Source organism: Sprattus sprattus (genome assembly GCF_963457725.1).
Source record: "Sprattus sprattus genome assembly, chromosome: 5".
NCBI lineage: Eukaryota > Metazoa > Chordata > Actinopteri > Clupeiformes > Clupeidae > Sprattus > Sprattus sprattus.
In genome coordinates, this window is record NC_137924.1 from 18,578,090 (window position 1) to 18,650,178 (window position 72,089).

General features: G+C 44.5%; 1 protein-coding gene across 1 annotated transcript; it reads left to right on the forward strand.

Moving 5' to 3' along the window:
• The first annotated feature begins 16,705 nt into the window (after positions 1–16,705).
• cwc22 (CWC22 spliceosome associated protein homolog) lies at positions 16,706–49,428 on the forward strand. Its single transcript, XM_080838781.1, has 21 exons — positions 16,706–16,773; positions 18,950–19,064; positions 21,927–22,141; positions 23,122–23,177; positions 23,309–23,383; positions 23,526–23,798; positions 25,155–25,283; positions 27,142–27,310; positions 27,408–27,461; positions 27,721–27,856; positions 28,039–28,245; positions 28,978–29,040; positions 29,394–29,495; positions 30,816–30,900; positions 35,294–35,354; positions 44,968–45,045; positions 45,161–45,313; positions 45,574–45,701; positions 45,802–45,903; positions 46,029–46,213; positions 47,813–49,428. The coding sequence occupies exons 1-21, from the start codon at positions 16,711–16,713 to the stop codon at positions 48,697–48,699; spliced, it is 3,336 nt and encodes a 1,111-aa protein (XP_080694907.1). The 5' UTR covers positions 16,706–16,710; the 3' UTR covers positions 48,700–49,428.
• Positions 49,429–72,089: the final 22,661 nt, after the last annotated feature.

The following is a 72,089-nucleotide window of genomic DNA, read 5'->3' on the forward strand; positions in this document are numbered from 1 at the left end:
ATTGTATGATTGTATTCGACCCCCCCCCCCCCCCTCCCCTCACTCAACTGAACAAGATTATTATCAAAGCAATGCCACCAGGAGACAAGATAAATACTATAGATAATTTATGTGATTTGGGTGAACAGAATTTCCCCAGTGAAGAGATATTACCCTACTTTAAGGAGTAATATGTAGCCCAGAAACCAAGCATTTCAAATACTGCATTCCAAATTGAAAAATATTGAAGAGCGTTGTCTCCTCCCTCCCCCTCTTCCCCAGACTCTAAGCTCACACGGGTTTCCAGGTTGAGGACACTGAACCTACACAAACGAGCGCAAGACAAGCTCAACATTAAGCTTTAACGATGTCAAGTGAAGATGAATCCTACACTATAAGTAGATCAGCGAATGTTGAAGTTTGCAGTGTTTCTATTGTTTGGAAATTATAAACCAGCTCGTATGGATATTTATACTCAGATAATGTATAAATAATTTAATATCTATTTTGGAGCAGTAGTCTACTGTTCTTCCTTGTTGTAGCCCAATGCAGATCTCAGTTATGATGTGCCCTCACCAGTGTGAAGTGAAGCCCAGCGAGGGCTGGTCAGGTGCCACTGATATGTAAGGCAGAGGGCAATTTATTACATATTGGTCCTTTAAGGTTGCAAGAATTGAGTGTCACATTATATAAAACAAACCCAAAGGCTTTGGGTGCCGATGTTTCCGATAGATTATGCCCTCCTTGTAGAAATAGAGCAAATTGGCTGATAACCCTGTATGACAATCAAATACAGATTTTCTACTCATTGCCATTGATTGATGGTGGCCGTGTCGTCATCGGTTAAAAAATGCTCTGTTTTCACCTGTCTACACGGCAAAATAAGGGTTGTGCTTTCAAAACTCTCCACTCTGGAACCCTTTTTCAAAGGTATTGTTTTCAGGACCTGAAAATGCTGTTATCGTGTGGACGCAAGACCAAAACCCAGTCCCCCTCCCCCCACACACACACACATCACACACAAACCCACCTCCCTCTCACCCCCTCTGCATGCTAAAAATAAATATTGACTCTGCCTGTTTACTTTCTCTTCAGATTCTTTTTTCAAATTCCTCAAAGTGAATAATGAATGATAAACGAGGTGGGGATAAAGAAATGAGGCGTCAGAACTAATCGCTATGGGCACATGCAGAGCATTGAATGAAAGTAACATCTTGATTAGAACATAGCAGGCCCAGACATGCACCTTCAGAGGACAGAACACCAACCTTCAGCTGCTTGTTTTTATTAACCCACATCTTTAACCGGATATAATTAACATGAATAACAAACATATCTCTGATGCCGGGGCGGTTTGTCCATAAGGGCAATTTTGGGCGACGCATGCCAAACGGGAGAAGGAGAGATTTTTTTTCTACCCCTAGACCGTATGATCCATAGACATATATGATCTGCCTCTGAATGTCATTGTCCAGTCAGGCTAAAGTCGTGCTTCAATTGGTCCTGCCCGATTTTGGGGCACATTGAAAATCGGCCCAGACGTCTCTCATAGACTCTCCTTTTTTTCACAAATCAGGGTTCTCAATGCAATCTCTATGGGTTCCGGGAGGGCTCGCCGTATACGTCCAAGGCGTCTGGATGCAACTTTCTATAGAATCAGATCAATGCCATAAATATTTTGTATCTGTAATCGGGGATTAAAAACGAAATATTTTTCATTTCGTTTCGTTCTGACCAGAAACGTTATTTTTCTGTTCCGTTCCAGTGTTCCTATGCTTCTCTTCATGTTATTAACCGGTTAGAACCCTATAAAAGAACGGTTAATAACGTTCTTTTCAAAAATGTCATAAGGGGGGGGGGGGGGGCGGGTGTGCGCGTGCCTAATGTTTGTCATTATGCGGGTGCGTGCGTGAAGCCTATAGGCTAAATGCAATGCGCACTTTTCCAACGTTGTGGAAACGGAGTTTGCCTACAACTTATAATAAATAATGAAACAACATTATATCACCTTGCAGTTCAATTTTATTTGTTTCCAGTCGGCAACATGAAATTAGGCTGCAGGACCATTTAAACGCAAACATGTCTTTCGAACTGAAGTCCGTTAAAAAAAAAGAAAGCAAGAAATGCAGCAGCTTAGACCCATGGCTATTCAAAACAAAATGACAACAAACTCAGCCGGTCACATTTAGGCCTACATTCAAATTCGGAAAGCATCTCCAACAAAACGTTCTCCATTACGCGCAAAATAAACACAACTCATGTCCTTAGCTAGAGGCCTATGCCTACTCTCTTCTATTAACTCGAGAGTTAGCCTATTTGAAATGGACAACAGATAGCTTACATACCAAATTGCTTATTCAGTTTAAAAAAAAGTATGTCCTCCAAAACATTCTCCTTCAGATTGCTGCGCAAAGGAGACAGGATATATTTGAGAGGCGAAAAGGCACGCTCTACACTGACCTAGGTAACGGGCACAGGCAGCACAATCATTGCAGATCTGTTAGGCTACTAGTAGCAGCTCGCTAATGTCAACAGTAGTTTCACTTCAGCCAGGCGGTCTGGGTAACATTTAGCGGGCAGGTAGCCAAGCCCACCACTTCCGGAATAAAACTTTTTTTTAAGATTTATTTTAACAATTATTTTATTCCCACAATATTTCAAGAAAGGTTATTTGGAACGAAAAATAACGTTATTAACCGGTTATTTAAAATTGAAAATATTGTTTTCACTCCGGAACAGCTGAAATTGTTTTTGTTCCGGTTTTCGATTACGTTCATCACAAAATTTCGTTCTTTACCGGTTTTCGTTTTCGTTCTTTGAACCGTTTCTAATCCCTGTCTGTAATATAGAATTTGTATCTGTAATATAGATTTTGTATCTGTGAAACCATCTACACTTTCAAAACCTATCTACAGATACGGATTTCAAATACGAAATTTACGGTCTCTGTTCCGCATACACCGTTTCACTCAACTCTCCCAGGCCAGCAGTTGCCAGTTTCAGTCCCAGTATATTCGAGCCATCCAGGGCCCAGCAAGCTAGCGCTGATTGGCTAGTCAGTACAGGATATAATGTGTTGATTGGCGCTTTAGAAATCTGCCAAAAGCGCTGATTGGCTCTTTAGAAAGGACGTAACAACACTGCCATAATTCGTTACTTAAATCCGTATCTGTAAAGAGTTTTTGAAAGTGGAGATAGGTTTCGTATTTGAAATCCGTATCTGCAGATAGATTTTGAAAGTGAAGATAGTTTTTGAAAGTGTAGATAAATTTTGTATTTGAAATCCGTATCTGTAAATAGATTTTGAAAGTGAAGATAGTTTTTGAAAGTGAAGATACATTTCGTATTTGAAATCCGTATCTGTAGATAGGTTTTGAAAGTGTAGATGGTTTCAAAGATACAAAATCTATATTACAGAAACAAAATCTATATTACAGATACAAAATATTTATGGCATTGATCTGATTCCATACTTTCTTCCATAGCTTTCTACTTGTAACTATAGCTACTCTATGTAGCTAGAGGGGACATCTTTTCTGTTGTGTGCTGCTATCTAGTGGACAAAAAGGTATTGCTGTATGGGTAAATCATCTAACAACAAAATGATAAAATTGTCTTACTTAATGTACCTACTGAATGGGTCGCCTTAATCATTTTATCAAAACAATTGCCCCCCCTGAGAATTTTTCAGGGGCCTCCACTGCTCTCATGTTTGTTCTGTAATGTCTTTCAGATATACAGTATATATTTTTTCAACTAGAGTTACCACAGAAATGCCAGATTTTCCAAAGCGTGCAGGTTTTTCCTGTGCACTTTTTTCACAACAGGGTTTCACATAAGGAACACTCTGAGAAAAGTTCTATATTCCAGAGGGGCTCAAAAGTAGACATTATGGGGTTCCCATAAAGGTTACACCGAGCGACTGGGCCCCTCTGTCCTTGAAGTCGACTCGAGAGCAATGACATCCAGAAGCAATCCGATTCCAGCAAGAATTAATGATGCGTTGCTCAATCACGTCTGATCTTCCGAGATCCCCAGCGCCCATTGTCAGCCACACACGGCTGCCGGTCCGCGCTTCGCTATTGAAGTGGAGTGTCTCCGAAATCTGAAAGGCTGCCTGTCTCTGCCAGAGTTCTAAGGCTGAATGGGCCTGTCTTCGCAACAGATGGATTCTGTGTGGCTCACACTGCTCTCTTCAGATTTCCCCCTACGTGTTTATTCTGCACTGCCAGCTTCCAGGTTTATATCAAGCAGAGTTGATATAGATATAGATACTGTATATACACAGTCGTCTTCTCTAGGAGAGAAAAGAAACACTGACACTTGGGGTTGAATAATAATGGCTCATGTGATATTCTTCCAAAGCAAATGGCCTCTCTTTAGGTGGTGAATTTGGTTGTCTGACTTCCTCATATTTTAGGGGTTCTATTTACAAAGGGTGAATTGTCTCCCAAGTCGTTGAGCAAAGGGGATTATTGTAACTCAATGAAGACGGATTAATATGAGCCATACATGAGAGGGCTTTGAAACAACTCGAATGGAAGCACAAAAACGCTCTGTGTTCAAAAATAGCCGTATATATGAGTTGCAGCACTCGATTCATAAAAATAAGCACATCCGCACCAGGGGAGCATTACGAGGATGCCAGCCAACGACACAGAGTCATGATAAGGCGCTGTGTATAACATGAGATTTGACTGTGTGACAACATCATAAAGGAGGCAATGGCTACAAGACTCCTCCAGTGTTCTGCCTCCCATGATCAATGGGGCCCTCATGGTAAGATGCACTAACAAGTTTTGTCATTATTGCGGCTGCTGTTTCTGCTTAAAGCCCTTGATCAAGATGCTGAGGCAGTGTAATCTGGGCAGGATGCTCTGCAATCCTGTTAGAAAGAGCCCAGTGGAATGGAATCGCTTGCTCCTGTGTGTTCGTGTAGCACCAGCTGTTCAATTATGTATCCCTGTCTTTTTTTTTTTTGCTGAGATCTGAGATATCTGTATGTATGGCTTGTTCCTCCACCCCTCCCCACACTTGTATTGTTTGGAAAGAGTAAGATGTAGTAGGTCCACTCCGTGACTTCAGACAGAGGTAAGGAGTATGATAATGCTCTAATGCAACATATCAGGGAGGAGCATTGTTTTGTTTAGTCTCTGCTGATGCTGTCTTTTGATTCTCAATTTAGGAAACAGAACACAACCCCAGAGCTCTCTCGCTCAGTGTGGCGTTTTGTTTCATGGAAAATAAACCTGAATTATTCAGCTGCAGCTGGGAGTTGGGGGTACAGGTCTCTGTCGTTGGCAGCCTTAGCGGGTGCTTAGCCCATACTGTTTTCAGAGAGAACCCTCCTAACTGCAGAAGAGGAGAGAAAGAGGGGTGCACGACAGGGCCCATGCACTAAGGAGGGGGACAGATTGCATGAAATATTCATAAAGGTGAAGTCGAGTGGATTATAGACACTGAAGCTGGGATTCATTCTGAAGAAAAGACGTAACTGGGTCCTCCATAGCTGACAGCCACCCAAGCGTTGAGAGGCAGGCAGGTGAGCAGACGACCAAAGCCCAGCACTGGGCCTCTCAGATCCGCAGAGACCCCAAAGGAGTTCATGCGGCCAGACCTCCTTTCCATCCAGTTAGACCCGTTCCAGATGGAATCCTTCTGAACATTTTTGGAAAAATCATTTCTACAAAACATTAAGTTGACCGCAGGTTTCCAAAAGCAAATAAGAGGACCACTAGCAGACCACTAAACTATCTTTCCACTGGAGGCAATCTTCTGTAGAGTAACCATTTGCAATTTATTACAGCCATCACACCCCGAATCATCTGCAGCATTTGTCCTGCTCCAGTTGCACTAAAATAAATATTTCATGAGATGAGAAAACATCCATCCATATGCCTAATCCCCCTGCAAGAGCTGATGGCACTGATGTCTGTTTTTCACCCTCTCAAATCGATTTGGCTGCAGAAACAATGGCTGCTTTATGAAGCACGCCCATGCAAAGAGGACTTTCCTGGCTGTTGCGTAAGTCATGGACTCTGTGAAGGGCAGTGGCATAATTGCTGCTAAATGCTGGCCAGGCTGCTAAGGAAAGCAGCTCTCACATTGACTCCCATTTACGGAAGAAGCACAGAGTAGCAGAGTGTTACGGCTGAATGGAAGAGAGTGGCTTTTATTCAGCCAGAGCTCAAAGCCAAACAATATTGTTGCATTTATACACAGTAATGTTCAGCACTTGCCAGTTTTCTGATCCATGCTCTAATGAGAATTTAGACATGCTCTTGCAAATAGGTTTTTGCAAAATATATCACATGCAAAACACTCCTTTCTCTGTACATAAATGTTTCTGTTTGAAATCACTCACAGCAATGGTTTTGGTTATCTCTGTATGGCTGGTGTATATGATTAGTCATTTGTCCCATATAAGTCTGTGGGAAGCACTGATTGTGTAATAAATATATTCTCAGCAGCCATAAAGAGCCAGACTCCGTATACAATATGTGCAGATCTTAGTGGCAAAGCCAGCTTGTTAGAGGGCTTTACCACAAGGATCAAAGTGAGAGACTGCAACTGAGGAGAAGGAAGTAGAAATTTCAAAAGATCAACAATCAAGTGAAAATAAATCCCCCCATTGCCCCGTCAGCCTTTTTTACTCCTTTTCGCTGATCTCCTTTATAAGGACCTTTAGGGAAAGGTGGCTGCAAACCTATTTTTTTTTGACCTGCTAGTTGTGCAGACAGATTAATCGCTTGCCTTTACAAATTCAGGTCAGACTTGCTGGCTTGAGGGAGGGAGACACGAGGAGCTCATCAGCACTGAACAGCCTTTCACACACAGCTTCACACTGATCTCTCACAATCTCCTCACATCCAGGGGCCGTCTTAAGCATTCAAGCTCTATTATGAACTTCCCTGTGATTTGTGAAGTTTATCCAAGGTCAGACTGACACTGCGGCTCTTGCAGTGGGAAGACTTGGATTTCACTCTGTTGCCATTCCTCTTTCTGTCTCGCCCCCCCCCCCCCCCCCCCCCCCCCCCCATTCCTCTTTCTGTCTCGCTCCCCCCCACCCCGCCCCCTTTCACATGGATCCCATCATTTAATGTGAACAAGCTGTCTTATCTACCGAATCTTTACCACTACAGTCAGCAGCTGTAAAGGGTATTAACAGATACAAGAGATATGAGGACTTTTTCATCACAAGGGGATGCATTTAGATGGGCCCTTTGAAACACCGTGGGGATCCGGAAAGGAAAAATAAACACAAAACACTTTAATTCATTGTCATAAACAAATAAAAAAAACGTTCCTCCCGTGTGATGCTGTCAACGCTGTAGGTGATCCGTCTCCAAGACTGCGGTAGCAAAGCATAAAATGATGACTATAATTAGCCCCGTCTGCAGCCCATTTCATGCAAATGAGCCACAACTGGTGGACAAGCAGGATTTTCAGCACAACGTCTCGCACACTTTGATATGGCAGGGTGTCGCTGCGCTCGTCCTGAAAGAAATGCACGATTGCTTCTGACAGGGGCACATTTAAGGCTCCCATCCCTCCAGCTTCACAAGGACCCACAGGCATATGCTCCGTTTACAGAGAGATTACTGCTCTGCACACTGTAGCCTAATTGAAGATCATCCTACACCTCAGCCACCCCTTTATCTCGTCTTCCTTATCTCGGAGAAATAGAGGCTTATATTGACTTGTCTTCTTCTGGGGTTTTCCCCCTCATTGCTGAGGTAAACAAATCACCTTGGCTATAAGGGTTATCCATCACAGTGTCATATTTAGTTGTAAATCACAGAGCTGTTCCAGAAGCACTTATTTTGTACATAAAGTATGGTTACCACGGTGTAAGTTGCCAGGCCCAGGGAGACATTCAATCAGACAAGACATAAACATTCCAATCCATTCTGGGAGCGCGGGCAGGCAGACACTGTATTGCCACTGCAATAAGTGTAACTGCCTCACCTGTAGGTAATGAATCTGTTGACCGTATGCCCAGCCAGTCAAACAAGCTTGACACTGTAGAAAGAAAATCTACAGCTGAATAAATGATGTACTGTAATATCACCACCGACTTTACATTGGGTTTGATCCCTACCCCCATCTTTCTAAACTCCTGCAGCTTATATCAGCTCCTGAGGTGAAGTAACCTGATCTGTGTAATTAGGAACATACACACACACCAGAGGAGGTTCTGTGGGGAGACCCCCTGCCTAGGCCCCTTGAGCCATCCTCGGGGTGCGATTATTCCGCTGCACCTCTGTGAGCCAGCAGATAATTAGGCCTACTGCTGGACACTGGCCATTGGCACAGTGTGCACATTTAACAGCTGTGGCAGGGCCCAATGTTTAAAGGGGTTGTCACCCGTTATTAGAGCCTCGGACTGCCCCCAACCCCCCTAACCCTAACCACCAGCCCTGCTCCACCCCCCAGAGAGAGATGCATAAAGACATACATGGAAAAACTCGTTGCATAGTGAACCCCCCCCAGCACACATACACACAGCTCCCATTAGTACTGCCAGTGACATTCGAGCCCTGCAGAGGGTGGAGTGGTCGAGCAGGTTTGCAGCTCCATGAACACGCTGATGTCTTTTTATGGCGCGCAGATTGCTTGTGGGGGAAATTAATTTCTGCCTAAAAGGAGGGCGATTGATTCCTCCAGGGCCTATTGAGACCGATGTCATGGGTAAAGAAAAGCCTTGTAGCTGCTTTTTTTACACAATGCCTTTCTCCACTGCTTGCCTGTCAATGGGTTTGTTTTCATTATATTTGCATGCCTTTTGGTCAAAGTAGCAAGATTCTTTTCATCCGTTTCAACACTAAGGAATTACTCTCTGCAGATGAAGAGATGATATGCACTTACCAATTCCCTCCCTCTCTCTCTCTGTCTCTCTCCCTCCCTTTTGCTCTCTCTGAGAATGATTTATTGCAAGTCAGCTCATCAAGTGAAATCATCTATCAGGCTATTTCATCATAAGTGGATTAAGCATTCTGTTCCAAGTCATTAGCACTATTATTCAAAACTAATGAAATCGAGGGCCAGATTACTGTAATGCCTCTGAAGTTGAATTTACTGACATGAAATAAACCCCCTTGTCACATCTGCTCAGCGCTTAGACGCAAATGTGTGAGTGTTGTCTGTCATATTAATTACACTGATGGATCGTAATGTGCTCCGAAGGTGGTTACTGCGAATGTGACGGATGAAAACTGCCTCTTCCAGTTACATTGCACTTACTTACGACGGCAGTGTTGATGAAGATTTGATGAAGTTGATAACATTATCGAGAGAAAATTGCGGGCATATGGATTCATTCCTATGAATCTTTTAGTGGAACATAATGTTATGTACCGCCTGTTTAATCTCGGAGGACTATGTCTTGAAGCAGACGTAAGAAAAAAAGGCCTAGGCCTAGTATATCAATATTACATAAGAGAAACTACACGAGACTTCTAGAGGTCCATCAGGCAACCATATGCAAAACCAGACTGCTGCTATAAATCACACTCCTTCCACGTTCAGATCCTATTCATCCTTGCTTTGATTCAGTTACAGCTACTTCAAAGGAGCATAAATCTAAAGTGTCACATCTCATCTCTTGTGCCACCGTTCACTCTTAAAGATAAACATGGCATCGTTTACGACCGAAAAATAGGAGCATCTCATCGTTGCCACGGGAGGGAACGGTGCATCTCTGCTCAACTAGCTGTCTGAGACTTCGCTGTCTCAGGGCCTGTCTTGTCTGATCAACATGATGTGTGAGAGGCTGAAGCCTGGAATGTCACCACACACACACACACACACACACACCCCTCTGACCTTAGCATGGGTGTGTGAATGCCTCCTGGCTGACCTCTAATTCATCCTCGGGCGGGGGTAGGTCAGAGGCAGGAGCTGCCTTTTCAAACCAGTGTTTTCTAAATATGAGGATACAGGAGGCCACAAGCCCCAAGCAGGATGTTACCAACTGTAATTAGGAATGAGCGGCGTGTAAAAACCTGAAGATAAGGGGAAAGCCTGGCAGGCGTGGTAAAGCTCGGTGATTTGGTCGCTGCTCAGCCACAGAATACTGCTAATGTGAGCAAACTGTTATGATGGGATTAGGCTCATTTAAATTGGCTCAACACCCCCTGTGCTAGAAGACCATGCTGATTGCGCACAAATGACATCTGGGGGAGCATGTTGCAAGGGGATTTGGAAAAGACCTGGGGCCCGGGGCCTTCATTGGTGAGGTGTCCTGGTGACTTTGGGGTTGCTTACAGAGAGGCAAGGTGTACATACAGCATGAGAGACAATGATAATTTAATTTGCGTTAAATGAAACACCAGAGTGAATAGTAAAGACCTACGTCCTTGGACGAATCATGGGCTTTTCCCTGGTAGGGGGAAGTCGCATTATTCCTCACAGATAGGAACTTGACGGTACAAATGACATCAAATCCCTTTTAATGAAAAGGTACCTCCACCAGGCAGTCAAGTCCGATTACACAATTACTGGAAACTAGGGCAGTGGCAGCGGCAGTAGCAACAGCAGCTTACAACACATGCACCAGAAGACAATCACCTGGGGGGATAAAAGGCCCAGAAAACAAACAATGATTTATCAACATCTCTCTGCGTCAACCACATCTGCGTCGTCTGCAGCGTCCCTCCATGTGATTCTCATCACAGCGCCTTCGCACATGACATGGAATTGGCCTACTTTATTGAGCTGTGAGGCTTTTTTGTGTTCCTCAAAGGCCCTGATATTTGAGTTGATTTGTTTAACCTAAATTGACCTTATTGTTGTGGAATTGATGTGCTGCCGTATCACCCTCCCGAAAGAGGCGGGGGCAGGCGGGGAGTCTTTGTTTGAATGGAGATCCTTTTAATCGGTTGCGCTTTCCAATCCTGACAGATTCCGAGATCAGAGTGAGCAGGTGCTCTCAGATAAACCTTTTCCCCAGGCTCAGCTCCTATTATCTGTTGAGCTAGAGGTGATGTAGAGCTGTCTATCAGCGCAGGGATCTAATCTCGCCCAGGTGATGGGGATAACGGCAGCTCCACAGGCTCTATTAGATCAGTTTCTTTTCCAGGCATATTACCGAGCAGAAAAGCATGAATTGATTATGAAAAGTAAAAATAGTCGTTTCCAGTGAGACTCGATGGCTAGGCAGTGTGGCGTGCGTTTTTCAAGGATCAATTGAAAGTTGTCTGAAATTGAATTGAATTTAGCTTGGTATCTGTTTCACACTACGAATCATTAATACATAAAGATAGTACAAGATTGTATTTTCTGTAGCCTATCCTGTAACTACGTTTGTATTTACAAATGTGCCTGTACAACCACTTTTTTACCCAGCTGTATGATTTAGACAGAACTGAGGAAGGAAGTAGTCCACAGAGGGGAGGTCAACTTTTAATTGAGTATTATTATGCAGTTCAGGCCTCATTCCTCCCTCTGGTAGACTCAAGCACAGTTCACATTTTTTTTAAACTGAATGCAGAGGTTTTAAACTCTCCAAACTCACTAACATTGTTAATATGCCATCAGATCTTTTAACCCCTTCCCACTAAAAGGACATGTTCAACCACTTAACACACACAAACAAACAAAATGTTATATTTTTGGTGTTTTTTCCACAGTAGTCATAGTTTTGTTTACATTAGTTATTTGTTTGTTTGTGTTTGCAAATGCTTTCAAGTTTCACTTCAAACCTGAACTGAGTGCTTTTTACTTAGGCTCCAACCGGAGCAGATGGATCATTAAGCTGACTGGAGCTGCAGAGCAGGTTTGCGGGTGTGATTAACAAACGGCATATCTTACATTTCCCCCTCCACGGATCCCGTGCCTAGAGGGCTGGTGTGCTTTTGATTTGGAATGCCCCTCATATGACTCAGTCGATTATGAAGCGGGACAGGTAAGGCGCTGTGGCTGCAGCTTGTAATCACACCTGCCACTAAGGAGCTCTTTATAATCTAGGATGTAAGCACTGTGTCTTTGCTCTTATAGTAGATCCCTCCGAATAAGTAGCTTTTCTCATTTCCATGTTGAAATCAATGCAGTGATAACCTCCCATGCACTCTGAAGGGGGGTTTTGCGTCTTCTGGCTGTATTAGAGGCTTGTGCGCCTGGCTCCAACCAATGTCAGCTAAAACCTATAAGTCATACTTAATGGAAAATAGAAGCAAATAAAATGGCTGAGATATTTATTCATATCCTCTTGTTCGAGTTTAGATGGAAACAGCTGACCCCTTTTATTTGATGTTACTCTGAGATATTGCATTAGAGGAGCTGACCCCATCTGTCTTGGGTCCCTTGCCGCTCACTGTCTAGCAAAACAAGACTAAACAAATCTGAACAAACCTCTTGTGTGCAATAGACATGCTCAGGCTAATTTTAGCAGTGCAAATGATGGCGGGATAGACTTTTGCCACTGGAACCGATGTGAGAGCTCTTGTTTGATTCTGGTTCCTGTTTACCTACATCACACTGTGGCAACCCCAGCTTCGTTCTTTGAAATAACTTCTTTCATTTATTTGCCTAGAAATACCAACATCAAAGTACATTCTCAACACACCTCCATAACCTTTTCACTTACAACACTCTGAGACAATTCCTCCCAACCAAACTTTATTTAATCGGAACACCCTGACGGTTATCTCTACTGAGAGCTCTCGAAAGTAAGGGTACAGGGGTATTGCTAAATGCCAGCGTAATTTACAATGCCAGCCACACTTGCTCTCCCCATGCGCCATTTTCATCACATTCACAGAGGCAGCTTTCTAAACCAATATGTCAGCACACTGGAGAGAAGGAGATAAAGCACTCCGTTAGATGAACCTGGCCACTGGCATGAGGCCCAAGCCCATGAACTCTTCACTCCACAGATGGACACTTCACACCAGCCTATGAACTCTCCACGTCTCCCCGTCTGGATGGAGTGATGCACAGGTGGGTTTGGCTGCCTGAAGGATTTTAGCCATGAGGATTAAGAGGATAAGAGGAACAGTGATTTTTGTTTTTGGCAAAGGTCCAATGCAGCCATATTTATGAAGTTTGATTGGCTGGCTAATTAATCAATAAATCAGTAACCCATAAAGTCCTTTATGGTCTGACTCAAAAACATTTGTGTGCTTGTGTGTGTACATAGTGGTTTAGAATAAAGTTTCCAGAGGGGGGAAATTGGCCCCGGTCTTCCTTGTTGTCTGCACTGTGAACACACCCTCTCAGTTTTATATCGACTGGCTATTGACTTGTGCCGCTGGTAACGCATACCAACCACATCTATCCTGCCGCGCATAAAGAGGCTTTTAGGTGGCCTCGCCGGTGACCCTTCAACACTCAACTTAATCAATCATCTGGAACGGCGCTATTCATTACCAGCTTGACCTTTGCTGGCTCTGCCTCCGCAACCTTGCTCGTGGCTGAGGAAGAACACATAGGACACTTCCAGACACCTGCACGTCTGTGGGTGTCTGTACACCCTGGTAACTTGAATCTCTGGTTTACATTGTGGCATCATTTGGTTACTCTTCAGTTACTATGGACCAGCCTCAGTGAGTAACCTTTCCTTGTTAGGTGAAGCGAATTTCAATTTGTGTGTGTGTCATTATGATGGGAAAATAACATTCTATAGGATGTCTATTACATATCATTTTTAAGTTCTTGGTTTAATGTCTTGCACTGACGTCCAGTACAAAGTGTTATTTCAAATAACTTTTTGGAGGTAATGGCTTAATATTAAAATAAGTAAATCATTGTGAGACTCTAACCCCTTTCATATTAGCATTCAATCAGGGTTGAACCCATGTTGATTTTTCCAATTTGATTGAAATTTCTAATCTGCATTGCCACGACCTGGGTATAACAAGCCAAATGTCTTGTTCTGAATTGACAATGCACGGGTTGCACCTTGGTCAAATAACCCTGGTCCCAGATGATCAGTCTGAAAAGGGTTACCTACCCTAAAACAAGTAGTGTTATGACACTCACAAGGTTTTTCATTAGTATTTTCAAACACCACAGATTTGTACTACATTTGTATTATTACTTGTTAAGCAAACAAATGTAATATAATTCAGAACAATGTAGGATTATACATATTTATTTTATATTTTAATCATGTGACGTGCTTTCTGCCATGTTCTTGTAAATGATCAGTTTTAAAATTAAGTAAACATCAATCTTACCAGGTAAAACTGTACGGCTTCATTGCTGTCTCATAGGACAGATTATTATGAGTTGGATCTCATCTGGCCATGCATTCTTCACACTGAACCACAGTCTGTTTCAACAACATAATTAAAATTCAAAAGAAGTGGCCATTTATTTTGACCAGTAGATGGCAGTCCTGTCCTTTTGTAAACTTAAGTCATTTAAACACAGTCAGTGGGGAAGTCCTATGCCTCCTGAAGAACATGAGGATGAAATGTGCGGTCCCTGATATTCCACATTTTCAATAAAATAATATAATTTAATATGTTAAGTTATGGTAAACAATAAACACGCTTTTCCACATTAATTTGACAGGCATCCATTATCCATTCTCTATTACATATTTGTACTAATATTATTATCACATTAATAATTCTATCTCAACAAGTATCCGATTAGAAGTAACTTATTTCAGATTGGATGTTGCAGTGAATTTAACTTCTGGGTGTGATGCATTTCTCGAAAACACTGCATTATTTCATCAGATGCATTTTAATTTCACATAATTTATGGATGCATGTGTCAACACGCATGTTTTATTGAATCGCGACACTGCCTGGGATCCCAAGTGTCATTTTAAAATGTTCAGCAACTGAATGTGAAAGAGAGGTCTCCGTTAGCCCTGAGCCTGGCCTGGCATGTATATTTCAGTTCACCTCACAGTCCCATTTCCCCTGGAAGTGGAGGAGAGCAGCAACAATATAAAAAAATCCTAGGTCACCTCGTAATAGAGAGCCTTAGGGAGCGGTGTGTCACCAAGCACGCTCTAAGCCTTGGAGCCATGCTTCACTTCAGCTTAAAAAAGAAAATACCAGACAAACTCATGAACGAACACAAACAAAAGTCTTGCTTGCGGGAGAGAGTTATATATTCAAACAGCCTGGGTCATCATCTGTGAGGCGGACACTTCTGGGTTAACCAAAGACAATGTCATCATGACTCTGAAGCTGTGGTACATATTGTTATGATATTTTGGTCATATGCCTGGGAGTAAAGACTGAAAATCTAAATTATTGGTTTGACTGTTATCCACATTGCACTATTGTTAATGTCCCGATAAAAATAATGAGCAACCCATTGCATAACTTTCTGATTTTTCTAACCACTACTCAGGAGACAAGTGTTTGATAACAATTGTAGATGATTAGAAAGAATCTCCAGATTTGTCAAAACATTGACTTCTCCCTCAGATGACTGATATTATTTACTCTGACATGACCTTTGTAAAAAAAATCTGCCCCCCCCCTTTTCACTTTGCTCATGTACGGCCAACGGTCAACTAGCTCAGTGATTTGCTTCTGGCTGAGGGCACGCTCATTCCATATGCAGAGTGAGTAAAGACAGAGGCACTGTGGCATGGCCTTGCCTAATTGAATTAGAGCCGTGTCTCCTCTTCGTCAGGGTCAACTCAGGTCTTACCTCGTCTGGCCCGAGGGACATTGTGTGTGTGTATGTGTGTATGTGTGTGTGTGTGTGTGTGTGTGTGTGTGTGTGTGTGTGTGTGTGTGTGTGTTTGTGTTTGTGTTTGTGTGTGTGTGTGTGTGTGTGTGTGTGTGTGTGTGTGTGTGTGTTTGTGTTTGTGTTTGTGTTTGTGTTTGTGTTCGTGTTTGTGTGTGTGTATGATAATGTGTGTTTGTGTGGTTGTGTGTTTGTGTGTGTTGTGTGTGTGTGTGTGTGTGTGTGTGTGTGTGTGTGTGTGTGTGTGTGTGTGTGTGTGTGTGTGTGTGTGTGTGTGTGTGTGTGTGTGTCACATTTTAAATCTAGCAGAATAAAAAAGTCTTCCAGGTAGACATTTCATTGATGAGTGTTTCCAGGATGTACAAGAAGGGAGACTGAAAGCATGTCAGAGCAGTTAAGTGATCATTTGAAATGCACTAGTGATTATGTGATAACTTTCGATCACAAAGTCTCACAGTTATTTAAATAACTATAATTTCTTTTATTTTTTCTTCAAATTCATTGACAGAGGATGTTCTAAAGTCCACATTTCAATACCAGTGGTAGATGTTCTATTTTTACAAATAATGTTTGCAAGGGTTTGTCAACCTATTTGAACCAGCCTCAATGATTAACCTTTTGTCTACTTGTTGTGAGTGAATTTAATTGACAGCCACTGACAGCTAACACACTGTCTGTGTGTCATAACAAATGGTAAACAACATTTTCCGTCATTTCAAGTGACTGAGTTGATATTTTGCACTGACCTCCAATCCAATATTGAATTTGAAATTGCTATGACTCTTTGAGTAGTATTTCAGTGATAGGCCCAACCCAAGTAAGCTAAATAATTGTGAGACTTTGCATGTAGGCCACCCTAAAATAATCACTGATGTTATGGCACTGATTTTTCAGAAACGGTATTACGTTTGCGTGATTACTTGTGATGATAACATGGAATCTGTATTGGAAAAGCGGACAAAGCATGAGCCACAATGAAAACCGTTATGTGGGTCTCACCAAAAAGGCGTTTCAATTATTCTGGGATGACACAGCTTCCCGTAGTTGTACTTGCGGAAGAGGAGTAGGAAGATGGCGGCTGAGTCGAACGAATCCAAAATTGAAGTAGGCTCGGCCCATGCTTCTGAAGATGAGGTAAGACGCTGCTCTGTTGACTCAGTGCAAAAGCAAAAGTGTAAGAAAATGATATGAAGATATTGTATGTCAACATGTATGTGAGCTAGCACAAGCCTTGTATGGAGTATACAAAGAACTAGCTACCTTGCTAACAGTGTAAGTGTACACACACATGGGCGCCCTGTTAGCTGGCAAGGTAACGTTATAGTCAAGGTAATAGCACTTAGCTAGCCAGCGAAAGTGTGCACGCTCTAACGATGTCAACGTTGTTGTAAATAGTGTGGTTTTGTGTGAAGCAAAACATTTTTTTTCGTGGTTTGTAAAGAAAGTTAACCGTCATGAAAATATTGTCTAGTGAGTAATGAAAGTTACAAGTTATGGCGGTTAGATATTTGACTAGTTAGCTAACGTTAGCATAGCCTGTTTAGGAAAGTTTGTTTGGTTGTTCTGTAAAGTCAGCGGTAACTAGTACGTTTAATAACATTGATTGCGGTTATGGTGATTTGCCTTAACTCTGGTTCTGATACACACAAGTTTTTACCCTATATGAATGTGACGAGGTTAACTAAAGTTAGCTTGCTAACTCAAGTGGCTAAAGTGAAACGTCAGGTGTTAAGCATTCATAACAGTAGGTTAGAGTGCCATCAGTTAAAGTTACCAAGGTAGTTTAGTGAAGTATTCTTATAAAGGCAAGCCTCATCAATTACTTGTCTAGTGAAAGTTACTGGTGGTAGCTGGAAGCTGTAGTACAGCTCCTAGCTGGTATTTGTTTTGAATCCTAAACCGAAAGCAAGGAGCTGTTGAATGTCAGCTCAGCGAAGAGGGTCGTGGCCAAGTCATTCAAATTAGCTTGAGTGATTTCGGCATGATAAGTTCCATGTAGTTTGTTGATGCTGACTTTCCAAAGTCCATGCGTGTGTTTTTGTTGTCATAACAGTTTTGGCTCCATTAATACATCTGTGTGTATTCAAAATGCATGCAGTTGACTCAACTGTACTGTTTCACTTGAACCTGCTGAATTGGATTTCGCCTCCCGGCAGGTCTAGCCTTAGTCTTTTGGGTATGTCTCTTGGGGAGACCACATTGTAATTGTGAGGAGTTAGCATTTTTTTTAATTTTCTATTCTGTTTGACCAATACCTAGAATATTACCTTCTAGGTAATACTTAATCCACGCTTACCCAGCCACAAGTAAATAGAATAGCAAGCAATACCCTTTTACAGACCAAACTTAGCACAGCAGTGGGCAAAGATAAGCACGAGGAAAGCCTATCCCCATAAGGCATTTCATTTTTGCAGAGGAAAGCAAGCCGGAGCCTATATCAGAAATGCCCCTTTCTCTTTTTCCTCCTTGGCCGTATCCATCTTCACCTGGAAAGAGTGTGTGTCGCTGTGAGGCTTGCATAACCAACACCTGCGGGAGAGAGTGTCACTCTGCCTCCTGTCTGCTTTGCTGAAACAGCAAATTACATTTGGCTTGAAACTGAACACTGAAAACCAAAGGCAGCTGTGTACTTGGTAGAAGATGGCAAAGAAGGGGAGAAAGGGGGAAAAGCATACACTTGTGTGGAGTGCTGCCTTGTTTGTTTTGGGTTAAGCAGAGTCGGATGCAAATTTCTGTGTGATATTTTTGCGAATTTAAATATGCTGTTGTGTTCGCTATTTTACTGCACTGAGTTCAGTTGAAATTATAAGTCCTCTTGGGCTGCGGTTTGGATTTCCATAATCTTTTCCTGACTCCTTTACAACCTTGCCTCAGCTAGCGCTGGCCTTTGTGAACCCTGTAGTTATAGCATGCAGATGCCTACTCGGTGTCTACCCCAGGAGCTCTATAGCTGGCAGCAGCGCCTTTCTGTTTTCATGCCCATTGCTCCCAGCGCTGCACACAAGCTTGCTAATCTCAACAGTGTTTTCTTTAAAACAGAAGGATTTCTTGACCTTATGTTTTTAAACCTGCTCTCTCCCACCCCTCTCTCTCACTCTCTCCCACCCCTCTCTCTCTCTCTCCACAACTCTTTCTATCTCTCTTTTCTCTCACCTTCACTTATTTCATCTGTTACATTTCTCTCCCTGGACCGCCACACCTCACCCCCTTCACCCTGTGCGACCTCCATCTCTATCACTCACTCCTCTCTCTCTCTCTCTCTCCCTCTCTTCCCTCGTTCCCTCTCTCGCTCCCCGTGCCTGTGGTGCAGTGCTCTGGCCCAGCAGTAATGGACAGCCCCCGGAGGGGCCGCAGCAGGAGCCTGTCAGACGATGGAGAGAGTGATGATGGAGCCGAGACCAGGGAGAGGGGCCGACGGAGGGCAGGTGAGTCGCTCGCACTTTATCTGTCAGACTGAGCCGAGTTTTCTTCGCAAGACGAATGATTCCTCTCCTCTTGTACACCGCCACCGCTACCCCCACCCGTACCTGTGTCCCGGTGCTAGTTGCGTGTTGCGTTGCTGGCATTGTGTTCAGCAAGGAAATATAATGAAGCCTGCACAATACTGGATAAAGTATTCTGTTTGCAGGTTCCTTAGGTTCAAATGAATTGCCTCGGCTTATAAGCAGTGATTTTAATGAACGCATGTCAGTCATTGTAAAAAGTGCTTGTAAATAATAAATTAAGGTCATGGGTGCCACTTACACAGTGCATGTAGTTGCATTTGATGCCCTAAACCTGACGTGGTCTTAGATTGAGATAAGCCTCCATGCCATCTGTATTATTTTTTACTGGACTGCATTGTATTAACTGTGATCATAGCATTTAGAGTTTATCATTGAAATGTCTTCTAAATTGCCTTCCCATCTAAATGGAGGACGAAGGCACTCTCTACCATGGGAATGTTAATGGTTATTTGACTGGTTCTCATGGATGTTGGATATGGATTTTATTATCATAAACAAGTCTAGGATTCACAAGGCCAAAAAGTTCACCTTGTCTAAATACAATGATGAGAAAATAGTCTTCCCAGAGGAAACTATATCTGTGTTCCAATCAGTGTCGGGCATTTATCCTCCACACCACCTTGCCATCTCTCTTCCTCTGGTTCATCTGATCAGCTGGTCACGGGCCTCCCTGCCTCATCTCGGCCAGATAATGCTCTCAATCGTCTGTTCTGCTGAGCTGCTGAAAATATGAGACCGATGAACAAGAAGGCAACCCAAACCTTTTGCCTCCTGAAATGGTGCCCAAGGGCAACTCTTTATTTAGTTATTTGTTTATTTATAGTGCCAGAGAGCAGAAATCTGCCCCCTGTGTGAGTAGTTGGATCGTTCTCTCAACTTTCCGTCAGTGTCTGGTGTTTAAGTCTGCACATTACGCTGTGGTGAATGATTGCAGTGGTTTGCAGTGGTCTCCTCTGCGCATAACCCTAACTTATTTTCCCTATTTAGCAGCATTATAGTCTTTTGCTCGCCGCAAAACACCTCAGTTGCACTCAAGGGAGGAAAGATATGAGAAGCAATTACCCTGGCTGTCGTTTTTATAGAGCTGAACATTGAGCAAGATTTGTGAAATTGGTAGTTTTGAGATGCCCCGTTGTATGAAAAGGATGCCATGTAATGAATCTCACCTGGCTGGTCCATCTTTGTTGATGTTAAGTGCTGCATAAAATCTCACCCCCTGCGTGGCAGCGAGAGTGCCTTCGTCCTCCATTTAGATGGGAAGGCAATTTAGATGCAGCTAGGAGGTAACCGGCCTTGGCATTCTGGGCACCTCAAAATTGAATAGTACTGCTTTCATTTCCTGCCTCTCTGATGGATCAAATGATTTGTTGCTCGCGCCCCCCAAAAAACCTGCAAATTGCAGCCTCCCTCCAAAGCCTGGACTGCCCACCTCGGCTAAGTGTCAGTGAATTCACCTGCATACGATACTTCTGAAGTGCTTTGCTCTCCAGAGTTGATTTGCTGTTGGCTGCGAGGAACCCCTTGCTGTGACTGCAGAAGGCCGTTATGAATTTATGACTCAAGCCCCAGAATGTCCTCACTGGTGTGCATTTGAACAGCGGCCTATTAATATGCTATTATTTCAGGGCAGCTGTGCTGTTTAATTGTTCAGAACTCTCACTGGGTGAAAACCGATCATCAGAAACTCGTCCTTTCAGTTGTCAAAGAAGGATTTTGTCTTTTGAATGGCCTTTCCATTCAGTGAACATGATGTTTGAACATGAGTTGATTCTCTGTTTCTTGGTATAGATGCTATTTATACTCCTAGTTCAGTGCAGTATTCTAACGGCACCATTAAACAATTGAAATGTTGTTTGTGTGGTTTGTTCTCCTTGAAGGGTTCTAAGATGATCTCTGTGGGGTGTTGAGCTTATATTATGAAGCAAGGGGGGAGGGACGTAAAACATTCTCAAAGGCCCACACAATGTAAGCACTGGCTAAATATACTGAAAGCGCTGGAGCTGTATTTGGCAGTGGAGTGAAGGTGAGGTTGTGTATCCCCCTTTCACAGGTAGAGCTTGAATGGAATGGGAGGCGAGTGGTAGCGGTGAAAAGCCCAGCAGGCTGGTGACGGGCTCTGACTCACTGGTCCAGGCAGGGGGCTGCGCTGAATGTCGTCTGCCTCATAATTATTTAATGGAGTTTTCATGCTCCCCAGCGCCGATTCAGTGGCTCTGTTATTGAACATTAACTCTCCTCACTTCGAATGTCAGTACAGGTTTGTGTACGCGGCGCAGGCAGTTGACACAGAGGAGACATACAGTGTCAGAATCCGGCAGGCGTCCTGGAGAGGTTTTGCTGTTGGCATGGTTTTTGCACAAATTCTCCTCCCTAGAGAAAAAGGAATACCAATAAAACGGGCTCCATCTAATCGGTAGACACCAGTGAACTCTTCACAGAGCTGACAGGCTTGACTGTGATTTTCCTACTCTCTAGCTGACTGTTCCCAGTCAGGCCATGGTGATTCCCAGTCGTCTTTCTACATGGAGCCTGTTTTCAGTCTGCTGTTTGTTTGTTAAGATGTGTGATCATTGGTGAAAAGAAACATTTATTCTCATCAAACAAGGCAAACACTTTCTTCTCCTGGGGATGACATCAGGGTGTTTTGTGAACAAAAATGTAAAAATGTTGGATTTGGTGGCTTACTTTTTTTGTTTAGCAGTTTCAAGATTCAACCCCCCCCCCCCCCCCCCCCCCCCCCCATAAATATAATAATAATACTGTCTGTGGTGGATCTTTCAGAGAGGTACCCCAGTCCTGATGTAAAGCCTCGTGGGAGCCCTGGAGAGACGTCCCCCAGGGGTGGCAGTCCTGGAGGCGGGGGCAAACCAGATTCCCCGCGGGATGACGAAGGCTCCGACGGCAGCAACAGTGGCTCTGACAGTGACTCGGAAAGCGACGACGACAGCGATGAAGCAACGGTGCGGAGGATGAGGAGCGCCGTGGCACATGTCCGGGTGAGCGGCATTAAGGACTCTGGATGAAGCTCTGATATGACGTGTGTACTGGGCACAAAATTAACTTCTGGGCCTACCAGCCAAAGTGGCTGCTAGATGACATGGTACCGCCAAGGCATATTCTTCATACATTCTTGTATATATCAGTAATATAGTACCTTTTAAAGGGAGGGACCTAAAACAAGGTAACCTTTATGTGTCATTTTCATTTCATTGTACACCACATACAGATTGGATTTAAGAAATGAGACCAGTTTTACTGTCGGTATAGTTACCATTTATTAATCAAAAAATATTTTGTTTATCATACAATTCGTAGTTGTTCAATCTAAATCAGGGGAATGGCTGATTGAGCTCTTGTAGCCTCAACTAAATGGACATGCCTCCTCTTGTCAATATCCCTTCAATATGCTTGAACTCTGTACAAGACGATTGGCTGTAGATTTGTGTGCGCAACATGTGAGGTAAATACAAAAAAAATATGCAGCATTGTGAAAGAAATTACGCTGAATTCTGCAGTCACGAAACCTTGAAAAACTGTGTTATGCGGTCTGTCCCTGTCGTGTAGATATGGCAACCCTTTTAAACAGGTTCACAGACAAAACTACGTTTTTTTTTGAAGTGCCCATATTTTTGAGTTCCCATATTTTACACGACATAGCGGGACCACCAATATTTACCCGCCAACACAGAAATCTACACACCGTTGGCGCTTGGTGGATACAAACTGCAGCAGAGTCTTTATTGAAATAAAAAAGTGAATTAAAATTGAAAAGTTGAGCGTGAAAGTGTAAATGAGTGAATCGAAATTTATGAAATGCAAGTACATTGGAATACCTGCAAACTTCTCTTGTGTAGGAATGCACCATTGTGGAAACAAAGGCAATATGGGACACAGTATTGTTGCATTTTGCATGAGCTGCAAAGTTGGAATTCAAACTAAAGAGGTGTTTGTGTGTGTACACTTGCATGTCTGTCAGAGGGGCTCAGATGACGAGAGTAAGAAGCAACGAAGAAGTTCCTCTCCAGAGAACAAGTGAGTCATGCTTTCTCTCTCCTTCTCTCTTTTCGCTCATGCCTTCTTAATGGAACATCTGTGCCAGTAGTTCATCCACCAACAAGTTCGCGTCAGGGGAAAAGTCCTCACCTACCATCTGTCTCTTCCAGGAACGCAGACCCGAGACGTCCCCGTTCCAGATCCAGGTCTCACTCACGCTCTCCTCGAGGCCGATATGTACACAGGTGAGACCACTCAGCCACGGGGACACAGTCATGTGTTGTCTTGGACAAGCTTAAAAAGAAAACATGTCACATTAAATGCATTATGTTAACACTTTGATAAGTTCTGTGTCCTTATAGTCCAAATGGCTGTTTTGTGCACCAGGGATCGAGACCGCGACCGCTACTACGATCGTGAACGTTACGAGCGTCGGTCCAGCAGGGAGCGGGAGCGGCGTTCAAGCCGCGACCGAGAGCCGGAGTACAGGAGGAGAGGCCGGTCGCCCTCCCCCGCTCAGAATGACAAGGCGAACGAAGAGGAGCCCCCAGTAAAGAAGAAGAAAGAGGAGCTGGATCCCATCCTGACCCGAACCGGAGGGGCATACATTCCCCCAGCCAAGCTGCGCATGATGCAGGCTCAGATTACCGACAAGAGCAGGTAAGCCCCTTAAACGAGGCTTCCATGTGCAGAAATGCGGGTGGCGGGGCCTGAAAAGTTTGTTGAATTCTTTTTGACGCTCTACTTCCTCTTTAGGGAGTTGTGTTAATTAGAAAATCTAGGAGGTTAACAAACAATCATAAGGAGCATTATTACTTGACTTTCTGATGCCTGGCTGTTGGCACGACTGTGTGAATCATTAAATTGAATGCACCACACATTTCATTCGCTTCTCTCTAGGCCAGACTTTTAATTTGATTGATTCCCTTGGAATTTCTCTCAAAACTGTTTTTATATGTGATCAATAGCCAGCAGTGAACTAGCCCATAAAATTGGAAGGCGGGGTACGCGTCGTCTGTGAGGATTTTATTGAGTCGTAAGCGAAAATAACGAGTCTTGAGAAATTTGAACATGAGGATATGGCCCTGCGGCAGATCTCACCCCCACCCTCCCCTGTGGAGCCCTCTGGGACGTGAAGGCCGCTCTTTAAGCTGCGAGGTGTCTCGTGGCACGGAGAGATTAGCCGAGGTTAGGAGCTCCTCATTTAGAAAGGGCCACCTTATTGTCCCCAAGGGCCGGGGGGAGGGATATCTATAGCTCAAGGTGTGTGCAGTCACCCCCTCTCTCCAAGGATCTCAAAAGGCATCTGCTGCCCCGGGGCAGGAGTTATGAGATTGCAAGTAGATGGTGTTAATTAGACAGAGATTTCTCCACTTGGAAATCAAGAGCAGCGAAGGACAATGAGGAAGATAGCAGACATGGCAATCGTCAGAGGAGCGGGGAGAGGAGAGAGACGAACAGATGGAGATGGAGAGGGGGAAAGAGACAGAGAGTGAAAGGAGAGACGTATCCTGCGAAGAAGAGCATCTCTGTCAGCACTTTTGGAGGGGTCTATTGAAAACCTGAGACCGAAGGACAGAGAGAAGGCAGACTCGTCGCCCTCCAAGAGCCAGTCGTGTAAATCTTGCCTTTAAACGTCCTCTTTTGCCCACCATTCATAAAAGACCAGTAAAAGGCATCATAGAAAATTTAAGATCACCGCTGTGTTAACGGCCTGCGCTGTTGGCACCATAAATATGATCCGTCTCAACGGTGAAATAAACCAGGAGTTATGGACAGTCTCGCTTCAGAAGTATAAGAAAAAAAGAAGCAGGGGAAGATCGGTTTTTTATATCAACAGTGTTTTATATGTGTGCCGTTTCTTGCCAAGGTGTTCATGTGTCTCTTCTGCAAGAAGTAACTCCGAGTACATAAAAAGACGAATACATGAAGGAGAGGAAAAGATGATCAATAGCCAGCCGGAGAGGAAAAGAAAAAGAATCTGGCCTGATCTCACCTCATCCCTTTCTTTTCCAGCCTGGCGTACCAGAGAATGAGCTGGGAGGCTCTAAAGAAGTCTATCAACGGTCTTATCAACAAAGTCAACGTGTCCAACATTGGCAACATTATTCAGGAGCTGCTGCAGGAGAACATTGTGAGGGGAAGGTGAGTCTGTACCTCAGGGTGCCTAGTTTGCCAATAGCTCTAACCACAGCACTCCCATTTCCTGCTTAATGAAGCCAATTATGCTTTTCACATCACATTAACCCATTGGCGCCGGATGCTGCGTAGCGCAGCATAGCCCCTCCTGCCGGTTGCTGCGTAGCGCAACATAGGCTTTCCTGCCGGTTGCTGCGTAGCGCAGCATTTTGTACACGTGCTGTTTTCATGACGAATGCAGCGTATAACTCACTCTGGTTGGTTAAAATTACACATGGGATGGGTCTTAAGGCTTTGCTAAAGATCAGATGACCACCAAAATGAACTTTGGTTGGCTGAAAATCACGTCAATCAATCAGATAGCCACGCGATTTTCTGTGCTTGTTTTCAGTGATACCATGCTGGCTAGCGAGAAGTAGCAGTGAAGAAGTAGCAGTGAGCATGGAGTATTTTGATAGCGATGTCAGTGATTTCAACATAGATTTTGAAAGATTTGAGTCTGAGAGGGAGAAGGATAATGTGTGAGAGGATCCATTAGATACGGCACAGGAGTGGGATTTTGTGGGCACGGAAGGAGAGGAGGAGGGATTCCAGGTGGACTGGACAACCGGCAATGATCTGGAGGTAATAATTTATGTTTTGTTTTCTTGTGCGATCTTCCGAGTTCTCTTCTCTTAGAAAACGGAATGGGCAGTAATGATAGTGGTGCTATAGCGATTACTAATGGTGATGATGGTTGATAATATATACCTGCAATAATGTTAGTTATAGATACAATAATGGCATAATGAATAAATAGCATTTACATTTAGCAGACGTTTTTGTCCAAAGATTTTAGATAAGAAAAATAACGTGCTGAACTGTATAGCATAATACATCATAATGAATAGTAATACAATTATGAATAAATATAAATACTATAAATAACATTGAACTGGAAATATACTATTCTGTTATTATAGCTTTATTGTGTATCCAACTTGAATGTGTACTCCCTGTCTGTGCCTCAATGAGACCTGAACAATTGGCATATGAACACCTATAACCCCTATACCCTATAGACAGTCTAGTAGGCCATTGTCTTGCCACCAGCTGAGAGGGTGGGTCTCATAATAATACAATGATTGAATGCTTTGCCATATGTTTTTACAGATATCTCCATCTCCAGGATAACGTTGACCCCGCCATGGCTTCATGCTCCATGTGAACTGCGAGGCCAGCTCCACCCCAGGATGTCTCCATCCCTCTCCTCTCCATCCCTCTCCACTCCTCCCTCCCCATTTCTCTTTCCCCCTCCCTCCCCCTCTTCCCCTCCCTCATAATGTTTGCATACTTGAAAATTGTATTTATTGTATTTTATATCATTGATTTATATTGTTTTTGTGTGTTTGAGAGTTTTTTTACAAATGTTATTGTTTTTTGTGTGCTCAGGGAGCAGGTTTTAATAAAACCTGCAGTTCTTACCTTCACAATGCTTCTTATTTCATGTTTCTAAGTGCTACAGAGGCTTAGATATTAAGGTTTTTGTAGACGTTGACAATTCTTACTGTTTTCTCAGAAAACCCTCAGGAAATGAGGTACTTTCTCATAGAATAGCATAGGATTTAACAGCCGTTTTTAGCAGGCGTTTTAGGCAGAAATGGGTTAATAGAGCCTGTTTGTATTGTCTGCATTGTACAGTGCAGCAGGTTATACATCTAATAAGCCTAGGACTCTGAAACTTAGCTTAGCTGGTTATTATGATAATATTGGCAGCGGGAGACATTCACAGTTCTAGGGACAGAGGTCCTGAGGGAACACACAATGGTGGAACCTGGGCCCTTATTATGCCTTCTAAGTGTTGCTATTGTCTGGTGTTCTGCAGGGGTCTCTTGACGAGGTCCGTTCTCCAGGCTCAGAGCGCCTCCCCCATCTTTACTCACGTGTATGGTGCTGTGGTGTCCATCATCAACTCTAAGTTCCCCCAGATCGGAGAGCTCATTCTGAAAAGGCTCGTCTTGAACTTCAGGAAAGGTTATCGGAGAAATGATAAGGTGAATTCCCTAAGACCTCTTCTTCCATTATTTTGTGGGTTTTTAACCATATAAATAAATACAGTAGCCTAACCTCTGTTTTTGCTTAATTTTTCAGACACAATGTATGACATCTTCAAAGTTTGTGGCACATCTGATCAATCAGAATGTGGTAAGTCATCTTTATTCTCTCTTCCTCCTTTATTCCCTTATTCCTGTCTTGATTTGGCTAAAGTGACATTATTTTAGCAGTCATAGACCGGGAGAGATATACAGGTGTAATCAGGATTCAGGTGTCAGCTAAAACACGGTAGGATATGGCTAACTAACCTGGCAGGACTGACCTTCAGAACTAGAACTTTTGTTTGCTTTTTGACACTGATGTGTGTGTGTGTGTGTGTGTGTGTGTGTGTGTGTGTGTGTCAACTCAGGCCCATGAAGTGCTGTGTCTGGAGATGTTGACCCTACTGCTAGAGCGCCCCACTGACGACAGCGTGGAGGTGGCCATCGGCTTCCTCAAGGAGTGCGGCCTCAAACTCACTGAGGTCTCCCCCAGAGGCATTAACGGTACCAATCTTGTTATGCTGTTGTAATGCCGCTGCGTGATTTGTTGACTCATAAGGTTATAATACCAATTTCACAGTCAATTTCTCCATTTGTTTTCTGGCTTTCTGTTTTGACTTTGAAATACCCATGTAATGTTTTGTCTTTTATTTTCTTGTAATTGAGTGTTTGTGTCTTCATTTCAGCCATATTTGAGCGCCTACGGAACATCCTCCACGAGTCGGAAATCGACAAGCGTGTGCAGTACATGATTGAGGTGATGTTCGCTATTCGCAAAGACGGCTTCAAGGACCATCCCGTCATCCCGGACGGGCTGGACCTAGTGGAGGAGGAAGACCAGTTCACACACATGCTCCCCCTGGAGGACGACTACAACCCAGAAGACCTCCTAAGTAAGAACACACACACCCTTTTTTTCCACTTCACACGTCAAGTACACTGCAGAAGAGTGCTGTTAACATTCAGACCGCTCACAGGACCTCCTTGACCTGGTGCACGAGAGACGAGAGGTCCAGATGTTATCGGCGGCCCCCTCATGCGGCTAACCTGGCCGTGGCTTAATTAATTGCTGGGAGTTAAATTCCCTCTCCTCCGCGTGTTCGCGCCCATCATCACGAATGTTTAGAAGCTAATTATACCGAGTGCGTCCCAATGGGTCTCTCCACCTCCTCCTTTTCTTCTCTCTTCTTTCCTTTCCTCCCTCCCTCCTATTCCCCTCCTCCATTTTTGTGTTCTGGTAGCCTGTGGTTTGTGCGGGATTGAGTCCTTGCTCGGGGCACGTAATTGAGGGGTTTGTTTTTTCAGTCGTGACATTTAGCCCCTGTCGGTACTTATTTATGTTTGTTCAATTTGCGGATAAGCATCTTTTTGTGGCTTCGCAGACAAACGGCCCTAATTGAAAATCTATATGAGGCACCCTTCAGGGTGCAGAAGCCATTACTACATTAAGCCTTTTATGAATAATGCCTAATACACAATGAAGTCTTCTTTATGGGTAATTGCCTCTGATAACATCTTGATTGCAGTGACTTAATTGCTGTAAAAATTTGTAATTGCAAACAAATGACTTCAATTAAATCAACCTCATTCTCAATCTCTCCCTCTTTTTTCCTGTTTAATTTCAGATGTCTTCAAGATGGATCCTGACTTCTTGGAGAATGAAGAAAAGTACAAAACGATTAAGCGGGGTGAGTCGACGGAGTCAGTCATCCGGTGTCATCTCAGCTGTTTCCATAACTGCCCATTAAAAGAAGCGCCCGGCACTGCTGCCTCTTTTCTAGGCGTTTCAAATTGGGGGTATTTGAATTTCAATTGTGTACTAATTGCTCAGTCAGCTCCGACCCAGCATATGGCACTCAGTGTTCAAAAGCAACTTTATTATCATTCAGCAGGCCTCAGATATCTTGTCCTCTGAGGCAGGAATAATTGCCGCACGCCCTGCAAAATGAAGGTAACCCCGGAGTTAAGGGACTTAGCTGAGTGGAAAATGAACCCGATCGTGGGCGACGGCTCACTCTGACCCTGTGTGTCCCCTCCACAGAGATCCTGGATGAAGGCAGCAGTGACTCTGGGGACGAGGCTGATGGAAGCGACGATGACGACGATGATGAAGATGACGAAGAGGAGGCGGGAGCTGGCACGGGTATGGAACATTTTAATTTAAAGTAGGGGATTTAAAAGAATGTCTTTTTCATTTATGATTTATGATGATATTGTTGCCAGACAATTTATTGTTGGGGGTAAGAGAAGTGCCTATGAATAAAAGAAAGAGCTGTTCATTTATAGAGATATTAATAGAGAAAAAGACACACAGCACTTCCTCTGCTCCTCAGGCCTTAACCTGAGTCTGGGCAGCTCTCCCTTGAAGGAAGCCAGTTCATTAGTTACCCTTGTGTCTTCAAGTGATTTTGGAGTGACTTAAGGAGTTTGTCAGGAAAGGATACTCAGGGCGGTGGCAGGCAGTCCTCTGTGGGCCGTTGTAATTATCTGCCTGCTATCTTGGCCCCTGGGGTATGGAGCGGCAGAGGAAATGCGTGGCATACCAGGCCCATTAGGAAATCACAGCACTCCCGGTTCCCCCCTACCCCACAGCGGGCCTGACAGAGCCCGGTGACGGCCGGGGAGGGACGTCAAGCTCGATTTCAGTCACTCACACAAAAGCATCTCCGCCTCTTCCTTAGGACACGACTCTCTCACTCAGCACATAGAGAGTGGTTCCTTTGTCAGGTGACGCAGCTCCCACTCCTGCTCCTGGGGCTGAGGCTTCCTGTGTGAGACCGTCCCCATCCACTCTCTGTGTTTTTGCTGTCTTTCTCACTTAGATTTGACACATTTACATTTTCACTTTATTTCTTGTGGACCCTCCCAAGTTTGTCATTGGCCTACCTTGTTGAGTCAGCATGCTTTATTTCATTAAATGTACTTTTAGCCTTTTTAATATTCATGTATTGCAACAAACACAGCACAGTTTAAATTCGTTTTTTGGGGGGGGAGCATGAATTAACTGAAATTGGAACTCACAAACCAGACATAATCATCACAATGTGTTCGGACTCATAACAGTCCCTACAGTCTGCTGTGTAGTTTTGGTGAATCCCAAATTCACAGAGATTTAGAGGAAATTACGTAGTCTTGTAAGGACACTTTACATCTTGACCTTGAATTAAAAACTTTACATATTTTTTTAATTTAATTTTGTTCCCATGTAGAAGAATTGTTTGTATATGTATGTTATATGCCGTACAGCCGGTGATTGGAAACCCTTTGGTATCCGGCTCTGTTAATTGCTTTGCTAAGGAGGGCTCCCTCACTGTGGAGTGAAAAATTGCTTTGAAACTGAAGAAAAAAATGTGTTGACCTCTGGAGGGAGACATATCATATGACAAAAAAAGAAAGAAAAAAATCTGAAAGAGGATACTGGCTGCCTTCTGTTTATTTATTGACTTTTGGTTTCCTTTTATAGAGGGGGAGAAAGTGACTATTTTCGACGAGACAGAAGTGAATCTGGTCTCCTTTCGCCGCACCATCTATCTCGCAATCCAGTCAAGGTGAGTGCCATACGTTGTGTGCCAAGGCTGCCCAGCCTGAGATCTCTCATTGCCACGGAAATGTCAGCAGAAAATAGCCAGGCAGGAGTTGCTAAATATGTGACGCGCGGACCAGATATAGTCTTTTGGATTGCAGAACTTGGAAAGCTTTGAGGCTGAATTTTTATATAAATATATATTTTCATTTTTTCAAAGAGCACAGATGGAAATGCCATGTCCAGGAACTCAAGAGACAGGTCCTGCCGGAATCACAGTTTTGATTAGATCCCATTTCAAGTGACATTTGAGAAATTAAATCAGGTCTGTTTTTCAGTCTGAAAGCTTTTTTTTTTGAGTTTGTAAGATTAAGAACCTTTCACACAGGTAATTTAATTGAAATTTGGCACACCTAAAAAAGTGCATGTGTTTTTTTTTTTAGGTTTGGGGTGTGTGTGTGTGTGTGGGGGGGGGGAGGGGGCGGGCCTAGGGAATCGCTCAGAGAGGCAGAAAGAGAGCGAGAAATGGCATTCTATTTTTAAGCTGGATTCAATATCAGGAGAGTTTGCGCAGCATGATAGCAACATTGTTGCTATTTTGTGGCTCCAGGAGAAGGAGGGAGAAATAAGAGGGAGGAGGAGATGAAGAGAGGGAAGAATTTCACCAATTCTCCCCTCCTTCATACTCCTCTCCGGCACGGGCACTCCCTGTTATGCTATAGTCAGGGGCCTGAGGGCCCACATGCTATTTATTCTGCCTTCGTGTTTGTTTTCCTCTTCCCCCGTGAGCGTCGTAGTGGAGCTTATGTGGGTCCGTGTTTGTGCTGCCGAGCTGAGTGAACAGAAGTGTGTCTGCATTCTCTCTGACGGCGCATGCGCATGGTGACCTGAATGCGTGGCCCCGGGCCGGCTGCGCAGTCACACGTTGCTGATGCAAAAAGCATCCTTCTCTCACCAGGGTCGCTGGGGATGAAAGACAGCGGTTTCTCTCACGCGGGCTCTTTACCCTCGCTTTAACCTCGTTCCTACCCGCCAGGCAACGCACCCTATAGACGCTCATCCCATAATACCCCAGCAGGTCACACATCCATACATGAATCGTTCGTTAGGACAGTCCTGGGACCAGCCCTGTTTAAAATAAACTGGCCTGCGGGCTAGTTTCGCAAGGTAACCCTCCGCACTGTAAAATAGGCCACAGGCACTACAGCTATGTGGCAGTGACATGGAATATGCCACTGTCTGTCGTTTCCTAATGAAATGCCCCTGGGCCAGTATGTTGTGTGCTTATGGATTCTCACATGCACTTACTCCCTCTCAAACACACTTCAGTGATCTCTCTCTCCCACACATATGTCACACACACACACACACACACACACACACACACACACTTCCTTATGCAGTATCCTTTCTCTTCTCTCCCACTCCCATACCGTCACACATGTAGGCTGTCTGACATGCGAACATGAATGCGGGCATGCACAAGCATTCACACACACACACACACACACACACACACACACAGAAAACCTGAAAGGCACTGAACCAGTTTGTTTTTTTTCCTCTGCAAAAGCCCCAAGGGGACTTTGCCGTGCTGAACAACAGCTGGTGCAGATGCGCCGGCAGCAGCCAGGGCCAATCAGCAGGAGCCGAAAGAAAGCGAGGAGGGGAAAAATCCCTTTTAATAGGTGACCCTCCAGGAAATGAGATTAACCCAGCGCTGCTTTCCTTCAGCATGAATCTATCGATTGATGGAGACAAGCACACCATGATTCTCATCAGGACTGTCTGGCGCTTTGGGGGACGGAGGAAAGATGGTGGAGGGGGGGAAGAAAAGGAGATATCAGAATAATCTCCCAGCCTGTTGTTTTAGTGTGCTGAGGGGTGACTGCAGTGCATCAGATACGAAGAGGAAACACTACAGTGAGGGGCAGGCAATAGGAGAGGCAGACATCCACCTTGCAGCTCAGCTCAGTTGGTAGCTGGAGCCACTGCTGGCTCCAAGGTCGCCGGTGCCACTCTCGGCTCCAAGGACACTGGTTCATTCCCAGATAAGTGGAGTGGTGTAGAGGTCTGTGCGGGTTGGATTTTTATTTCGGTCCTGCTAGAACCCCGTTCGCTTCGACACAACTGTGTCATATTTTGCCCCGCTCCCACCTGCATCTTTCACGTTTTGTGACGTGCCAAGCTTAAAAACCACCAGTCTTGTACCTGTTTATGAAAACCTCAGGTTATTTCTTGCTGCTCTCATGCAAACACTAACACTCTCTGGCTGAAAAGAACCACTTGTAAAGGTCACGTTAAGTCATTACATATTCTTTAGAGCCAGATTTGGCTCAGACTACATTTCCAATCCCTTTAAAACAAAGGTTGTGTACAACATATGATACAGAAGCTTTTATTGTTTGAAAGAAGTTGTGGGGAAAACCTTGTTGTTAAGGAGTGCATGCAGCTGGTCAGGATCTCTCTCTCCATTGCCTCAGCTTGGTCTTTTTCTTTCTCTCTTTCGCTCTTTCTTTCTTCCCCTCCCTTCTTCTTTCACATTCTATCTCTCCCTCTGTTGCTGTTTCGATTTCTCCCGCTCTCCATACCTGGCCGTTGGGATTTCAAAGGGATGTGAGTGCCAGTGTGCCCCTGTTCCGCCGGAGGGTAGGGCTAACAGTTTTTTAGCGGCAAGCCTCACGCTCCTCCATTGGCAAGGTTGGCATTTCCTGAAAATTGGAAAAGTCTTTGACCCCATTATTGCCTGCGGGAGTACTGCTCTTTGACAGATTACAGTGTGGAGGAAAATGAATTTCAAAAGCAAAAGAAATGTTACCACCAAAGCTTGCTTTTCTCTCCTTTCAGTACGACCACAGGTTTCATCGATTTCCTCCCTCCTTTTGTTTCCTTCATTCAACATGCTAAGGTGTTCAGTTGGGATTGCGAAATAATTGCTTGACAAAATGACCACAGCATGAAATAAGGTCCCCCCCATCAGTAGCAAGTAAACATTTAGACGGTTGCATTGGGCAGTTCCTGAATGACTGCAAAGTGCTTTCATTAGAGAGAAAGAAACACTCAGAGAAAGGAGTTGAGGTGGCTGCAGTGACAGGGTGTCAGATTGTCAGCACTTTTTTTCGGCGGCTGGCGGAGGGCTGCAGAATTGCCCGAATGAGAAATGCCTGAATGAGGCGTAAAGTTTATGACGGCTCGCCTAGTTTTGCAGTGCGCTGACAAAACGCGGCCATGCGTCCTCAGCAGGCTGTGTCACATGGGAGGTCAACGATCTCTCGCCAGCCAGCCAGCCAGCCAGCCAGCGGCCACCAGGCAGCACATTTCTCACCTAGCACTCATGCTTTTTCTCCCTCTCTCTGGGTGTCTCTTCCTCTCTCTCTTTCTTTTGCTCCCTCTCTATCTTTTTTTTCCTGTCCCTCCCTCTCTTTCTTTCAGCCTTTCTCTCTCTGTCTCCCCCTCTCTAACTTTCTCTCCCTCTGTTTCTCTGTAACCCCCTCTCAATCTCTCTGTCTCCCTATCTCTACCTTTCTTTCCCTCTTTTTCTCTGTAACCCTCTCTCAATCTCTCTGTCTCCCTCTCTCACTCTATTTCTGTCTCTCACAGAGAGCCTCCCATGGGAACACTGGCGGGACCAAAAAAAAACAATAAAGTAAAAATGTCTCCAGCTGCTAGAAGCTGGAAGTAGCTTCTCGCCTCTCCTCTGCTAGAAATAACAAGTTCAGTAGAAGAAAGTGAAACAGACAAAGATGACCCACATGCGTGGTAGCGTTCTTTTTAAAACGGGTGTCAAATTCCATTAGCTGAGCTGCAAAGATCAACTCTTACTAGGTTGAAGACATATTGGGACGCGGTTAGAAGTAGAGTAGGAATGAGATCTGAAAACTGCTTCATACTTTATGTGTGGCCTGATTAGCCAATGTTATTTATGCGTTATATATTAGTTAGTAGGTATTAGTAGAAATGGTAATGGGGTGCTCCTCATGCATTTTTAACCATTCACCCATTTCTGGTCATTGAAGTGTATTTTAAAGCAAGAAACACTGCAATAACATTATTTATGAGCAACTACTTTTTGTATCATCTTCAAATTCATTTTGAGGTGAAAATTGTCATGTGAAGGACCGATAAACACACCTGTCGTTCCCACTAGCCGTCCAGATTATGCACTATGTAGATCTGTGCTTTGGGTGTGAACACCTCAGGGGGAAATGTAAGAAAAGCCTTCAGAGCATAGCATCGCCTGCAATATTACCAAGAAACTTCAGCCGTTCTTTTTAGACAGGTGGCTCACTAGTTTTAGATAAAAACTCAGTTCTGTGTAAATGGAATGTTTGTATTTTAAAGATTAACAGATGTAAAGATTCAGTGAAGTTTTTTCTCAAGAACATTCTGTGACTCTTTATTTTCCCATTTCCCCACAGCTTGGACTTTGAAGAGTGTGCCCACAAGTTGATAAAGATGGACTTCCCAGACAGCCAAACGGTACGTGTGTTACTGTTTAATATTTGGTGAATTCCTATCAACTGCTGCAAACTACCTTGCTCAAGTAAACCCAGTTAATATAACGGCTGTGTGGTTTGGTTCAAAGATGATTGGTCTTTTTTTTTTTGGTGTTTGCCTTTCCCTCTCATCTAAATATTTACTTTCATGGTCGCTGGTCCTACAAGTCTTTATAGTCACTCGGGAAGCATTTGTCATCCTGATTTCCCTGTTTTGCAGCCTCATGGTAGGAAAGAACCTTCATTAAGCAGGGTGTTCCCCCCTCTACATTTTTAACTGATCAAATGCCTTTCTCCCTAAGTGGCCGGCTTTGATTGTGGTCACAGCCCTGCTTTGAGAATCCCAGCTGACAAAAATGTCCAGGCCAACTGAATTTTTTCCCCAGGCCACCAGGAAAGAGCAGGCTGTAGCAGTAGATGAATTTTAATCAGCTGGCAGGCTAGTTGTGTTGTGGCTCGTCCATACCAAATTTGTGTGTCTCTCTGCCGCGGTTCCAATGGGCATGAGTTTGGAAAAATATATCCATGTGAAAGATGTTGACTAGTTTGACCCCTAATTAATGAATGCATTCGACCTTTCGCTGCTCGCATGATGGGGATTTCTTACTGTGGCGGACCCCTCGGGCCTGGGAAGCAGACTTCAAAGCGTTCCTTGAAAGGTGTTTGAAGCTTATTTGTATGTGTCACTTAGATAATTTGATGGGGGAAGAGGGTGAAGGGGTGGGAAGAAGGAAAGCCGAGGGCCCAATGTTTATCCAAATGTGTTTTTGATTGGTTGATTTATTTGTATACAATATAATTGTCTTGCACTTAAAATAATACAAAAACACGAATATGTGGAAATTCTGTAGCACCAGTCCATCTCCGTTGGTGTAAAAGTAGACAATAAATGAATAATGTCTTGAGTGCAAGTGGCTTCTTCAGACAACCACGAATAAGGAGGAGGATGAGCGCCTTCTGCATCTATCTCCATTTTCCTGCTGGAGAAAAGAATCGCTGATGTGTTCATGATGGATTCTTTGTGCTAGCTGCCTGAAGGACCCAGTTGTATAACTCGACTGGCCCCTTAGAAATGGCCGCCTTTGTGTGAACGCCTGTGCCTCTGTGTTATGTTGCTGACGGCTCTTTCCTAAGTTCATGTCAAAGATTTGTTTGGGTTTCTGCAAAGCCCCACGCCACTCGTCACTCAAATATGAGCAAGGGCATCTGTGTACACTACACCCCACTTAATTCTAGCCCCGCCCTTAACCTGCATTACCATCACAAGGGAAGTGGAGGAATCGGAGGCCTCATGCCATCAGAGTTGTACAGTTGAGCAGTGCAGGATATTGGGGGTAATGGGTGATTTATAGTGCCTCTGTCAGTAGTGGAGAGTGGGTCTGGCAGTGGCTGGGTCTAGATGGAAGAGATGGGGGGGGGGGAGGGAGGGAGTGTTCTCTCTGTTGGAGCGGAGGTGCTGAACACAGACCCTCCACAGGCTCTCTGCGTCATCAGCTCACACAAACACACACATGCACATACACCTGTGCCGAGGGAAAACACACACACACACACACACACACAAGCCTCACTCTGCTGACGTCCATGCGAGCAGGGATAGAGAAAGAGTGACTGAGAGAGAAGAGAATATGGAAAGAGAAAGGCAGGGAGGAGTGCACTTGCTGAGCTGAAGCCAGTTTAAACATCATCTCTTAAGAGCTTGTGCAGATCACAGTTAGGGAGTTCTCCACCATTTAATTTCATTACATTTTTTTGTTACCCTCGTTCTCTCATCAGTCACCGAGCAGAGTAAACAGTAGACGAGATGACTTTGGCTGTGAGGTTCTTCCCCTTACTCAGGAGTCTGGCCAGGCTCAGTTTATGGAACCCGTGTCTCCTCCTCCTCCTCCTCCTCCTCCTCCTCCTCCTCGCACATGGAATATTACTGTAGCACTGGATCAGTAGCGCTTTACCTGCTAGTGTGACTAATAACACACTTGACGGGGCTTGAAAGAGCTCATTGATTCCTGCTGAAATTACTGTAACCACGGTCTCCATGCGTCCCCGCCCATCAGCAGAGTGCGGCGGAGCCAAATCTTTTCCTGTTTTTCCATGGCCTGGGCCAAATTTCCACTCTGGCGGCGACGGTGGTGGTGAGAGCTGGCCCTGCAACCAGCGGGAGCCGACGAGGTGTGAGCGAAAATTAGCGAAGGCATCGTCTGTCCGAGGGAGACTGCCACCGTCTGGCAGATGCGTTGACAGCGTGATTATTGGAAGTGTAGGCAATAAACGCGTCACCGCGAGGAGTGAATCACTCGGTCATACAGCTGTATTTGTCATTATTTGCTGCCCCCGGCCCCCTCACACACACACACACACACACACACACACACATCTGGTGCGAAGGCCTGTGCATCTGCCAGCTCCACTTAGGTTAAGACAAGAGGGAAGACGCAGTGTCGACTGCACGCGCACCTGTACCTGTTTCCAACCTTGCCAGATTGATGTCAAAGGATGGTCTCATGGATTCAAACAGGACTCCGTTTGGAAGATTTATGTATTTGTGTGGCATGGCATGGTTCCCTCTGATTTGTGTTTCCAGGGGATTTTTCCCATCATCATTTAGAAATTATCACCGTGGTGAGGATGAAACTTGAATACTGGACCTGCTGTCCTTTGATGGCCTACAGTGGGCATACCTACAGAGGCTCCACATTTGGTGGGTCGTTACTATGTTGGCAAGTCTCCAGCCCCACTGGCGCTCTCTAGAGTGAAGCCTTTCATACTTTTGCCTCATCCATGTGCTAAGCACAGCACTGTGTCACAGCAGATGTAGAATATATTTCATTGCCTTTCATTTAATTCCAGGAAGCAGGGCGGCTTGGTATGACGTTACTGAGTTTCTCATGTTGCTCTGGATTCAATAGCAGAAATGACATGATATTCTCGATCCTGGAAGTCGGCATTTCCTCACTCGATAGGGAAATTCTTTTTCTGCGCCAAAACCTCTTTGAGGAGTCCTCCCTGGTCATCAAATAATTGATTGGATCACCAAATGTTATCCATAGGGAGGGAGGGAGGGAGCGAGTGAGTTGTATGTTACAGACGGCGGGGTGATTGAACCCAACAGCAGTAACCTCCCCATGCCTACCAGTCCCACACCATTCACTAGCCTTTGAGCACTGAGGTGCATTAAAGAGAGTGTACATGATCACCCACCCAGAAGAAGAGGGGGTCAGCCTGCTGCTGAAGGCTTAGAGAGAGCGAGAGATGTGTGTGTTTGTGTCTGTGGTGCAAGAGGGGAGAGAGACAGACGGAGCATTCTGTTCCCTGTCTGTCAGAGTTCCGTTCAAAGTCACATGTACATGTGTGACTCAGTGTTCCGTCTGAACGAGCTTACTCGTAAAGCCACGACACTCCGGGCTTGTCCAAGCTTTAGCCTGGAACCAAGCCTCTGTTTACCGAAGAACTTCACTTCCCTTAATGACCGAGCGGGCTAAAGGCAAGGTTAAAGGAGCAAAGGTTTGAGCCATCACCAGTCTGGCAAGTGGTCCATGTGCACATTTGTTTTCATTACTTGTAGAGGCAGCTGACTTTCGATTGGTCCATTAGTTTATCTCCAATATAGGGAAAGAGTCATTGGCGTTTTAATCTCGGGCCAGCATGTACGAAAAAAGATATATCTCACTGTCAAGCTATTACTTGAAGATCAAAGGATCTTGTCAAGATGATGCATAATTTCTTATGGATTGTAAATTGAGCGTCCAATATTTTCATGAGAGGTCTGTGATAAGTGGTTATTGATTTGTGATGAAAATATCATTTTGAAATGAATTTCGCCTCCAGCCCATCTCCCTTGCCTTAGGCTGATTTGGCAGTAAATGAAATGGTCTGTCTGGTGTAAGAGAAGGCAAAAAGAGGCTTGTAAGGTTTATAAATGGATGAACGTCTCTCCTCTTCTATATTTCACTGCCTTAATAGAGGGTAATGGGATTATGTAAAAAAAAATATATATATATATATATATTATTTGCTGAGCAGATGGTGTAGCATCTCTAGAAACAGTCAGCCCTGTGCTCGACATTACGGATTTCACATCAGGGATGCTCTTTTTCTCCATCCCTCTCTTCTTCCCCTCTTTCTGTCTCTATCTATCTCTCACTCGCTAACTCACTATTTTCCCCCTCTGACGGAAATCGCAAGTACTTCTCCCGGGGTAGAACTTCTGTCAGGTCAGCGTCAATCACTGTGTCCTTCTGCAGCGCTGCGCTTTCAGTAGGTCGTCAGAGCCCCGAGCCCCCAAAGAGCCCAATCCGACTGGAGGTGGGGATAGGCACTGACGGGTTGGCTCATTTCGTGTAATGGTGTAACTGTAAGCTGTAATGTAGTTAATGACCCGTTCAATCCCGTCTTTATGTGTGGTGAAGAAGATTTTGCATCCTTGGACCCCTAGTTGTAAGTGAGTAACCTTGGCATCCTTGGACCCCTAGTTGTAAGTGCTGGGCCTGGATGATGAGGGTTGTTGCTTGTTAGTGTTTTAGGCCCCTCCTCCTCCTCTTCCTCCTCGTCCTTTGAGGGGGTGGTGCAGCAGAAACGCAGCTACTGAGACGGGCGAACTAAACGTATCTGATGAGCGTGTAATCTCTGCCCTTCCTGAGCCGGCCCAGCATGAGCCACCCCCCCCCCCCCCACACACCCAGCTGCAATCTGCCTGCACTGGACATGTGGGGGGAGGGGGTAGAGCGGCCAGGAATTGTGGACCCTTCCGCCCTAACAGATTTATTTTCCTTGATCCCTCTAGGACAGGCTCTCTCAGGTTTGTGTGCAGTCCCACAGTCCTCAGCCCGGTGATGGATCGATGCATTAGCTGAGTTAATGACTGAATCAGTGACCATTTATGAAGGCCTCCCCCTTATTCCAAGGCTGCGTGATGTTGGGAAAACCTGGTGTCTAGGTGTCTAGAAGGAATCCAGGAGATTACAGGAGGCTATATCATGATTCCAAGTTAAAATAGAGCATTAACTATCACATAAGGGAATTAGCATGAGGGTCAAAATAGGTAATTTAGCTAAGGTAATAGCAAAGGAGTGAACATCTTCTAAACAAAATAAAAAAAATATAAAATAAAAGAGCAGCTATACACCAGCCCCCTGAATGTTTTACAAAAAAAATAAAATTGTTCTAAAATGTAAAACTTAATTATTAAAAAATAACAAATATTAACAGAGCCATTTTGTTTCTCCAAATCAACATTTCTTAGCAACAGTTTCAAACCAAAGCATAGTATTGGTCATCATGGCTAAACAAACAAAGATGAAAATATACTTTTTAATTGTATAAAATCTTTCTGTCTTAACTAACTACCTGTTAACACCTTCCATAGACAAAGAGGAAGATTCACAAGGTACTCCGTTAACTCTGCTTCCACTGCATCCTTAAGGGTCAGAGGAAATCACCCCTTGCTGCAGCTCTGCTCTGTTCAAAAAAAAAAAAAAAAAACCTTCCCAAGGACTTCTTGGCTTTCTTTGCCTGGGACATGTCAGCGACTTTGAGCTCCACTAAAGTGCTGCAGCTTGATGTCTCCTGGCATTCGATCATCTCTGTCACAATGGCCTTGACTTGGGACTTGATGTTTGCACTAATGAAGTCCATCTTGAACCGTGGGTCGAAGCAAGATGCTATATCTAGCATATAAAGAGCAGCTTCATATTTATATTTGTCAGTGACTTGCTGACAGCTTCCAGGATCTCTATGTCTTGCTAGGCTAGAATTCAATGCCGCAGCTTCGTGTGCACAGTCGCGACCTGCGTTAAAGCCCTCTGCTGCTGTAGTATCCTGCTGAATCTCATTTCTCTGGAACCCCATCTTGTTTGGCATTCTGATATGAGGGAACGTAATTGGAGATTCAGTTCCTTCTGGGCTTTTTCTAGAGCACTTCTGGCCCTCCAGCTGAGAGAGAAATGACCCATGCAGACACCTGCAGCAAGGTCATACTTCTCACTGCTATCCTGATGAAAACAAAACAAAGTACATATTAAATATTACACACAATTATATTTTGAACAATAAAGTGTTCCTTAATTAATATAAAGGTTATTTAAAGATTACATTTATATGTTCACATGGTTTCCTTACATTTTAAAGATCTATGAAAACCCATTCAGTCTCAACAAATATAACTTGACATTAGTTTTACATTATTTGTGTGCCCTCCAGTTTGAAATTGGTGTTTTGTAAAAGATTTATGTAACCGATTAAAGAAAAAGAAAAAAACGCTTAGTCAATATGCAATTGTCATAACTTGCAGTATGTGGCTAAAACTCAACTCTGCTCCAGTGGCGGCTCGTCCATAAGGGCGATTGGGCGACGCACTGCCTATTGGAAAAAGAAGGGAAAAAAAAAAAAAAATTCCTGATGTATAAATTCAATTGCACGACTACATGTAAATGCAAATTTCATATATTTTTTCTGTCGGATTCTACCACTAGACCGTCTTATCTGCCTCTGTACGTCATTGTCGAATCAGGTAACAGTCATTCAGTCAGCCTAGAGTCAAGATTCAAATGGCCCCGCCCCTTCAGGGCGATCTGGGACGAAATGAAAATCGCCCCAGACCTCTCCCATTGACTCCCATGTTAAATGCGTTTTTTTCACAAAACAGAGCTCTCAATGCATTCTCTATGGCTTCCGGGAGGGCTCGCCCCTCCAAGTCTAGTCATAAGTAAGCGACGCAAAAGGCTATGGTAAAAGCCAATGAGGACGTCACACAGCTTCGACAAAGGCATGTCAAGATGGCACCTGTTCAGCACAACAATTCCATCCGCTCTTTGACAGAAACTTCTTTTTAGTCAGCGTAATAATGAAGATAAATTGACCAAAAAAACAATTAGGACTTCCAAGACCAAAAGTATCCATTCAACAGTTTTCTACAAAGGGAGGGAAATTGGAACAAAAGAAAATCGCGGTCGTGAAGTGGCTAACGCGGTCTGTATTTCTATTTACCACTGTCACTTTTCATAGGTTTCACAGTGTGAACTATCTTCGAATAATTTTTTATGTGATGACTTATTTTGCTTTTGTAAGCCAATACTTTCAGTCAATAAATATCGTTGGTTTTGACGTATGTTGCCCCCTTCTTTATGTTGTTAGTGGACATATCATGTGTCCTGTTCAGCTATGTTACAACATACAACATTTGAGACGTGTGGATAACGAAAAAGTGGGATAATTTAATGTGGAGCCACATCATGTTTGCTTATGAAGGCTCCTGAATGTAACTTTCTTCCATAGCGTTCCACTTGTATCTTGCTACTCTAGCTATGTAGAAAGAGGGGAGATATTACTGTTGGTTGCTGCCAATAGTGGAAAAAAAGGTATTGCTGCATGAGTAAATCAGATAACTTAATGTACCTACTGAATAGGTCGCCTTAATCATAAAAAAAAAAATTGCCCCCCCTGAAATTTTTTCAGGAGCCGCCACTGCTCTGCTCCCTGATCGACTTGTTCAGGGCTGCAGCCTTCACCATGTTGGGCACATTGTCTGGTGTTATGGCTACAGTCCTCTAGCCCCCAAGCAGCCACAGCTTCCCTCATCCTTGTTGCGATGCTCTCACGAAAGCATTGTTAACTTATTAGTTGAAAGTAAATACAAATCAGTGATTCATGGTGGACGGTCAGACTTATGTAGGGCTCCATTGTCTGGCTGGACCACAAGTCTCATGTAGTTGCATAATATTCTAATTGTGACAGCTCTGTTTTAACTTTTTCCTTACATTTCTTGTACAGCTCTGGGATGGCAGCTTGAGAAAAAAAGTTGCGTGATGGTATTGCATAACGCTTGTCAGGCGACTGGGTCGTGTTTTTAAAATCCTCTTCGGTAACTGTGTTAATTGGCACCATGTCTTTCATGAGGTGAAAGGTTATTGCATCAGTGATTTCTCTCAGCTGTTTGCTGTGCCAATTTAAATCATCTGCAAGGCACTGTTGACAAAATACCTAGGGTTAGCTATCCCATCGTCCTTTCGGTAGCCAAAATATCTCCATATAACTGACATTGCTTTTGTTTTTAAATCAAAGCTTGTTTTCGGTGTCCTGCTTTCCTGCTCTCACACTTTTTCCGGTGGTGGTCAATGACTAGCGGGGGAGCGGGGTCTGCTTTAGTTGTTTGATAAACGGATCAAGAATTAATGAGATTGGTAATTCACTGTGTATGTCACCTGCAACAATTAGAAAAATGAGAACCTTGCGAGTTTTGCAGCCAAAAAGTTGTTGCATGACGTTTTGATTTAATTTGCCTTACGCGATATTGCACGTCCTTGGATGTGACCATTGCGCATGCACCCATTGCACTGACTATGAAACGGTATATCGTGCAGCCCCAATGTATTCCCACTTAAGCCAACCCTAAGGCTAATGCTGGCAATGGATTCAGGGCTGTTTGATTAAGAAGGATTTCCCTGCTCAGACATGAAAATGGAGAATTAGCTGAGCCAAAGGGAAGGGTGGACCTTTTTTCACTTTAGCTCAACCTCTCTAATAGTGACTGAGAGACGCCCTACACCCTAACAACTCCCAGCAAAAACTTGGTGTTTGAAATGGGACACATCTAAGTGCAGCCTGCCTGTCCTCCAAATTACTGCTTTCTCTTGCGAAGTGTCCCCTGCTCAGCTTTTAACAAGTCATTTTGACTAAAGAACATGGGCAGCGCCTCTGATCGTTTGCATGCATTGATCCGTCGCCAACCTTCCTGGGTCGACTGTTGGTGATGCACGACCAGGAGTCTTCTGTTATCCTAAGCTTCCATCTTGTCCGCCCTTTGATCATTACCCTTACCTGTCGCGCCTGATGGATCCTGCCTCGTTCATTTCGGTGCACTATCCCGCAGCGAGTTGTCACCAAGATGAGCAACAAGACATGCTGGAAGGCACTCGCATAGCCATTACTGTCCTCTCGAGGGCTGCAGCGTGGCCTGTCTCCTTTGGCTGACGTCTCCCTGCAATATGTATGGTCCCCAGTCAGCACAAATCTTAAAATCTGTTACTGGCTGCACACTTGGTTGTATCCATTCAATTCGCAACTACATTTAATGTTTGGTTTTTGCAAAGAAGTGTGTTTACGAACAGAACATTGAATTGGTACTTTATTGTTATCACAACACAGCCAGTTTTTTTTTTACTTTTTTTTGTCGTTCTGTCAGGTATAAAGCCTTAGCATTTAGATCAGATCAGAGAAATTGCCTGCCAGCCAGCCTGAGTTGCATCCAGAAGTTTAATTTGAAGATTGATCACAAGCTACTCCTGGTGCCTGATAGCAGACCCCCCCCCCCCCTCCCCCCCGTGCCTTAGAGGGTGATGGCCTGTTGTGGCAAAGCTGATGGGCTGGCATTGGCAGAGGGGGAGGCAAAGCAAGGCCAATGAAACCTGAACAGATGGTCTCTGCTCAGTAGCTATAGGGGTCTCCTGTGTACCTCTAACCCGACCCCCACCACCACCACCATTACTATAGTTGTAGGCTGGTTTACTCAGGCGGCACTGTGCCACACTGCACTCCCCTCCCCCTGCTCTCATCTCGGCCTCAGCATACAGCTCAACCTCTCGGCTGTCTGTTCTCTCCCACAGAAAGAGCTGTGCAACATGATCCTGGACTGCTGTGCGCAGCAGAGGACCTATGAGAAGTTCTTTGGGCTCCTTGCCGGGGTAAGCACTGATTAATAAAGTATTTGTGTAAGCCTTGCACAATCCATTATGTTCTATAGCTATTTGCGGATGTACAATAATTCATGTAAATAACTCATGTTTTTTCCATTTTCAGCGTTTCTGCTTGCTGAAGAAGGACTACATGGAAAGCTTTGAGGCCATCTTCGTGGAACAGTATGAAACCATCCATCGCCTTGAGACCAACAAGCTGCGTAACGTGGCCAGGATGTTTGCTCATCTTCTGTACACAGACTCCGTCCCATGGAGTGTACGTGGCCGTCAACAATTCACTTACGAAAACAAGCTGAACCAGCAATTTGCCTGCCCCGATAAAATAATGCATCCCCCTTTTTGTGATAATTACGTTACAGATAACATTTCATCAATATGGCTTCAAATGCTATTGATTTCTTTCCTGATGGGCTGGGATGAGCGAAGGTGGGCTGTTTGGGGTTGTTATCTGTCTGCCGGGATGCTGAGTGCTCTGTGTGTTTTGTCCCCCCCCCCCCCCCCCCCCCCCACTAACAGGTTATGGAGTGCATCAAGATGAGCGAGGACACCACCACATCATCTAGTCGTATCTTTGTCAAGATTTTGTTTCAAGAGCTGTGCGCCTACATGGGCCTGCCGAGGCTGAACGAGCGGCTGAAGGATGCGTACGTCATCGTTGTTGTATTCCCTCTAGCACGTCAACCTAAAAGCCAAAAAAGAAATGGCAAATAGCAACTTGAGGTCTGTGTGTATTTTATTTTACAGAACCTTGCAGCCATTCTTTGAGGGCCTCTTTCCTCGTGACAACCCCAGGAACACGCGCTTCGCCATCAATTTCTTCACCTCTATCGGTCTGGGAGGGCTTACGTAAGTGCAGTTCGGTCTCTGTGCATTAGTGTCTTTCACAAGAGTGTGTGTGTGTGTGCGCGTCTCTGTCACTTTTCCTGCTTGCCACTTTTTTTAAAGCCGCTGCCTTTTCGTTCCCTCACCAGAGACGAACTTCGAGAGCACCTGAAGAACGCCCCCAAGATCATCATGACCCAGCAACAGGAGGTGGAGTCGTCAGACTCCGACTCCTCATCCTCATCAGACTCCTCGTCGGACAGTGACAGCAGTGACTCTAGCGACTCCAGCGACTCGGACTCCTCATCCAGCAGCAGCAGTAGTAGCAGCTCAGGTCAGACCCAAAGAGCAAAGTCTCTCTCACTCTCACTCGCACTCCACAGTAGGAGCTCTCTTCTGTGAAGTTGGCCATTCCAAAAAATGTCCTCCCATCCTCCCCCTCCTTTTTTCATCCTCTGGAGTTTGTGGCTCTAGCTGTGATGGTTTCTGTTCCAGCACAAACAAGTGACTGAAGTGCCACTTGCTTAATTTGCGTGCTTCGAGCCCAGCTCTCATTGACGTTAGAACCACAACAGTGTTTGTTTGCATTTCCTGTCGGCCAGAGCCCTTGCCGTGCCCCTCCTTTGCTCCTTGGCTCTGACTGAGGTCTGTAGAGGTCGTGACCCTCTTCCCAGGTCCCTGCCAAGCAGTCGACCTCGCTGATGTCATGCTGAGTCTCACAGTCTGACCTCAGAATGTCAAGACCTGGTGTGACCTGGCTAAGCACGACTCACGCAAAATTATTTTAATTGACAACCTGGCCCATTTGGATGCATATGACAGGATTTTATTCCTCCCTGTTGGGGGGGGGAGAGGATACCCACCCTTTCCCTGTAAGGATCTTAGTTTCCCCCAGACACCGCTGCCAAGCAAGGAGGTTTTTCTCTCCAGAGAGTATTTCATCTCAGTAGTTTACTCTGCAGACGTGAAATATTGCACGTTAGTAATACATCTCATTTGGGTGTTTAAATTACCATTCTAAACAGGAAAATCTAAAGTGTGTAAATGGGTCTCACAGTCTGACCTCAGACGGCAACATTTTTTTTAGTTTTAGTTTTTTTTGGACTGCATACACCTCCTCCCTGTGAGGATCTTAGTCCTCCCCAGACACCTCTGCCGTGAAAGGAGGTTTATCTTAAAATATTGAACGTTAGTAATACATCTCATTTGGGTGTTTTAAATTAACATTCTAAACAGGGAAATTTAAATGTACAAATATTTAGATGCTGTTTTTTTTATTTGTATCTATTTTTCAGCACATTTTTATATTAAAATTGACAACATGAAGAAGTGTGTGTGTGTGTGTGTGTGTGTGTGTGTGTGTGTGTGTGTGTGTGTGTGTGCGCGCACTCTGACGGCTTGAGTATGAGAGCTTGACCTGAATTGAGGGAACCATTTACTCAGCTAGACAATATCATTTGTTTAAACAGAACGCACAAACACCAATCGCTGTTTAAACACGCATACATACACACACATGCACATATACACAGGCAGACAACTATGCAATGGCCAGCTTGCTCTGTTTACTGCTGGTCAGTGCCGAGGCCCTGCTGGACTGTGAGTAAAGAGAAGAGGGATGGGTGAATGTGATTGTGGGGGGGGTTATCTTAGCTATGGCCAACAGGGCAATCTGTCATCAGCACACATCATATTCCCAGCCCAGGCCCCGGAGTGGCCTCATCTCATGTATGTCAACACTGTCATTGAATGACCTCCTTTTTCATCATAACACTGGGAGAAGAGAATAGGTTTTCTCAGGGGGAGGGAGGGGGGGAGCGGGTGGTTGGGGTAGGGGTGGCAAAAAATATCAATTGAATGCCCACTTGGCATCCATTTCAAAGCTTTGTCTGTTGTCATTTTCTGAAGCAAGCTTATATCTCCTCTGGTGCAGATTCGGACTCCAGAAAGAAGAAGAAGAAGAAGGGCCAGAATAGGAAGAAGGACAAGGACAAGAAGAAAAAGAAGAAGACGAAGAAGGGCTCCAGCAAGCCCTCCGGCCGTCACCAACGTTCGTCAGAGGAGGAGGAGGAGGAGAGACCAGGCAAGCGGCAGGAGAAGGAGAGACCAGGCAAGCGGCAGCAGGAGGAGAGACCAGGCAAGCGGCAGCAGGAGGAGAGACCAGGCAAGCGGCAGCAGGAGAAGGAGAGACCAAGCAAGCAGCAAGAGAGGGAGAGACCAAGCAAGCAGCAGGACAAGCAAAAGGAGAAGCAAAAGGAGAAGCGTGGGAGCAGCAGCGACAACGCTGCTGACAGTCGCAGGCACTCACCGTCACCCGACGAGCACCGCAAGGCTCTGCGTCACAGGGGCCGCCGCGAGGAGGAGGAGGAGTCCTCGCCTCCTCCGCCGCCACCACCACAACAGCCACCCACACGCCACCGTGACCGAGAAGACCATGAGCGTGGTTGGCACAAGGACCAGCATGCCCAGAGGGGTGGCAGAGAGCACGAGGACAGGCAGGCGCAGGTGCCGCGCCGGCAAAAGGATGTGGATGGCATGAAGAACGGTTCCCAGACGACTGACCGGGACCGGGACTACGACAGAGACCAAGAGAGGAGGCGGAGCAGGGAGAGGGAACCCGTGCGGCGCGGCAGCCGCGAGAGGTCGAAGTCGCGGGATCGGGACGGCGAGCGCGGACGCAGGGAGACAGCCATGCCCAAAGACGGCGACAGGAACGGCCTGGAGAGGTCGAACAAAGACAACAGGTACGGGGACCGCCAGCGCGACTCGAGGAGGAAAGAGGAGCGGAGCAGGGAGGATTCGCCTAGAAGACGGAGATAGTCCCCAGAGGCGTGGCGGACAAAGGGGTGATGAGATGTGTCCTTCGGGCAGCACCAGCTCTGGGCTATTTCTCCCTCCCACTTTGTCGTTGGGCCTCTCAGAAGTCTTTTTTTTCTTTTCTTTTTTTTTGAACAGCCCTTTATGTTGCGATCTTTGGAAGTCTTGTGAAAAACTCCTCAAAGACATGCCCTGTTGAGATGATGGTGACAGCCTTGTCCAGGACAGTGGTGTGGTACAGGTTCTGTCAGTAACCCGTGCCAGAAATTCCCAAGATGATGAGATGGCTTTGCAGAGGCATGTCGAATGTTTATATTGGGAATTGTTTTTTGTATTTTCCCCAACTATTTTTGCTGATAAAATAGAACATGGTAAATCATTCAGAAATGTGTCTGAAACACTGGCAGGTGATGTCAGTAGTGGTTTTTAAATGTCTGGGAATTCCAGAGGAGTTATTGATATACTATGACAAACAGTTGGGCCATTAAAATCTCTACATTATCATTTGGTTCTTTTTTCTTTATTCATCATTGTTGTACTGGTATTGACAAGTTTTGCTGAAGAAATTTGAAATGGCATTTTTGTAATCAGTGAAGAGCCTGTTGACACGATGACACAATAAGGAAAAAATGTTAAAAGTGGATAGTGGCGCTTTGGATTTTCTCAAAAATAAAATCAATGTGTTTGTAATGTCTTGTCCTTGGACTTAATAAAGATGGTCTATCCTTTTTAGCTATGTTGCATCTTTCATAGATCTTATAAATTAATGAAGATGAAGATGAGACCTTAACGATAAACCCTTAGAGAGTGCTTAGAGAAATGTGAGAAGGACTGAGGCTTATTTCATACGCTGCACTGTTAGTCTAATGTAATGAAGTTTAAAGAACAAGGCCAAAAGGCCAAAGCTCATGCAACCTCCTAAGTTTCTGGACTGTTTACTGTCAGACGAGGCATCTGGATGGCGTGCACATGTTGCCAGTTCTGCTCTTGTTATCTGTCTCCTTTTTTGTTTTTGCAGCAGCAGATAACCCCATGCAAGAAGGAACCCTGAACTTGAAACGCTGCGCACTCGCAGTATCGATCCTCCCAACAGGATATGCTGAGAAGCCATCTCTTTTCATACTGACCTTAACAGTGTATTCAAGGGGAACAGAGACTGAGGAAGCGCATACGAAAGTCCTCTTCCTTTGTAGTAATGATGTAGTTGTAGTTCAGATATAAAAGCTACTCCTGTTGGATATGGAACGAGGGTCTCATTTAGTGTAGTCGGATGGACAACACAGAATAATAGACTCTTTCGCCGCTGGTATTGTCCAGCGATTTGAAGTGAGGCAGGGAGAATCCATTAGTTAAGTTTAGGTCAGTTCAATCAATAGGCGACTATCAATGTGTCATCATTCCATTTTCCAGTGTTTGAGCAGTGTTCATGTCAACATTTGTTTGCCACACCATAAATAGTATTGACTGCTGCCATCATTATGGTGTCTTGATCTAGCGGTCCACAGAAGAAAGTGGACGGGGACCCTGTGAAACAGATTGAATGGTGCCAAGTAGAAGTGCCTGCGCTCGAGTTCGTTTGAGAGGAGAATCTCACCCATCTCTTCGAAAGCACAAAGGGCTAGACATGTTATTTTTGATTTTGCAGACACTCGGCGCTCCGAAGTCGGCAAGCCAAGGCACCCTCTCAAACTTAACTGACTGCGAGATAAAAGGGAACAGTGGCTCAGCAGACGGTAACACTTCTACAAGAGACAATAGCTGGCTTTCCATCCAACTGATTGGCATATTGTAGGCTATGTGCCCTTATGGCAATTGAGCTAAAGAAATGAGTCTATTATGCGACTTAAAATGGACACTACTAATCATTGGTGGTGTTGTGAACAGCTGTGGGTTCAGAACTTGAGGTTGTCAGGACAATGTAAACGGAAAAGCTTAATAAATTCTCAACAAATAAGATTTGATGTCAATCGGGAGTGAACCCTAAAATTCACATTTAAAAGTTGGATAATAGACCCAGCTAATTTTAGATGTACAGATCCACAACTCACACCTTTCATTGATTTGCATATCTGACTCAGTGTTTTGACATTAATTTCTGGTAATATTTTTAGACGCCGCTCTCACATTGTTGCTGACACACATGTTCGTTTAGATTGTTAAGCTAACACCTTTAAATTGCAAACCGCTGCTAAGATATAGCCTATGCATAAATGTGTTTAAAAGAGAAAAAGAAATGAGCTAGCGCTCCTGTTTTTATTAAATCCCTGGTGCAGAGGAAATACTAACTTCTGTGAGCTGGAGGATGAATCTCAGACCAAATGGCTGCATATAGTGGTAGGGGAATTGCTGTATGGAGACAAAATACATCAGAGATAGCCTATAACATCATTGAGCCAGGCAGTGCTCAGACTGATGACTCCCGGCCCCACTTCCCTCCTCGACTCACGGGGAAACTTCTCAGAAGCGTTTCACCGCAGGCCCAGGTACCTTAAGCTCGCTCCGGTAATGATGTAATCCATCAAGGAGGCCATTAGCGCGATTTTTGTATTACCCCAGGGCTACAAGGAGAACTGATTTACATCAGGTCCCAACCTGCGTTTTCAAGAAATAGTGGTGAGGGGAGACCTTTCTCCAAAATACCTAGTTCACTCTTTTTCCTTGAGAAGATATAGATGTCCATGTTGGTTGGGATGCATGCCATTCCAGAGTCCTTTAGGTTGTTGAAAGAGACGGACCTAAAATGCATGGTTGTAATCACAGACCAACATCACCACAGGAAATCTATGAGAGGGTGGAGCTCTGTGTGGGTGGCTTCCCAAAGCCCTGTGTTTAAATTCTAAAATAGGGTTTTTACTGTATCACCATTTACATAGCATGCAATTAGGGGTCTGATCCTCTTCTGGCCTGTCTCTGTACATAGAACTATTGTAAACAAACGTGAGCAAAATGCAACACCAGTTTTTAGGAATATTCAGCTGTCACCTGAGTTCAAATGCAAAACAAACACGCCTATAACCACATACTTCCACTCCGTCCGAGCCTCACATAGTCACAACAGTTTAGATTGCAGGAAGTGTAGTAGGCAGGTTGTCAGTTTTGATCAGGTCTGATTTATTTCCTGTTGTTGCATGGGTTGGTATTAATACATTGTTGGATGTCCTAATTGCCATGTCTTGGAGAGCACCTCCCCTCCTCTATAAACTCCCCCGCACATATCCTTATCCAGTGCTCATTAACTAAACATGCCTTTTGTTTCCTTCCCCCTATTGCCCACGTTATATTAATGTGGAAGGAAATGAAACTTCTATTCTATTTGTGTGAGGTTCTTTGAGGTGTCATGATGTTTGTTTCTCTATGTTCATGTTGAACGAGCTACAAGTATCCAACCTAATGAACAAAACTGGGATCGCTTAAATAAGAGATTCAACTACTGGAAAGTAGGACATAGGCTACTATGCGCTCAGGTAGTGTTGCCCCTTAAGGGATCGGGATGAGCATGCGTGGAGATTTCCGAGTCTAACCAGGACGCGGCACATCGCTGTCAAACGCAGCGAGCCTTTGTGGACCGTGCAACCTGCCACTAGACAACGAACGAAGTAAACTGAAGTTTCCGGACACCAATTGCAACACAGGTAAGTACCTTTTGTGTACTGCATGTACCCTGAGCTACCTTTCGTCTGTCAAGCAAAAAGGTCTTCAGGTAGCCGTTGGTTTATTTTAGAAGTGATGTTATGTCAACATTTCAGAGACCATGAATTGCGCGATACAGCATTAGATACAATTGAGTGATAGCACTCTTTCCACGTCGTCTGCTTTGACAGTGGATAAATGTTCGGGATGATTTAAGTGCAGTTGTCATTTTTAAAGGAGAATTTAGGCTATTTTGATATAATTCTTTGCCGTTAGGTGAAGTTAAAGATTGTGGGATTTAATGTATTGACAGCCTGCAAAGAACCGTAGCCTGCTGTTTTTTTCCGGAGATTTAATCATTTTAATCATCACAGCGGTATGAATAACTAAATGTTGAATTACTACTACATCTCTACACTTGGCTTAAGGAGGTTGTTTGCTTTGTAGGCTGTTCTAATGGGTTGAGTTAACAGTTGTCCAGTTGTTGTTTTGTAGTGTAATGAAACACGTGCTATGATCTTCTTATTTCGCTATTTTGCCTTACATTTTTCTGTCAATAACGAGGGACCGAAGCGTGCTGATGGTATGGGTCATAGTAGCTTGACGTGCGCAAATGATTCTCGCCTCTGTAATGAAGCTCATTAGCCTATGCAATAATGATGGGTAGCCTCGTCCTCTGCGAGTCGGATGGGCACAGTTACAGGTTTCATATGATGGTGTATCCAAGTGAAGTAATTCGTTCTCTCACGGCACTATTTCATTGTTAAACATTTTGACTTGGCGGAATGAGAGAGCTAGAGCGCGCAGTGCCAATAATGATGTAATACAAAGTTCACTTTGATATTGGTGTGAGTTCGCTAGTTCCTGTTTATTTTGACCCGTCAATCAGTTCGACTAGTGTAAAGGCTAGTTGCCCTGAGCTTATAGTCAGCGCGACCACCGCTAATCTTCTGTTGACTACTGAGTGTCTAGGGTTAAGCATTGGCAAACAATGTGAATCTCTCACGCACAGGCGAATTACGAGTTTACGCTTTAGTGTGGTTCGGTATCCCTATTCAGAAGATAAAGATTAATGAAGCTCATTAGCCTATGCAATAATGATGGGTAGCCTCGTCCTCTGCGAGTCGGATGGGCACAGTTACAGGTTTCATATGATGGTGTATCCAAGTGAAGTAATTCGTTCTCTCACGGCACTATTCCATTGTTAAACATTTTGACTTGGCGGAATGAGAGAGCTAGAGCGCGCAGTGCCAATAATGATGTAATACAAAGTTCACTTTGATATTGGTGTGAGTTCGCTAGTTCCTGTTTATTTTGACCCGTCAATCAGTTCGACTAGTGTAAAGGCTAGTTGCCCTGAGCTTATAGTCAGCGCGACCACCGCTAATCTTCTGTTGACTACTGAGTGTCTAGGGTTAAGCATTGGCAAACAATGTGAATCTCTCACGCACAGGCGAATTACGAGTTTACGCTTTAGTGTGGTTCGGTATCCCTATTCAGAAGATAAAGATTAATTTTCTACTGGGGTCAGGTGGCTATGCCTCAAGAATACCTTGGTGATTTTTTAAATAAAGCGTAACGGTGAAGGTCAGCAAGGGGTCCACATATTGGTGTTTTTCAGAAAAAAGTACCACATGACCTTGTCTGACATTTACCTTGAAATACCGCCTGGTCTTTGGAGTCGAGCCTGAACATTTTGTAATAAAGTGGAAACAGAACGTTTGTAATGAACCAATATACCTCGAATGTCATTTATCGAATGTCATATTTAAGCCTAGCTGCTATGACAATATTTAACCAGCTTAATTGTCATTTTTAGGTCAATAAGAATTCTATGACATCTTGTATAACTTTGGATCAACTCAGTGAATCAGGTCTTACGGTGTTAACTGTTCATTTTATCATGGTTTTTATAATGTCATTGTGTTTCTCTACCCTACTCTATAATGTCTGTGTGTTTCATAATGTGGTTTTCAGGGAAACCCAGTTTGCATTGCTGGACTGGAGATTAGTTTAATTTAATGGAATGAAATGCACAATATATAATTGTTTTAGTTGTTATGCAATACTTCAAAGAAGTAACCAAAGCCTATTCACATTCTTAGTTATTCACACTCTTTCTCTCCTTTCCTCTGTTCATTTGGTCTCTCAAGGCAAGAGTGCCTCCATCTCATGAGTATGATTATGGCCTTCCACCGTTTTAAAGGAAATTACAATAAGCAGAAATAAACATTGCTGTCTGCCAATTCCCTTTTCCCAATAAAAAGGACTAGAGATAGTACACAGAATGTATGTTTTTCTTGAAATGAACTTTGGCGAGCGTGCGAGCAAGCTATTTGGTGTTTGGTTATCTATTTTAGATTGTGGTTGCCCCACATATCTATAATACTTATTTTTTGTTGTGAGAATGAACATGCAGGAACCCCCCCCCCCCCCCCCCCCCCCCCCCGTCCCAAAAAACCCTACCAGAGCACTGGGCAAACAAACACCCTGTGGAAATGCACATGTATCAGCCAGGCCGTCAGTCATGTCATAAAATGCAGTCACTCATTTCATGGTGATGAAACGATTCGGTGCAGCTCATCATAGCAGTGGTGTGTGTGTTCTCCGACTGGCTCATCTGGGCCTCGGAGAGGTGGGGTCCGCTGTATGCAAACACATGGGAGCTCGCTTGGCCATAGACCAGAACACTTGGCAGGTTGAACTGGGGCACGTTGTTGTCTCATGAAGGCTGATTTATGGGGTTGTGTGGCTTGAGGGGGGGCCCTGGATTTTATTGGGTGCTGGTGAGGACAGTTAAATGGCGGATTTGTAGTGGTGTAGCTCGAGCATCAAAATAAACTTGATGGCTTTGGACACATGGGCTCTTGATTGTTGCAAATGGACACACGGTGGACAGGCTTACCGTTCACCCCATAAATATTACAATCAACAGCACATTGCTGTCCCACATAGCTCTCTGTAGCACAGTGGGTGAATGTTTTATGATGGAGTCCTAAGAGGCCCTTTGATATCCACTCAATAAGTAATAAGAAGGACCTTTAGTACTATAGATTTCACCTTAACATATTTTATGGCTGCTTAAAAAAATCTTAGACTTCTATGTTTAAAAATAAACCTAATCTCGTGGTGTAACTTTCCACCAGAGTAAATCACTGGATTAAATATTCTGCAGTGTCACTGATCTTATTAGCTTGTCCTCAGGTGTGACAAGCAGTGTGTAAACAGATGATCCAAAATAGACTGCAGGTGTTGCTTGTATCTAAAAGTGGGTTTAATTTCCCCTTCTTTTTTGCCATGATGGGTTCATATTGTCTTTCACAAGTATTCTGAAACCTGCCTGCCACATAGGGGTGATTTTTAGAGACTGCTCAAGGCTGTCCTTGCCAGCCTTACCTCGACCGCACACCCACTGTGGACAAATTGTGTGAAAAACGGCTTGACGGATCAGAGGCGATGTTAGCAGGCCAGTAGACGTGCTGTCATACGACTCACCCAGTGTGTGCAACCTATGCTCCCAGGCAAAGAGACATCCAGGAAAAAAAGAAAAGGTGCCACACCCCCAGCCCATGGATGGTGACTGTTGTGCAGGGTTTGTGAATGGCGTAATTTGGCAGCATTGTGTGAGGAATCGAAGGTGTGTGAAATCAGCCCGTCAGACATCAACTCATTTTCGTGGAGCTTATGAGAACGGAGTCGTGGGCAGAGACATGCCAGCCAATCACTGTGCCTTGGCCTCTCTGTGATGCGGAAGAGTACAGGAGCCTTACCACAGCTAAAAATGAAATCATTTTGCTCTATTTTAATGAGGACTGTCTTCTGTTGAAGGTAGATTTACAGTGATATCTTTGCTTTACCCTGAAAGTCAGAGCTTTGCATCTGTAGGTATAGGAGTGTTGTAATGGAGGAAATTCTCCCCCGTGGTGGCTGTAGATCCCTGGGCCTCAGTACAGGATTCAAGGGCAAATCTGTGAGAGTTCGTGAGCGTGTTTTGCAGGAGAAAATGAATAGAAGAAATTCATGAACACCACAGGACCATATCTGCTTTCTTCTGTGGTTAGGAAAAGACATTCTGCAGTGCCTGTTCCTCAGAGATATACTCAGAATATGTTTTTTCTGCCTCAAGGATCCTTAGCAAGTGATTGAATTAATGACAAAACCCCACTATGTTGCGTTTTTCCACTTTGATTTTCACTCTAGCTGTTAATGTACGGCCCATATTGCTGTGCTGCAGTTCTGCAGGTAAACTGTAGATGTCTTGTGTGGGATTCACTATGCCAGTGTGAAATGCCTGTATAAGGTAACTGGTAATTAGTCCCATTCTGTCTGGAGTGATTTATGTACCCCTCATTGTTGCATGAAAGTGATCTATGAGTTGACTAGGCAGACATTCGGCGCAAGCCCGCACTTGTAATTTTAACATGATTTGTGTATTTCACAGGATGAATTTTATTATTCTCTGAGTCACAAGCAAATTGATACAGGCAGCAATCTGCTGAGCTTTCTTCATAGCTTGACAATCTGTTATTGTGGTAGAGAAAAAGCCACATGCTTTTGTCTGAAGGTGTTATTTTGTGGGACTGCACCGTACGTGTTGTAACATGCAGTCGGTGCATTTCATTCAGCGGGACACAATGCGTGCCTTTTTCCCCCTCATAGGCAGTGAATTACCGCTGTTGATTTGGAAAGTCATAACTCACAGGAACCCCACTGTCAGCCAAGGTCACAATTACAACGGCATCCGGCATCTACATTTCCTGGCTAATATGTTCCTATTATGTAAAGTAAATTAGAACTTGCACCAGTGCTGCTACTCGCCTCCATCACTGTCTGAGCCACACATGTCTTTGACCTCACATTTATTTTTACTCCTGGTTAGGCCCAGGGGCTGCCACTCTTAAAAGGGTAGGAATGGGGCAGAAATAAATTGCCTCCATATCCAGTGTGTCTCTGCGGAGTTTAACAAATGATAACCGTGGATGGGAAACTAGGATATTGGGAAGGTCAGCTAGTTCCAGTAATTAGCAGGGGGGTGGTGGTGGTGGTGGTCGGAGTGAAGAGGCGAACCTGGAGGGTGGAAAGAGGGGAAAGGACTCTACTTTCTAAAGGGGTAATGAATCACTCTTGGACTGCCTTTCCTGACAGGAGAGTGGCTATTTCTGGTTCTTGGGTGAGGTTAATGAAATAAATAAATAAATCAAAGGAACACTGCACTCATGTGGAGAATGCTGCTGTATGTTGTGTCGGAAGACAACATGCATTGTGAATATTTCATCCCTGCCTCCTTCTATTTTGCAGCGCCCTTGGCTTCTGTGATAGTGCTTTCACATCCCTCTGTCACCCCCTTCCCACTCCAGTTACCCCACTCAGCTGGTAGTTTGATTCATCCACATGATATCCATTAAGCACTCCCTCCCATCTCACTCCATGTAGTTGCCATCCCACACGTTGTTTTAGTTATTTAGTGCAATGCAAATGAACCACCTCCTGACCAACCACGCGATGTACCCTGCCAAGAAAAATGCTAATTTGGTCTGTGTGTGCTTGAAAGGGCCTTGGTTCATATTCCCACCGCGTTCTGTCTGTGGCGTGTTTGTATTTGAGTGTGTCATCATGGACTCACTGCAAAGGGAAACGTGTGAAGTGTCTGGGGAGAAAGAGACGAGACTGAGACATCCGTTTTAAGTGGCAGGCCAGCAAAGAGCTCTTTCCACTCCTTTTGTTTGCAGTATAAATATATCTGGTGGGTCAGGTATTTATTGAACAAAGGGTCGATTGTGTGAATTCGAATTTCTCTAGGGTTACCTTTTTTGAGCTTCATTAAGTAAGGGTCATGGTATATGACAGATGGCCCTTTGCCAACTCATTGGTCTCTCAGAAGAGGCACGCGGCCCGTCTGGTAAAATATGGTAATTCATGGTAGACTGGTGAAATTGCAAGTTATGTTTAGGTCACAGCCTGAAGGTCTCCTTTTGACGATTTTAATTTGTTATTTTTCTCTGAACATGTATTTGCCCTACTTTAAAGCTGTCATAGTTATGAGACAAAGAATGAAGAAGATGAAAAAACTGCGCTCATGGGAGAGGGTAGGACTTGCCAAGATCAAACCTCTCGTGACAAGCATGTGGGAAACAATTAACATGGCAGCAGCCTGAGAGGCATCTTCACTGGATGTGTTCTTGTGTACCAGAATTGCACCAGTGCACCACGCTCCGCTTGTTTTCCCCCTGAAGGATGTCCTTTCCAAAGGATGTGTTCTGTGGTGAGAGAAATTTAGGTGTGTAATTTTCTTGTCAGTATCACAGTGACTGCATGATGTTTAGTATACTACTATACTTTTGATCATTTAAGAACAGGAGCAGGGACAAGCAACCAGGCATTTAGAATATTGCCATGCAAAACATTGCCAGGGTGTGTTTTTTCTCTCTCCAGCTTGTTGTCTCTCCCTCCACATCTTACTCGGAAAAGCAAACTCTTGTGGACCCTGCAGCAGTGCTGGTGACCCTTACGTCAGTTCCCAGTATCATCATCCTGTCTGGCGTGAGCGTGGCTGTTTGCTCTGAGCGCTGGGCTACATGGTCATCTCTAGAAATCGCAATTCAGAGAGGGCTACACATCTAACATAATCAGTCCCCTATGGACTTTTCCTACAACAGCGCTTTATTTCATTTTTTTTCAGATATCATATGGCTTGGCCTAGTTTTCAACCGCAATTTACATACAAAAATAATTCCCATTTTTCCCAAAGAAAAAGCCTCTTATCACTCAACATGTTTCTTATTTTCTTATTTGTCTCCTTGCATTTTTGGGGGAGTTGATTTTGGAGAGTGAAGCTCTCAGGAACACCACCTTAAGGACACTGCTCAGGCCCTTGGGTGCGCCTTACGATGACTGTCTCCAATCTCGGCACGTCAGGTTCCCTAATTGATCCTCTGCTAGTCCAGCCGACAGGAGGCGATTGTCCTTATCCTTTCCCCAGCCCTGGCCCAGGCAGCAGGGCTTATCGACAAGACGTCCTGCTCTCGAGCAGACACAGGCTTTGCCAGGGAAGGGTGAGGATGAGTAGCTTTTGTTTGTTGGCTGCAGGGGTCACTCTGAGGTAACGATGGTATGTAGACTGTCATGGCGGCTTGTACTTTCACAATTTATAAAAGGAAAAAATTATTTAGGCTAGTGGTCATGTTTTTAGGCCACGCAGGCACATTTCAGAGAATTAATCATACATGGCTGTTTGAAATAGCATGGTACTGTGGTACTGTTTGTGGTTTTTTAATCGGATCATTTAATGGACCCTACTTGTCTGCAGCCATGTTGTACACCGTGGATGCTTAACATATCTGTAGAGAGGGCTGTTAAAAGGGCTGAGACGCAAATAAAAATGTGTTGTGCATTTACGTATATGAACTGCACAAGGATGGATGTCAGCCTCTGACATTTTTAAAGGTTCTGAGCGCAGTAGTAGTAATTTGTAAAACCTATGTTTATTAAACATTAGATCACAGGGCCACCTTGCAAGCAGGTCTGTGGTCAGTTGAGGACTGGTTTGGCTCAGTGACAGCTGGGAAACATTAGGGCACTTCTAATCCTTTCAGCAGTGACATCAGAGTGTGTGGGAGGAAACTCACACCACCAGAGCCTGATACCGACGGAGGAACTGAGCGAGGGCCAGCGTCACACGTATGCTAAAGCGGCTTTCAGTGGAGCAGAACCGCTCAGTGTGCTAGGGGACATTTTCAGTCAGTAGCTAAAAATAAAGCACCAGAACAGTTAGAACACCCCCTTTGTTGAGAATGTAGGTAGCATTTAATGTGATCAGTGACATTAGCATTTAAGGCTCACCGTATAGCATCTTCGCATCCCACTTCTGCCCCTCACCCCACAGGTTGCCTATGTGCTACCGTCTTGAGTAACATTACGAGGCAGAGGATGAGAAGTTCCATTAGCGGAAGTGTGTCGCTATTTAAACTTTCATGAGCCATCCCTGGATAAGAAAGGGAATCCTTGTAATCGAAACTAGTCCGCAAGCCTTCCTTTAGTTTTCATGATGCACTGCAGAGGAGATTGAGAGATGATTTCATCCCTGGAATCTCTGCCATTCTCCGAGGGGGGGCTCTCTGGTGTCCCGCCGAGCATCGTTACATCCTCCCGTAGCTGCTGGACATGGCCGTGACGGTTCTCATCTGTCATCCTCTGCTTGTCTCATTCCTCCCCGGGGACATACAGTGAGCTAACATAGCCTACAAATATTTATGTTCAAGCTTGGAAATACTGTCCCCAAGCAATTCAGTGAATAAATGAATGAATTGCTACACTTGGAATCATTTTCTAGGCTCCTGTATTATACCCCTTGAAAAGCTTCACATATACTGTGGTGGATTCATCTCATACTGACAACTACTATAGCTATGCCTAAGCTCCTGTATGCTATATATATACTGTAGGTCCAAGCATTGTTTGGGTGTTTTGTTAACTTCTGCAGCTGTCCACTTGGAACCTGGCACATCAAGATTATGCGTCCACTGAGGCCGCAAGTCATTTAGATTAAGAGTAATCTGATTGCATTGAGGTACAAATTATAGCACAAAGGGCTGCACAAGTAGGTTAACAGCCAAGGCCCGGCTTTGTGAACCCCATCTCTCAGACGATTGGTCCATGACGGATTACTAACTGAAAGATAATAACAAGGTTAAATCCAAATCCTGAATGCGTAACAGCTGCAGAAAAAACATGTCCCTTTTTAAAGGCTATGTTATGATATTGAAAATAATTCCCCCCACAGCATTTTATGTGGTGTGATACATTACCATCAACCTGTAATCCATTTTCCCATTGCGTACACAAATAGAAGTAGTATTACATCAGGGTCCATATTCCTGATTGGTTAGCCTACCCCCGACCTTGTCACCCTGGCCTTAAAATAAAAAAAAGCCTATAGCTTATTTTGGCTTTGTTTGATCTTCTGCACTGGGGATTGGATACTTCATTGAGGGTGCTTAGTTGTGGATGCAGTTCGACAGTCATTCTGAGGTCTTTTGAGTAAATGCTTGTTTATTTTACCACATGATTCTGTGGCTCAACTGGAGGACCAAAGTGCCATCAAGGTCATAGTTCAGTTCTCACGGTTACTGATATAAATGCATGCTTTCTTTGAACTGTGCACCACTGTGGAGCATCTGCAACACAAATAAATTGCACTCTGTAGGCATGAACGCTACGTCATTGTAAACGAGAGTACACTCTGAAATTCCTGAAAAGTTTCAGTTATTTCTAACTGTCGATATATTGTTCATCCTTCAATTTAATGCTGTCAAGGCTATACGTTTCGGAGTCAGACTAAGCATCTGCTTAATTGATTTAAAAAATCCTCCCCGCCGCGTCCTGGAGCGTTATGAATTATTCATCTCTCCTCTCTTTTTACAGCACCTAGTGTTTGTGGAAGTAGGCCAGGTTAATTAAGATGTCCCACGACAAGGTCATTCCAACCTCAACACACCTAGCCAAAAAAAAATGTCCCCTGCTCGCTTCTCCAACAGGGCTTGTTCTTGAACAGCTCCTCATGGCATTCCCACCTCAACCACGCCCCTCCCCCTCCCTGCAAAAAAGCACTCCCCCTTCCCTCGGCCCACGCTGTTACCATCTGAGATGGGTTCTGTTGCCTGCGCACGTCGCCTTGGAGCTCACCCCAGTTCACTTCCACCCCCTGCCATGGCGAGGAATCTGTCCCATGTCAGCATACGCTGTGTTATCAGTACGCGTCGTGTCACCCGAATGGAACACCTCCGTGACGTTTCCTCCGGTTCGCCCATCCTCCTCTTCAGAAGGCCTCCAGCTCGTTTCCCCTCCCGTCCCCGCCCACCCACACAGCCAGCGATGTGACAGGCAGCATTGCTCATGAGGCTCCCAGTCCTCTGTGGTCCCCCTAGAGGTTTTCTCCAAATTAGTCATCTTACAGGATGGGGGTGAAGATTTTCATTGTGCTAAGGGGTGAATGGAGATGTGTTGTGGTGAGGGCGTGTGTGTGTGTGTGTGTGTGTGTGTGTGTGTGTGTGTGTGTGTGTGTGTGTGTGTGTGTGTGTGTGTGTGTGTGTGTGTGTGTGTGTGTGTGTGTGTGTGTGTGTGTGTGTGTGTGTGTGTGTGTGTGTGTGTGTGTGTGTGTGTGTGTGTGTGTGTGTGTGTGTGTGTGTGTGTGTGCGTGTGTGTGTGCGTGCGTGTGTGTGTGCGTGTGCGTGTGTGCGTTGTGCCCCTTAGTGTCTTTGTAGAGTAGGGTAGTCAGACAAAAGGTGTCCAAAGATGAGCTGTCAAGCCCAGTTCTTTCCTGGTTTCCGTGCGAGTGCCAGGCAGAGCCTCCTCCAGAACGTGTTTATCAGTAACGGTGTCACGTTCGACTCCCGTCTGCAAAAGCTGGCAGGTTTGCCGTGAACGTGGCGACCTCGGCGACCTCGACCTCTTAGCTCAGAGTGTGCTTTGGTGACTCCTGAGCCCCGCTGAGAGAGGGAAACTACATTAAGTGGAACGTTATTTGTTTACTAACTGTCGTACTGTCAGTCCCTCTCTGTCTCTTTCTCTGTCGCCCTTAGCCACACACACACACACACACACACACACACACACACACACACACACACACACACACACACCAGTTTGCTTTGCCCAATTCTGTGTCTTCCATCATACCTTAAATCTGTAGGGCACCTCTTTCCCCTGTTCCACACCTTTCAGTTTGTCTCTCCTTTAGCTCAGTCCTATATGTGGCTGCTCTGAATATGGCTTCCAAAAATGACATCATCCTCCCTCCCACCCCAGCCCCAAACAACTGAAAATAGTACATGTATATCGATGCGCATACACACCGAACCGGACGCCTGTGTCCAAGGTGACTGTCAGCCTATGAAATGGAACTCATCTCACAGATAGCCTATATCATTGCAAGTCGAACCGCACTGCAAGGGCGGCCCACGGTGGGTCACAACAATGAAACGCTCAACAGCCTGGCGGGGGGGTGGACACACTTGGTCTGTCATGCAAAGAACCCCCACCCCACCACTCCTAACACCCCCCCGCCCGGCAGCAAGCTCTGATGATCTAAAGCAGCACAGGATACAGGCCCTGCGTTCATGTAAAATGTCTCACTGAACATCCTAGTCTCGTTTGCATTTGGCATACATTTGTTGAATTTTATATTCATAAAAAAAAAAGAATGTGGGTTATTTTCAGGGTAAAGATGGGGGTGGTCAGGAGATGGCTCTTTTGGAGAAGTTCTTCAGCTAATGCTGCTGATTCAACTCAGTTTGACTGAAGGCCCTGTGCTGATAAATTAACTACTTACTAACAGAGAGTGAGGTCATGCAGGTCATGCCAAAGTCTGATATTTCCCTGCATGGCCAAACGGTCAAGGTTAAGATGTTTATTATGTGGCATTTTTAGCTCTTTTCATTTTGAAAATAAATGGTAATTGTAAATAAAAAACATGTTGTTTTGTTCAGCTCTCAAGTCTTCTCACGACACAGTGTGTTTCAGGTGTTGCCTAGCAAACAATGACTTCAAGTTACAATGATCAATACAAAACAGACAACAGGGCTCAGCTTAAATGGCTTTAATTTACAGTTAAACACAAGTGATTCAAACTATAGTAGTCTAGTCTTCATCATCACTTTCAATAAGTGAGTTTCAATAACACATTTTCGCTGCTTCTGAATTTTACTGACCTGTACTAAGTCCTATAAAGTATAAGCCTACCCGATATTCTTCAACTGTCATCAACTGTCACGGTACCACGACATTCAACTGGTTTCCTGTGCTCAGATAATTTCATAATAGGAGTCCTGATTCTATTAGTACTTAACATTACATGAATTTCCTCATGGCTGTTAATGTCTATAAATATCGCAAATTTTTTAAGATGACGTCACTGGAGGGCAATAACAATACTTATCAGCAGACCGGCGAGGACTTCAATACGGGGCTGGCATGACTACCCATTAGCCCAGGGGTGGACACAGAGGGCCAAAAAAAAAGAAATGGGTGTAAGTCGAGGGCCGGAGAGTGTGGCAACCGCTTGCGGGCCTAAATTGACGTATGCTACCAACGCGGGGATAGTGCATTGTGCGACTTGCAGTATTTGTGGTGCGTTCAACATACCAGCAGCCGCGGCAGACGAGCTCTGATAGATAGATTAATAGGAGATAGATGGATACTTTATTAATCCAAGGGAAAATTAGGCGAGCCAAATTAAATTTCACCGTTTCTCATTCAAATCAATGGAACTTTTAGCAACATTCTGAGGAGCTGGCGGGCCAGATTAAATAGCTTGTCGGGCCTGATCAGGCCCGCGGGCCTTGAGTTTGACACATGTGCATTAGCCAATCAGAATGCTCGTACTGTCGTTGCCATATAATAAATCACATCACATAGCATTGCTCAACAAAGAACAAAGTTGTATCCAATCTCTACAGCCAGAAGGGATTTTGCAAAAGGTTGTCTTCAACATGATCTGACATGTTCTGATTAGTACTGGTCTGTCATATAGACATAGGACTTTATCGGCTGTGAAGAACACATCCACGACACATACACTTTATCGACTGTGAAGAACACATACACGAATGGCATACCATTCTAAATCTCAAACCCCATGTTATGAATCTATTGAAGTATCTCTAAAATTAGAATTAAGAAAATGTCAAATTGTGGAACTTTAATTTGATAATGTGATAATACGGTAATGGGATTACATTCCATTTGCACTATAGGTGTCGTCTAGACAGGATATAAGGTCATTAAGATCACCTCTACTGGTATTAGCCTGGACTCTATTCATAGCTGGGATATGTTAGCCTAGCTAATTTTATCTCACTCTAAAGCACTGTCAATCCCTCAAATGATTTTTGAATGCGTGGGTGTGTTCAGGCATGCCAGGCTTCATATAGAATTAGGAAGTTAAAGTGGGAGAATGTGGTAAATATTGTACCTCAAATTAAGTCTGGAATTTTTTCAGTTTCTGTAACACTTAAAATACTTTAATCTCACCTGCTCGGGTTGGCAGAATATTCATGACAAACTGCATGTGTGAGTTCTTATAATAATAAATAGTGTGAATGCTTGTAAGCATATCATTTTTCTGGTTGTTTAAATGCAGTAGAGGGAAATGTGTTTTCTTCAGTAATTGCGTGTGTGGAGAGTGAAAATATTACCATCAGTCTCTTAAGTGTGCCTCTCTACAGAGGGAAAACACCGCAATAACACAGAGTGAAGTAATGGGGTTAAAGTCAGGAGGACTCGAAGTGGTGAGAGAACGCAAGGGACTCGCTCAACTCCCTCATGGCCTAAGTGTGTTCCCAAATCCTCTGTGGAGTCTCCGACGACCTACTAGGCCATTGAAAAACGGCACCATTTCATCATAGATAATTTTCTTGGATATACCTCACTTTCAGGACAGCAGATGTACTTTAAAGGCATATCGAGCACAGGGGGGGTTTTAGTTATCTGAATCCTCTATGTGATGCATCAGTATGTTCAGCACTTAACGGCCTGGTGGGGATTTAACTCACAGCCTGATAAAAAATGAAACTGTTTGCTCGGAGCGTAGTGTGAAAGACGAGTGTGTCATGGTTTCCTGTTGTAGGAGCTGGTTTTAAAGCCACACACAACATTGCTGAATGTGCTATACTAAGCGTGGGAAGGATCTACTTTATGCAAAAATTATTCACAGGTTTTCTCAACACCTCTGTGAAAGGGTCCAGCTTTAGGGCACAGACTCTGGAGCATGCTATGATAGACAACAAATCACACTTCTTTGAAGCACAGCAGTTCTTGACCTCTCGTAACCAGCAGCTTAAAAGGGAAGTGTCAGCAGGGGGAGTGCATTCGAAGCAACAAACCCTCTTTATACAACATACTCTCTTACATGGGTCTCTGTGCCATCCAGACCTCTAGTGATTACTAAAAAATCCTCGCTCTGTTTTGTTATGTGTCTCCTCATGCTTTTGTGGTAAGCTGACAGCATGGGTCACTAAGACCAGCCACGTGCCTGTGGTTTTGAGCTCTAACTGAAGCATAACTGAACAGCTGTGCAGGCCCAGACTGGTCCTCAGAAAGCCTCTATTCCTCTCATACCATCGTTTAGACCTAGGATGACGCACACAATGGTAGGAGCTGACTACAGTGGATCTATGGAGATAAACTACTGCTGGGTTATCTGAACATTTGCAGAATTCATTGTCTCAACATGAAGACTTTCTTCAAAGCTGGTTCATGTGTTCAAAGCTAGTTATTTTGCTTTGACATGTTTACTATCAATCAAAATCCCTTCTATGTATTTTATGTATCATTCTATTTATTTATACTTTTACCCTTAGGTCCTCTATGATACTATGGAAATATAGACAGCATAAATACTATCCGTTGGGAATATAACATTCTGATACAGAGGACTGCTTACCAGTTCCTGACAACAGACGAAATCATAACGTAGTCCCAGAGTTTAGCATCAGATGGACCCTACACAGGTAACTAAATTTGCTTTGTCTTTCCTTGTGTGGAACCCAGCAGTAGTTTATCTCCATCTCCAGCTCCAAGCCTGATGACCTGAGCCACTTTCCCACACCTGACCCACATGCCAGGTGCTGTGAGATACCCCTCTCTAAGCAGATTTTATCTGCCTGTTTCACAAGTACCAGCATTTTATTGTGAAGTGTCAAACACACACACACACACACACACACACACACACACACACACCTTAACCACAAAGGTTGTTCAAGGGTAGCTGTGCTAGGACTTTTCTCACGGTGACCTGGTGCAGTTGTGAGCAGCTTTTCTGGTCACTGAATTTTCAGCGGGTGTAGACACTCCCTAGGCGCCAGAGGACACAGGGTCAAGATCAAAGACAAGGCCAAGGACCCAGTGTCGTCACAAGGTCAGAGAAGGAAAAAGCCTGTGTGGATCTTGCAGCTCTGCAAATGGAGTGCTGTGGGTTATTAATAGCTTGAGAACATCCCCATCCTCTTGTGTGTTGGCAAGGCCTAGCGAGCCTCACTGGAGACATCTGCGATCACGTTAAACAAGTGAAACACACCAATCCCCTCCCCTCCCTCCCTCCTGTAGGTGGGTGGCAGAAGGAGGCAGAGGAGAAGGAGAAAAGACGGGGAGGAGGAGGAGGAGAAGGAGGGCTGTTTCCCACCCAGACATTAACAAATCTCCCCGGCCCAGATGTTTCACATGTGAGAGAGCCACACAAAGACCCTCATTGGAGACTTGTGTAAGGAACTAGTGGAAAGTTGTCCTCAGTGTTTCCTTAAGAGCTCTGAGAGAAACAGACAGAAAGGAAAGAGAAGGTGTGTGTGTGTGTGTGTGTGTGTGTGTGTGTGTGTGTGAGAGAGAGTGTGTGAGAGTGTGTGAGTGTGTATGTGTGTGTGAGTGGGTGAGTGAGTGGGTGAGTGTGAGAAAGAAAGGGGGGGAGTAGAGATGAGAGAGAGATGTTGTTCGTATGTATGACAGAGACAGAAGAGATAGGATAAAGGCATTCTTGTCCTTTCCATATGTGAGTGTATCTCTTTCAACACAGGAGAGGTTTCAACAAGACCCTCATCTGACACACTTCTCCAGACACGAACTATGCTTTGATGCCTTGATAGCGGGGTACAGCAGATGTTAAGTGAATAAGTGGTGCTTGCATTGGGTGATGACAGTTGGGCTGCACATCCAAGCCGCCACTTGCACATGGAACAGGAGCTTTGTCACACTACGAATGTGTGTATCGCTGTGTGGTTTTCAAACGTCTCGATCAATCTGCAACTAAATTCAGCTACATTCAATTTGGATGTTTGCGATTCAGTGACCTCGTTCTGTTTTTTTGGGGGGGACGGGACGGCTGGTTAGACGCCAATGTTGACTTGCTTCGGCTTTTGTTCACCTATCAAGGCTGGGAGCGGTGAACTGTGAGCATCTGATTAACATCCTGTTGCCTCACCTCTGATTCCATTCCCACCACTGATTGCACTTTGCCATGCCTGGGTGAGCAGATCCCCTCTCTAAAGTGGGGAGGAGGAGGAGGTGGATGGGGAGGTGCGTAGGGATCGAGTGTCAGACGAGGTGAGGTTGATGGGTTGGGGGGGTTGGGGATTACATTTTTCCCTCGTTGACAAAACGCAAAAGAAAGTGGTCGTGTGCTACGAGCCTCAGCTCCAACCCCTCTGGCAGCTGTTTTTTCAAGATCAAAGGCTGACACTTATCATATTCCATTTGTGTAAAGCTGTTATCACCTGACCTTTAAGCGGTGCTGGCAATTTGTGGGCAAATTAGTTCTGTGGGGATCGGGCAAGGGCTCTATTATTGATGTCGTGGGGAAACAGGTGCTACATGGCTAGCATGCTGAAGACATGAGACAAGGTAATGGCATGCGAATGAGAAGTCAGGTGATTAGCAGCTCATGAGAGCCTGGCAGTTTGGGAACACTGTCGGAGAGAATCAACGCTAAGACCATCGGCTTAAGCTTCTGTGTGAACCAACTTTCATAAAAAAAGTGAGAAAATCCATACTGTTTCCCATGGTGATAATGATGTTACAGGCCCATGCGTTTATGCACTTCAACTGTTTTGCCATTTGAATAAGTATCCTGCTAAAATGAATGAAGATAAAAAAAATGTGAACAACGTGAGAGTGAAGCTACTTCATTCTGTCTCTTCATAAGTGGGCGGAAATGTAGCCTAAATGCTTGTTCTTTCCGGCAGATGCTGACTGCTTTCCCTCTGTCCATTATGATATGACACGATGCCGGCCTCTGCTGTGCAGTGGTCCCCGTTGCGTGCTCTGCAAATGCTGAGAGCCTCTCATTACAAAGCTTGTCCGTATGGAGTGCTGTGGAGAGTAATGGCCTTCAGGGAAGAATAGAAACAGTGGGACGGATGGCTCTCTCCCCTTGCAGAGTCTAGTAGTGCGGAGAACAAAATGAGGGAACACGATGCAATTTGGAATGACTTCCCCCAACACTCTTAAAGGTACCGTATGTAACAATTGTACCTTAAAGTAACAGCTTGAAAAAAATTGTGTCGCTACAATGACTTTTAATAGGGCGATTTCCGCCTCCTTCACTGCCATCGGGGGTCTGTACTCAAATTACTACGCTATGTAACTTTCTTGGCGATGCCCGCCGCTCGGGCGGAAGTAGTTCGACCTGCTTTCTGGCTCCAATGTCATTACACTTTCTAATGTAAATTCTGAATTTGTAGCTTTTTGGTGTTACAATATTGTATTAGATCGCACGTAGGCGACTCCACATTCAAACACTTAGAAAACATTGTAGGCTCAAATCACGATCGGTATTTCTTCTAAACTAAATGTTGTCATTCTTTTGGTTGAATTAGCATTCATCTCCGATATCACAATGAATAAAACTCTGCAGTCATATTTCTGTAAAATCTTTGAATATTCTTACCTCGGTTGACATAATATTATTCGCTGTTTTCTGATCACGTCTTCACTGACTCCACTCACCGGTAGGCTATACAAGTGAATGTGTTTTTACGACACTGGAGTAAACGTTAATACTAGTAAAAACCTTTAGGGGGAGCTCCAAGGGAATCCTGCATATTATGCCTTTAAAAGCTGTTGCAAAAGAGAAGTTAGTTTTTCTCCCGCTTGTTCACGTTCTCAGAGTTTGACCTCTGGTCTCAAGGGGCCACAGGCATTTCTGGCACTTATGACTTGAGGAACACATTTGGGGAGAATGTGACGATGTGTAAGATTTGTCTGGTCCCACAATACTAGATTACCCGTAGAAAATGTGTTCCGGCATCTTGCTGGCAAAGTGTTTATACCTTCCACAGCACAAAATGTGCTGCAGTGGTTGCTTTTGTTTTCAATCGATTGATGAGGTTCATGGCCAGTCAACACAGCCTCTTCACATGGGTGGGGACATTTCAGCAATAATGTTGGCTTTTAAAAAATGCTACGCTGTGAAAAACAAAGACAACACCCTCCTCATATTGTGCTGCACCCTATGGGAGTCCAATTATGTTGGGACTTGTGCTATACAAGATGCTGAAAGCTTTCCACAGGTTTCCCATTGCTTCACACCAGTGCTGTCAAATTGGCTGCAAGGAGATATTGACCTCACTCTGCTTGTTCTATGTCATCCTACAGATCCTCAGTATGCATTGATATTTGGTGACTGAACTGACTTGACCATCTCTGTGGAGCATTGTTGCCTAAACGAGTTGAGGTTTAGTGCAGTGGACTGTCATTTTTGCAGAAAATCCTTTCTCGGAAACATGCACAGATCTGTTGATGTAATGTACCTGATTAGCGGCTATGTTCATGTATTATGTATTATATAAAAGTTGATCCATGTTCACTCAGGGAGCCAGGGAGCCAAAACACCATGCATTATGCATTACATCTGTATAACACCTCTTTCTGAGCAGGTCAACTATGAATGTAGGGAACATCAAGAGGACTTCATCTTTTGCTTTGGCTCAGTCTCCTCTAGAGTGACAGTCAAGCGTCAAGATCATGACTAAATTGTCTCAGAGCTTTGAAATCCTTTAATCTCTCACTTCCCCTTCATCTACACTGATTAAAGTGGAATTAACAAAGTGAAATCAATCGGGGATCGTCTCAGATTTCACTGGCATTCACCTGCTCAGCATATTTCTTGGAAGGAGCAGGTGTTTGTAACACCTCCGTGTCCTACTGTACTGGAGTTTTTGTAGTAGCTTCTAACCCCAATTATCTGATCTCCAAAGAGGTTGAGGGAATATTAAGGCGTCCCACGGCATCAAAGCACCGAGGGAGGGGTGGAAACCTTGGCCTATATTTTGCTCTCTCTCAGTCAAAAGGGGAAGTTTAACATATAAAAGGGAGTTGCGCTAAGTCTTTCATTGAAAACTATTTTAATGAGACTTTAATGTGTGGGTGTGTGCGCTAGGGTTATCAGTACCATGGGGCCTCTGAACGTGTCTGAGTGAGTGAGTGTTTGTGGGTTTTCAACAGCCCCATACCGGGGTGGCTTCTGAAAATGTGTGCGTGTGTGTATGCAACAGCCTAACACCAGGTTGGTTTCTGAAAATGTTACGTTAGTGTGTAGGTGTATATTTGCAACAGCCTTACACCAGAAACACCAAGTGTCAGATGTAAGACGCCTCAGGGCTCTCTAAAGACGTGTGTGTGTGCGTGTGTGTGTGTGTATGTGGTATCGTCAGTGGACTCGTTGAGCGCCAGCCAGTTCTAGTCGACCCTCTCCATTATTGAAAGAAGCCGGAGCTGCAGTACAACATGTCTGCATCCTCAGCCAGCGAATACAGGTCAACTCTGCAGCAGGACTTCTGAGTTTGGCCTCCTTTCCTCTGCACCAAACTAGGCCAAACCAGGAACTTTAGCACCCAGTGTAAGGAACAGACAGAGAGAAGATGAGCACAGTGTGGAAAAATACAAAAATGTCTAGAAAAGACTGTCATTTGTACCTCACTTGCATTTTCACCCTTTTTCTATTTCCCTTTTTCTTCTTTCTGTGTGCCTATAAGCAAAGGGGTTGCTGATGTGGTACTGGTGGTGATTGTGGCGGTGGCGGGGGAATAAATAAAAGCTGAATGGACGAACAGCCCCAGAGAGAGAAGTTTGTGGAAGTTTATCTGCAGGGAGAGGGGATTAGGGTCTGCAGCTGCCTGGGGAGATTATGGTCTGTGTCAGAGGGATTACTGTCCAGAGAGGGACACACATGGCCACAGAGCACTCTGCCTTTACGTTCACACACACGCAACCCATCCCCA

Excerpts from the sequence above, each read along its gene's own strand:
- cwc22 (XM_080838781.1), top strand. The coding sequence starts at position 16,711 with ATGGCGGCTGAGTCGAACGAATCCAAAATTGAAGTAGGCTCGGCCCAT. Across the intron at positions 23,799-25,154 it reads CAGATTACCGACAAGAGCAG|CCTGGCGTACCAGAGAATGA; the intron begins GTAAGCCCCTTA and ends TTTCTTTTCCAG. Across the intron at positions 45,046-45,160 it reads TCTTTGGGCTCCTTGCCGGG|CGTTTCTGCTTGCTGAAGAA; the intron begins GTAAGCACTGAT and ends TTCCATTTTCAG.